Source organism: Papaver somniferum, chromosome 8 (assembly GCF_003573695.1).
Source record: "Papaver somniferum cultivar HN1 chromosome 8, ASM357369v1, whole genome shotgun sequence".
NCBI classification, from domain to species: domain Eukaryota; kingdom Viridiplantae; phylum Streptophyta; class Magnoliopsida; order Ranunculales; family Papaveraceae; genus Papaver; species Papaver somniferum.
In genome coordinates this window covers 83,475,039-83,546,788 of record NC_039365.1, presented here as the reverse complement: position 1 = coordinate 83,546,788, position 71,750 = coordinate 83,475,039, and the positions used below count along the sequence as shown (strand labels likewise).

The 71,750-nt window shown below is 36.4% G+C and overlaps 6 protein-coding genes and 1 pseudogene across 6 annotated transcripts; 4 read left to right on the top strand and 3 right to left on the bottom strand.

The window, feature by feature from the left end:
* The first annotated feature begins 13,105 nt into the window (after positions 1-13,105).
* Positions 13,106-19,003, top strand: LOC113301830 (extra-large guanine nucleotide-binding protein 3-like). The gene is made up of 9 exons (XM_026550660.1): positions 13,106-13,464; positions 13,924-14,900; positions 15,049-15,186; positions 15,472-15,576; positions 15,666-15,851; positions 16,425-16,602; positions 16,970-17,223; positions 17,906-18,078; positions 18,250-19,003. The coding sequence occupies exons 2-9, from the start codon at positions 13,932-13,934 to the stop codon at positions 18,830-18,832; spliced, it is 2,586 nt and encodes an 861-aa protein (XP_026406445.1). The 5' UTR covers positions 13,106-13,464; positions 13,924-13,931; the 3' UTR covers positions 18,833-19,003.
* Positions 19,004-24,375: 5,372 nt separating this feature from the next.
* LOC113302503 lies at positions 24,376-27,065 on the top strand (annotated as a pseudogene).
* Positions 27,066-40,000: 12,935 nt separating this feature from the next.
* LOC113301911 (ATPase family AAA domain-containing protein 3-like) lies at positions 40,001-43,608 on the top strand. Its single transcript, XM_026550746.1, has 6 exons — positions 40,001-40,303; positions 40,387-40,482; positions 40,983-41,093; positions 41,166-41,475; positions 42,342-42,432; positions 43,037-43,608. Exons 1-6 carry the CDS (start codon positions 40,001-40,003, stop codon positions 43,362-43,364), a joined length of 1,239 nt encoding a protein of 412 aa, XP_026406531.1. The 3' UTR covers positions 43,365-43,608.
* A 5,981-nt stretch (positions 43,609-49,589) lies between these two features.
* Positions 49,590-54,486, top strand: LOC113301828 (ATPase family AAA domain-containing protein 3C-like). The gene is made up of 8 exons (XM_026550658.1): positions 49,590-49,892; positions 49,975-50,070; positions 50,569-50,679; positions 50,752-51,061; positions 51,931-52,021; positions 52,627-52,948; positions 53,697-53,845; positions 53,973-54,486. The coding sequence occupies exons 1-8, from the start codon at positions 49,590-49,592 to the stop codon at positions 54,484-54,486; spliced, it is 1,896 nt and encodes a 631-aa protein (XP_026406443.1).
* Positions 54,487-57,493: 3,007 nt separating this feature from the next.
* LOC113305718 (H/ACA ribonucleoprotein complex subunit GAR1-like) lies at positions 57,494-57,889 on the bottom strand. Its single transcript, XM_026554728.1, has one exon. It carries the CDS (start codon positions 57,887-57,889, stop codon positions 57,494-57,496), a length of 396 nt encoding a protein of 131 aa, XP_026410513.1.
* Positions 57,890-58,335: 446 nt separating this feature from the next.
* Positions 58,336-58,752, bottom strand: LOC113305717 (uncharacterized transmembrane protein DDB_G0289901-like). The gene has a single exon (XM_026554727.1). It carries the CDS (start codon positions 58,750-58,752, stop codon positions 58,336-58,338), a length of 417 nt encoding a protein of 138 aa, XP_026410512.1.
* Positions 58,753-60,648: 1,896 nt separating this feature from the next.
* LOC113301942 lies at positions 60,649-62,509 on the bottom strand. Its single transcript, XM_026550777.1, has 3 exons — positions 62,363-62,509; positions 61,599-61,766; positions 60,649-61,112 (listed from the first exon to the last, which is right to left on the bottom strand). Exons 1-3 carry the CDS (start codon positions 62,447-62,449, stop codon positions 60,927-60,929), a joined length of 441 nt encoding a protein of 146 aa, XP_026406562.1. The 5' UTR covers positions 62,450-62,509; the 3' UTR covers positions 60,649-60,926.
* Positions 62,510-71,750: the final 9,241 nt, after the last annotated feature.

Below are 71,750 nucleotides of genomic sequence, written 5' to 3'. Positions count from 1 at the left end.
ATTCATATAATATAGGTTATGACCGGTTCTACCTTGATTATCAACATAAGCTAAGATTGGTTCTACTTTGTCATCTTGCATTGGTCATCCAAATTTTATTCAATGATAAACCGGACCAACACACTTATGATTTCCCTTTCGATTATGAAACAAGTTTATACATCTACTTCCTTAAACAAATGTAACAATATAGTTTTCTAAGATGAAATCACACTTATATCCCACACATAATCAAATAACCATATACATAGATTATGTTGATGTCATATTTACGAAGTTCAAAAGATACTTCGTAATTCAGTATAATTACTTGATACTTTGATCATAATGCTATGACCAAGTCTAATCACTAGAGTGTCATAAATATAGATTCGCATGTTATGTTTACAATATACAACGACTTGAAAGATATGTTAATAACGGAAATAAGTCAAGTCAGTATTACTGACCTCAAGTGGAAGGATGATGTCTTCGTTATAGTCATTACTTCTTCACATTCTTCAGGCCTTCAGAGTAATACTTGTAAGTCTCAATATTCCAACACTTTCTAGTCTAACCTAAACGAAGTTGACTCTAATAATTAATCAAGCAACTCTAGATGAGTTTTGATACTAAAATATGACAACCAAATTTGACATACCAACGCTTGGTGGGTTCAACCGAGCTATGCTATAACACACAAAAACTTCAGATAAAGGGAATTGATCCCACGACCTATAGTCCACAAACACTACTCTGAAACAACTGAGCCAACTCTTTTCCGATGACAATCAACCATAGAATTTATATATACTTCATTTCAACCACAAATTATGTTATCCCAACGTAACAAATATTTGCCTAACAATTAATATATATATATGTCGAGTTATTTGTGTTGCATTTGTATATGTGAAATACATTAAACGTGAATTAGCAAATTCCCGTTTTTTGCCGCACTGCGCATTTTTAGTCGAATAGTTGACCGAATTCGCATTTTACTTTGCTGATTGATGCCCACATTTTTATTGGTCCATTTTTTTGTTGCACACTGAATTTCTAACTAGAATTTACACGCCTGACTAGTAATTGTGGATCATCTTGTACAATGCCTTTGTTTTATCTTTTTTTTTTTAATGTTTTTTTATGTTTTTGATTTACATATGTGAATGGGATTTTATTTTGTAAGATCAATTTTTTCTTTAGTTTTGTTTTCCATTTTAGTTTTGTTTTCCATCTTATATATATTGTATCTTGATTCACTTGTGAACCTTTAATTATATTGACATTTTTTGTTCTTGTATAGTCGTTTCCCAACTTTTTCTTCTTCGTCCATTTCCTTGCATATTGGTTTATCCCTTTAATTTATCTTACTAGCTTCTTTATTATTACATGAAAGTGTTAGTTTTCAGTTCAACGTACAGTAAAACTTTTTTAAATATAATACTCGATACTACAATATTCTCGCTAAAATAATAGAACTTTTTGGTCCCGACTCGTGCCCTTAATGCTAAAATAATATAATATTATAATATAATACATTCCAAAAATTTCCCTTAAACATTATTATGTCCCAAAATCCCATCCCAACTCATACATATTATTAGAAAATAAAAAATAATTTTCATACATATCAAATTTATATGTAAATTTTATGCTAAATACTATTTATATTAATTTAGGTTTTATGAATGCATTGGATGTAGTATAATATTAATGTTTCTACAATTTACAATGTTTCATTATCTAGAATTCTCTATGATTTTACCTATTTCCCATCCCTACTAATCCTAAATCCCATCCCAACTAAACAAATCAGATTTTGTAGAACCCTTTACAAAGTGGGTAAAAAAACTCTCCTAAAATCTCACCACTGCCCCAAATTAACGGGATTTCGAAATTAATTCCCAAATCACTATTTTAATCATGTTTGAAGATTCAACCCGAAACTAACTTTTATTTTTATACATATTAATTAGTATAAATTTTAAATTTGAGGATATTTGGGAAAAAAAACCTAATTAAAATAGTAAGTATCTCGTATTAACACTTGTTTTGCACAGCAACAGCAAGAAATCGCAATTTAAGCCATCAAAAATCGCATTCGTATTGTTTGAACTGTATCATCTTGCTGCTACAACCTCCAACACCTTGGTTTAAGGGTTAACTTTGGTAATGCATCTTCTATATTTAGACAACTCCTTGTTGCTTTCGCCAACCAGTTTAACTTTATATGGATCATGAGCATATATATATATATATATATATATATATATATATATATATATATATATATGGATCATCGTCAGATTGTTGGATAGTTTTAATATGCTTGATTCTGAACATGTTTGACCCTACCACCAGATGTTAAGGAGTGCTGACGAGGAACTTGGATGAGTAAGAAAGTTCATGTGATCCCAAGGAACGGAAACATAACCTTTCTGGACATGATTCTAGATCTTGTTGTTCTACTGGTGGACTATGGTGCATTGGAGGAAGAATTGAAGATTGGGATTTCATTTGGAGGATTTGGTGCAAACATTGATGTATTAGGATTAGATAATTTTCTGGTGATCTAGGAATTAAATTTGAGAGAGAAGGAGATGGTTACTGTATAATAAGATGAGTATTGTTTACCTAAAATAGAAAGAGTTAAACTAAAATTGATATGCGTGGTGTGGATGGGATTTAGGGAAACTAGGGATGGGAAATAGGTAAAACCTTCTCTATTAAATAAATCAATGGTTGCACATATTAGGTAATTTATGTCAAACCACGGTGGTTAAAATTCAAAAAAATAAAATAGGAATTACTCTCTAAATTAATATATTACCAATATATTTATAAAAGTTAAAAAATAATAAATTATTAAATTTTTGATTATATAATATTTCTTTAAAATAATAGGATTAGAGTGGTCCCAAACCTATTATTTTATAGAAGTTTTACTATATATGTGTATTTCTTTTTTCCAAGGAAAAATGATAGCTTTTGTGAAACAACATGATGTTGAAATCATAGCTGGTTAATTATTGTTTTGTTCCGGTATTACAAATCGTGACTCATCTACACTTGTACTTCTTTATAGATACGATTATCACCTTTTAAATCGCCAAGAGGATGAATTCTTAATCATGTACAAGCCATCGTGAAACTTTTGTTAGTCTTTTTATTGATAGAAGGGCTCAATACCATACATGGATAGTTTTATCACGAATGAAGACACTCAACTTCTAAAACTTACTTGTGGTGACATACATACAGTCAATATTAGAAGACAACTCATTAGCTATCAATGAAGAATGAAGAATTTATGTGATTTTGAAGAATTATAAACGTAATTTTATCTTTTTAAGGAATTGTTATAGCTTTAGGAACATTTCGTGTTGCATTGTTTACCTGTTGATTGAGATTATTAAAATCACATAGTAGATTGTAGCAGCTTACGAATCTTTATATCCAAATAAAACATTACCACCATCTTCGAACAACCTAGGAGGTAGCCCATCTGGATCAAGACGTAACATTAAGGGAGATGGGAAAATATGTTGTCTCCTCGATTTATTTGGCTTTTAATTTGGTGAAAAGTTGTTCTTATTATGTACCTTTTTTCATCGATCTTTTCATTACGCACCTGCAACTGCATATTGTTCTAGATATTCTTCATGTATTTTTTCATCTTCTTCTTCTTCAGTTGGAACTTATTATTTGTTCCACAATTTTTCCATGAACTTATTTCGTCTTCCGACTCTACTTATATCTCAGATTGATTAGTTGGTTCACGGATGAAGAATGTTCCCGCTTCACAACAAATCACTCAAAAATATATAACTGAAAATGTGGGTGTATCACAACCACACCCAATATTTCGTTCGACAATCCGTATGGATTCAACTCCAATATAATTCCAAAACCACCAACTTAAAAGCGAGACTCGATCAAGAAATAGATCAAAGAGATTTATCTCTTTCTCAATACAATCAGTAAATCAACTAGATAAAAATCCGTGAGACTGATTGATATGAGAATAACTCGGATGGTACCAAATACCAATGGCCGAGTGTCAATCAAGTCATATCCAACAAACAAGGTCGGATTTATCAACTGTGGTTGAACTACGCACAACCTGTGATATTTCAATTATATAAACAAATATAATGCAGAAAGAAATAATACATACACCAAAAATTTGGTTAACGAGGAAACCGCAAATACAGAAAAATCACGGGACCTGGTTCATATTTGAACACCACACTGTATTAAGCCGCTACAGACTATAGCCTACTACAAGTTAACTTCGGACTGGAATGTAGTTGAGGTACAGTCGCGTTTCTTACGCCTATTGAATCCCAGCAGGACTCAACGAACTTTATTCCCTTAGATGATCTCACCCACAACTGAGAGTTGCTACGACCCAAAGTCGAAGACTTATAAACAAATTTGTCTTCCACATATACGTTTATTCTAGCTTTGTTTCATCTTTAGATAAATCAAGGTGAACAGGAAACTCAACTAATAATTGGTCTTATATTCCCGAAGAGCAGCCTAGAAATATTAGTCACCTCATAATAACCTAACTGATTAATAAAAGAAGTTACTGCGGAATCACAATAGTATGAGACGAAAAACTGTTGTGATTACTTCTTATATCTTATCTACCGGAGATAAATCTCGAGCAAATCTTAGAGAAGATAAAACCCAATACGATTAAAAAAAGTAAGATCAAAATACGCAACTACAGAGAAAATAGTTGGATCTGGCTTTACGAATCCCAAATGAAGTCTTTAAGTCGTTAACCTAATAATGGTTTTGGAAAACCTAGGTTAATGGAGAATCGACTCTAGTTTGCAACTAGGACACACGAGCGTGTCGTGATTAGGTTTCCCAGATGCTAGAGTTCTCCCTTATATAGTCTTTCAAATCAGGGTTTCTTTCAATCAAAGCTACGATATCTTAGTAACAAAGAAATTGACATTCACCATTAGATAAACTCCAGATTTAAGATTCAAGCTAAGTCTGCTTAGAAACTAAGCAATCAATCTCCATCGTTAGATGATATTAGCTTGATACACACAAATGAAATATACCTATATTTAGATATGGATGAACCGTACCTAAACGTATATAACCCGTTGGCTCAATAACAGTAAACCGAAGTTAGCCACATGAATACTTATAGCTTAGCCATATTCATCTAACACTTCTAGATCAAATATGATGATCAATCAATCATGATAGATAATCAAATGAATCTAATTGTGTTTCAAGAGAGTTGTTCAAATGTTCATCATCTCATAGAAATGTATATGAACCATTTGAAACATGATCGGTTTGGTTAGTAATTGCACAAAGTACTTATACAAGAACCAATTCATGAACATAATGCCACGGTTTGCAAAACAAGTTCGCATTCCTTGATTCATTAAAGTTCCAGGGACTTTAGTTCGAAAACGAACCTGAGTTCATGAGTATGAAAAGTCATACTTACCGATTTTAGAATCTAACCACTGTGTTCGCAAATAGAATACGCGAACCACAGTTATGGACTTTGGCCTAGTCATGTCGTTCACAAACAGAGTACGTGAACAACATTCTGGACTTAGCCTTGTCCAGCCGTTCGCAAACAGATTATGCAAACAACAACTCTGAACCTTTTCACAGGTAAATCCGTTCGCAAACAAGAGTTCCAGACCTGAACTAGAACTTCACAGTGCACATATAAGGTATACATACTGTGATATATCCAGGCATCGGTAGTCGTTTTAAAAATCTCATTTAATCATTGAAACATCCTTAGAAGATAACAATGATAATCTTACACATACCACTAGCTTCAAATAATTTTCAAGTGATTAATCGATCAATAGGAAACTTCCCAAGTTAACATCAAAAGATTGTCTCACACAAATTATGTAAGATGTTCAAGGTAATTTTCACACGATCATCTTGACTTAATATTTAGTTTCCAACAAATAAATTGTCTCCAACTAAAATCATCAAGAAGATGAGAAGTTTAAGCTGAAGCTAAAAACTTCCAACACGTATTTCGAGAAGTATATAAACAAGATAAACTCGGCTCGAAATTTTAATTGTGTATAATGTAAAAGTCTATATAACTATACAACTTAGTTTCTTTAGAAGATAAAATAGAATATACTTCTGAGTGATAGATAAGTTTTAGTCTCCACATACCTTTTGTTGATGAAGTTCCTCCAAGCTCTTCAATAGATCTTTTTCTTCAATTGGTGAACGCCGTGAAGTTGAAATCTCAACTACACACTTCTATCCTAATCCAAGACATAGCTATAAGTATACTAGAAATCAAGTATATAGTTTTGATCAACTAAACTTGACAAACAAGTTTGAGATAGAAACACTTGCGAGTTTGACCAAGCAGTGCTCTAACATAACCCACAATTGTCATGCTAAAATTTTATTTTATAGTTGATATGGTCAAAACTTTATGATATTTTTTGGACTAGAATGATTAAATGAAATTGTAAAACAAAAACTTAAAATTTCTCTTAAACAACAATATTCGTGGTATTTGCATGAGGACCATGACAAATGTAAAAGGTTTTCATCGAAAATGATGTACAACGTCTACAATGATCATGGTTCTCACCCAGATACCATGACGGTTGTATATCGTCTTCATAACTGATTAAGTACATCAACAATCACCATGGAAATTCTCAAATTTCCATACAGACTTTGAAACTGCAACTGGATATCATTGTAATAACTATCAGCAGATGTACCAATAATACGTATACAAGTTTTGGATGGCACTTCCCTAGTTAGCAATTCGGAGTTCGTAAAATGTACGCGTATTATACGGATTTATAAAAGACAAATTCGGTCAACGGTTCGTGATACGGCAGTAGTTCGGACGTCATACATACGTGTATAATTCGTTTTAGGGATATGTATTCGGTACACAAAATTCGTCTTATATGTATAATAAACTAATAAACATTTACAGTGAAAAAAAACATTCCATGTCGGGAGTGTAATAATTTTCTGGTTTTATTGTGTAACACACAAAATATATACACTTTCAATCAAAAAACGATCTCTGGCATATTGGTCCTACAAGTAGTAGGGGAGTTTGGGGTCGTTGGTTTGAACCTATTCAACAACACTTTTGCAAAAACCTTGAACTTAATTGTTTGGGCTTCACTAGCCGTCCGTAAATGGGCCGACTTTGTCACACGAATTCAAAAGAACACCAATTTTGGGCATGCCTAAAACTTTCAAGGCATACAAAGGACTAGTTCTAACTTGGGTGACCTTATAAGGGGTACCCTATGGGGTGATTCAATTACCTATATGCCCTTAAATCCATTAAATTACTACTAATCTATCCCTAACCCTAATACAAAACCTATAATCAACTACACCTAAAATCAGTTTCATTCACCTTCTTCTTCTTCCTCTCCACAGCCGAACTCCACCATTCCCTTTCTTTTTTTTCATCGCGGAAATTTAATTGTCGATTTGTGAAACTATATAATGGATCGTCGTAAGGCAGTATCTCGTTCAAATCGATCGATTGAACAACCTATTCATGAAGAAGAAGATTTAGAGAGTGAAGAACAAACTCAAAATCAACCACAAAATCAATCGGAAGAAGAGATTGAAAAAGAACCAACGCCGGAAATGAAAATAAGAAGGTTAGTTCTACAAACCCATCTCATATTTGATGTTTTTGATTGTTTTGGTCGATTTAATTCGTCAAAATCATGTGTTCTGCGGCGGTTACAGGGTATGGTTCGGCGTAAAACAAATGTTAGATGTGCGCCGAGCTGTTCTTGAAACTGAACCCTGAAAGTGAATATGAACGGCTCGGCGTGTATCTGAAATCTGTTTTGAGCTGAACTTAGTAAAACAGAGACTTATATTTAGGATCGGCTTATTCGATGGTGTTAGTTTTGTGCCGAATATGTTTTGTGAATTTCAGAAATTTTGCATGTGCGTAGGATCGGCTTGTATGGTAGGATTAGTTTTGTGCCGAATAAATGTTGTTTGAAATTCAGAAGTTTTGCATGTGCTTAGGATCGGTTTGTATGGTAGTATTAGTTTTGTGCCGAATAAATGTTGTTTGAATTTCAGAAGTTTTGCATGTGCTTAGGATCGGCTTGTATGGTAGTATTAGTTTTGCGCTGAATAAATGTTTCAATTCATAAGTCTAGATTCGGCTTATTCGATAGTATTAGGGCTGCGCCGAATATCATTGTTAAAGTTTCATAAATTTTACAAGTGTGTAGGATCGGCTTATTTATATGATATCATGTTGCGCCGAATACATGTTTGAGTTCATAATCATAGGTTCGGCTTATTCGACAATATCGATTGTGAGCCGAATACAGGGTTCGGCTTACTCGACAATATAGGTTTTGAGCCGAATATTTAGGATCGGCGTATAATTATTTTGTGGTATGAGCCGATCCACTCTCTGTGTAAGCTAATAAAAATTTCAAAACATGATTCATACTTGCGCCGAATTAGTCTTATAACTTTCATACTTGTGTCAGGACCAATGCCGCGGGTAGGGAGATGTTGAAAAAAATGAAGGACAAAATTGATTATCCAATATTGATCTTCTTTGTTCATGGACTTATTCTTGAGGTTGAAAACGATCTTGAAAGGGCAATTTATTTTCTTCGTCTTCGTCCTATTCTTTCTCCCGGTCTTCCCAACGTATACAGTACCCTTTTTAACCTTGCTAGCGCCGGTTCCACTACGCTCACAAATCATTTCAAACCGATCCCATCGGCTTTGTTGTCCTTTAACTAGTACACAATTTATCTTCATCGCGTGTTCCTCAAGCCAATCCAGAACTTCTGGTTTAGTTTTCCATATCTACGTTCATTCCAAAACAAGTAATTAGTAAGCAAAACTTTGGAATATTCCGACAACATTAAGGTAAGCAAAAGGTTCTTACATACCAAATCATTTTGGAAGTGATCCTTGGTATCCTCGTGAAATATGTCTACTGGATCAGGTTGATTTTCCATGGGTCCAAGCACGATCTACAAAGAATATCACAAGGTTAAACACTAGAAAGGGAATATAATAACAAGGTTCGGCGCATTCGATAATCACATTATGTGCCTAACTATAAACATTTAGAGGTTTCGGCTTGTACGATATCCTCAATATGTGCCGAACCACAAACAATATTTTAACCCAAAAATTAACAAATGCATGTTCGGCTCAGAAGATAATCATATTATGTGCCGAACCTTGGACATAAGAGGTTTCGGATTATACGATATCCTCAATATGTGCCGAACCTCGAACAATATTTTAACCCAAAAATTTACACATTTATGTTCGGCTCATACTATAATCAAATTATGTGCCGAACCTTGAACATAAGAGGTTTCGGCTGATACGATATTCTCCATATGTGCCGAACCAGTAACAATATTTCAACTCAGAAATTAAAAAATTATGTTCGACACATACGATTTTGGATATGTAAGCCGAATTAGTAATGATTCTATTCCGGGCTATTCAGGATGTTGTTCGGCTTACTATGAAACTTTCATATAAGCCGAACTAGTGTCTAGCAAAAGGGTTGGAATTGGAAATTATAGGTTCGGCGCATGCAGTAAACAGATTCAGTAAGCCGAACCATTCATCAATGGTAGATTCGGCTCATAGATGTGAGCCGAACCTCAACCTGTTTCGCCGAACCATGATTCAAAAAACCTAACTTTTGATAATTGAGAGCTATAGAAGTGAGATTAAGTATAGGATATAAGTGTACCTGTGTATTAGAAGAATTGGGTTCCTCATCAATGTATTCATCATCAGGATTTGGCTCATAAAAATCATCATCTTGAGTTTGAGCTTGAGTTTGAGCTTGAGTTTGAGTGGGTGTAAAATCATTCTCATAATCTAAGAAATCAGCCATTTCTGGATCATTGTTGTAGTTGATGTGTATTTTCCTAGGTTTTTTAGATGAATGATGACCCTCCTCATCCTCCATTGAATCAAGAATTAGAATTTTCTCACTTTCTCCTTCTCTTTCTCTCCTTCTTAACCAAACCAAAACTTTGATTTTTTTTTCCTCAAATTTTTCATATAAACAACTCTTATAATTCTGAAAATTATCTTAATCATTAAACAAAATATTTAATCACTAATCAAGATTATTAACCCTAATACGTAAAGGGCAGATTTGCCATTAAAAAAAATTTGGGTTAAGGGGTTATCTGATTTTGCTATTCAACAACCTTTTTTGTCTTCATTCAGTATGTCTTTAAAGATTTTGGTATGCCCAATATTATGGTTCATTCAAAAACCTTGAAGTTAATTGTTTGGGCTTCGCTGGCCGTCTGTAAATGGGCCGACTTTGTCACACAAATTCCTGTTCGGGACGGAATATTCGCGTATAAACCGGGAAGTTGAGAAAACACGTGTACCTAGTTCGCAGTTTCAATTGGACGGGGGATTCATTCGTTCCCGACCAGTTCACAAAAATTCGTGAATGATACGGCGAATTGCTAACTAGGGGCACTACCACTGTATTGTCCACATCTAATAAACGTGATTGACCCCTTCTTTTTAATATGTTATACCGATTAAAGAAACAAAATAAAGTAAATGATCAGTTTTTAGATAATGACTTACTTTTTCATTCTCGCCATTGTTGAGTTCTCTTAGTCATATTCAATGAATTATGGATATGTTCGTGCTTGTAGTTGTTCTTCAGCAGGTGATCTATCTCTTTGCTTATAATAAATCGTTTAAAAATTATGGATATATTCGTGCTTATAGTTGTTCTTCAGCAGGTGATCTATCTCTTTGCTTATAATAATCGTTTAGTATTAGGAGAAAGACAATGAGGTAATTCAATATCCCAACATTTCTTATCAGGTTACCTTAAATGAGAATAAATTTTAGAGCCACCGAAATTGCAGAGATATTCACCCCTACACACGAAATTTCACTTTCCTCTATCTTACCCAAGTTCATTGGTTTTAAAAGAAATCCGCCACTTTTTGGCGACTTTCACTTTCAACCCGGGGTTCAAACCCTGTAATTTTCAAATAAACTCTCATTTAAACAGGGTCATTGTTCTACTTATCAAAAAAGATTTAAGAGCCGATGACTAATTGCCACACTTACACTCAATTTTAGCGAGGTTATTGTCAAACGATCTTTTTTTTAGAAAAGAGAAAGAAAAAAATGAAAAAGGTAGTAGATGGTTCTAACTTTCAACCATTTCTCTATTTTGCGGCTTTTGAGATCCTGGCTAGTTTGGTGCCCATAGAAATTATTCGAGTCCTACCACCTAGACTAAGGGGATAAGGGGTGTCTAAACTAGGTAAAAGTAGTAAGTTACCCTCATTATTAAAATTCAATCCTAATCCTTCCTAATTTGAAACCTATTCAAATCCTTTGAAAACTAAAACCTATTCAAATCATTTCCCTCATAAACTAAAATTAAAACCTTACTCCACCAATCGATCCTAACTACATCGATCAAATTAAAGGAAATTTTATCATCTCTTTAAAAAAATAATAATTAAAACATCGTCGATTGCAATCCATTACTCTTAATTATACCTGTGATTGGTTCGTCCATTCAAAATTGAAAGTTACAAATAATCTTGGGTTACTATGTTTAACCATAATCGGTAAACATTCATGTCCATGTTGACCGATTTCTATGATAACCGACCGATGTTTATGACTACATAAACCGATTCTTAGTGAAAAAATGCGCAATTTTTCTGTAATCTTTAATCTAGAATCGGTTTTATGAGCACTTATATGGACCTATTATTTTAGTGCATTGTTAGCAAACGGTTTAACAACAATCCAAAATTGGCAATATTCACCGGACTATGTAGTAAGTAATATTCACCGGTTATGAGTGTTCTTCATGAATTAGAACAACAATCCAGAATCGGTCTACGAATGCATGTACATCCACCGATTCTGGAATTTTTTTCCAAAAAAATAAATAAAAAAATCATGTTTTAATTATGAATTAATATTTTAGTTGATTTCTAGGTTAACAAGATTAAATATCAGTCAATCGTGGGAATCGACACTAATTAATCAAAGATAAATTAGCATTACTAGGCCCACTCCCCTAAGCTGACCTAGCAAGCTGGATTAGCCCCAGCGCTAATCCAACTGCCACCCAAACAACAAGACTCAATCTTAGCCTTGTCCATAGTAGAAATTGGTGAAAATGAGGAATCCAACCTTCCCCAATAAGAATCAATCCCCTTCCCCCGTCCGCACTATGGATAAAAGGGGTCGTCTTAACCACTGTACTAGATGTGTGTTGGCAAAATGTCTAAGTTTGTCATCTAATGATAGGCCTCATGTAACCACACTAGCGTGAGTTAACTGTGTGTCAAAATTTTGGTTGGGGCGCCTACGACCTTGCTAGCAGTCGTCTAGTTAGACCTTGAACAAAATTGAGCTGTACATGCCATCTTTGTTGACTCCTACAGTCAAGCAGATCATATGCCAACAATTTAATTGATCCAAGAACTTTCCAGGTCACATTAAATAATACCCCAATAGAAACATCTTTCCAATCCAATTTCAGTTTCAAATAAGAAACTTTTGATTTGATATGGGATTCGAGTATAGAAATTGTGCAAGGATGATCTTATCATGCTGTGAAACATTAAACTTACTCAGAAAAAGAAGTCAAAATATGCAAATTTCTAGTATCTGCTAGTTCTAACTAGCTTCTTTATTCATCTCATAATTTCAAACGATGTACAGTATTTACTATTTAGTATTGTCAATTTCGTGATGATAAAGTTTGTCAGGAAAAATCAGTCCAGCTCGCTCATCAATCAACAAAAAAAAAATGTCCTTTTGATTTTTACCATGCCAATTCCCCTCCCAAAACAGTAGAATTAAATTAGATGTTGGAATTCAACAGTGAAAAAGGGATAGACTTTATTGCAAAAGAGAAATTCCAACCTGCAAAATTTGTTTTTAACCTTTCACCTTCACCTTTACAGTTTACATAAATGTTCAAACTTTCTAACCTTCCGAAAGTCTTCTTTCCCTGCTATAAAACCCTGGTCCCAGACTCTCAGTCTGATATTATACATAACATATTCCCGAACATCCATTCGCTTATATTCTTTCATAGCACCTCTTCAGGCATTTTAACGGTCTAGAAATGGTATTATTTTTGTAATATATATATATATTACATGAATATAATAATAATATCTCCCAATTAATAATTGATTCTTTCTTCTACTTACTCCTCCATTACACCTCAAACATTTCTCTCTCGAAATTCTCTCTCGAACTGTTAATGGCGAAACTACTACTGACCGTTAACAAAAAGACTGTTGGAAAGAATAACAAAAATGGAAACACCTAATTATTGAGAACAGAGTAGATTTTGTTGATCATTTTGGAAGAAAAGTTTCTCTTTTTTTGTTTCTAGTTGAAATCTTCTTCTTCACTGAGATAGATTTTCAGGTATTTTGATTCCAAATCCCTCTTTTTCTTACTTTTTGTTTTTTCATTTGTTTAAAATTACATGGGTTCCATTTATTTTACTTTAAGTATATATATACGTACCTTGAATTTCAAGTTTCAACATATTTGAACTAAAGGCGGCCTCATCGAAAACCCTAGAATCTAGGGTAATTGAGCCTATATCATCATACTGTTCAAGGTTTCTAGGGTTTAGTTTATTTCATACTACTATATCCTTTTAATTTCTTTCATTTTTTAATAATATTAGTGTTTAGTAGTTTTGTTTGGTACTATGAATTTGGGGGAGAAGAAAGAACCCATCTTTAGCTTTCTTATTTGAAATGGTTGGAATCATATCTTTCAGAATGTGAAAACTGGGATTAGGTTTGTTTATGATATGATGATCTAATCATAATCAATTTTTATTTTTCACCAAATGTCTTACTTTTTATTTCCCAGGGGAAGAAATGAACGAAACAAATTCTGAGGATAATTGGAAGGATTTAGTGAAAAAAATGCTTCCTCCAGGAGCGTGGATTCCGGAGACAGCAGAGGATCTTGATTATTCAATTGCTCTTGAATATGAAGGTCCCCCAGTATCTTATGAACTACCAAGAGTTGAACCACTTGATGTAGATTATCCAACTGCAGACATTGCTGAACCAGTCTCTGGTAGATCAAGTGGTTCATTTGTTCAAGACCCACCTACTATTGAACCGATTCCGTTGCCTGTTTCGTACATTGCTAGTGTTGCCAGCAGCTCTTCACCTATCCAAAGTCCTCGACGTTCTAGAAGTTCTGAATCGGTGGTGTCAGTTTTGCAAAACCCTGATTATTCGTCACCTTCTCCTTCGAGTTCACCGGAATCTGATCACGAAAACCATTCGAGAAGCCCTCCGATGGTAGGAGCAGTTGAAATAAAGAGGCCAGTGGTTACATTCCAGCCTGTTGGTAAATCTGAAAGGATAGACGTTCATGAGGACACTCCAACATTTCCACAGTTTGTTGGGGTTCTAAAGAAGGAAAAGAAGAAGGCTTGTTTTCGGTGTGGAAAAGGAAAATGGGAAAGTAAAGAGTCTTGCTTAGGCTGTGATGCTAGGTATTGTGGTAATTGTGTGCTTCGGGCTATGGGGTCAATGCCTGAAGGGCGTAAATGTGTCACTTGCATCAGACAGCCAATAGACGAATCTAAAAGATTAAAATTAGGCAAGTGTTCACGGGTATTGTCAAGACTGTTAAGTCCTCAAGAAGTTAAACAAATTATGAAAGCAGAGAAGGAATGTGCAGCAAATCAGCTTCGATCGGAGCAGCTTATTGTGAATGGGAGACCCTTGCGGCCAGAAGAAATGGCAGAATTGCTTGGGTGTTCATTACCTCCGGAAAAGTTGAAGCCTGGGAGATACTGGTATGACAAAGAATCAGGCCTTTGGGGAAAGGTGCGTCTGACCTCCAAACTTATATGTTACTATTAGTTTGAGTTGTCTGCTCTCTGCATTGTCTTATTAAAAAACATGTTCTTATGTCCTTTCATGTGGCATGGAGAAGCATCTAATTTCTTTCTTAATTTGGTTATTGATTTAACAGGAGGGAGAAAAACCAGAGAGAATAATCAGTTCAAACTTGAATTTTTCTGGGAAACTTAGCCCTGACGCGAGCAATGGGACTACTGAAGTCTACATTAATGGTCGTGAAATTACAAAAATTGAACTAAGAGTGCTCAAGGTATCGTTTTCTCATTTGAAAGCGTACTTTTGCTGCCTGTAACAACTACTGCTTAAAAAAAACAGCCAAATCTTTCTGCTCAACTAGTAATAACAATGTGAATATTAATCAAGTTGGTCTTGAACAATTTGTGTTCATATCTAGTCTCGTGAGACTAGAGTTCATGGTTAAATGATATGATGGAACATAGATGCTGTGGGATTTGTTTTTGTTATCACTCTATTTTTAGTTTACTTTTTCAAATCAATTGAAGTGACTAACCTGTGTATTGCGGATTGTTTTCAGTTGGCAAAAGTTCAATGTCCACGTGATACACATTTCTGGGTGTATGATGATGGTCGATATGAGGAGGAAGGTCAGAATAATATTAGGGGAAACATCTGGGAAAAGGTACATGGGAGAGGATGTCTGTAGGTTCTACTTTACTAGTAAAGTTAATTTTCAATGGGATGTTTCTTAATGTTCTGTATGTTCCACAGGCGTCAACAAGGCTAATGTGTTCTTTGTTCTCGCTGCCAGTCCCCCATGGGCAATCTCATGGCTCAAGAGATGAGATTAGCGCTCACTCTAGCAGAAATGTTCCAGGTTATCTAGATCACAAAAGAGTTCAGAAGCTTCTTCTACTGGGACTTCAAGGCTCTGGAACCAGTACTATCTTTAAGCAGGTGAATCCCGTGGAAGATTCCAGTTGATAGATAGAGTTAATAGTGTTAGCATTTACTTGATAATAATCTTATTCAATATAATCAATACTTAGTTTAGGTAGACATTGTTTCACTTTCATACCCAGATCGGTTCTAGGTTGCTCTTTTACTTGTAGGGCGAGGAAGATGAGTGATTCATTGGGTGTATAGTGGATGTCGTGATGTTTCTTATATGGTATATAAGCATTGACCTTATTTATTCGTTTGGTCACAACTGCCATCAAGATAGTTTGTAAGAATGTGAAGTAGTGGGATCCTAGTATGTTTTAGGATTGGCTATGGTACATTGTAATTCAAACCTGAGCGATAACTTACATAAGTTGACTTCGTAGATTTGAATACCTCCTTAGACTAAGGTAAATTTACGATGCGGAACAACCTATTCTGGGAATGAGAAGCACTGAATGTATTCTGTCACTTCTATTGCATTTGGTTTCCTCTTGTAGTCGTATACAGTGCAGTTTAGTTCACGCCTTCGTTCTCATTATTCTACTTGTATTATATTCTTCTTATGGTCTTTATTTGATTAAACAGGCCAAGTTTTTATACGGGAACAAGTTTAATGCGGAAGAGTTGAAGGAGATTAAGCTAATGATACAGAGCAATTTGTACAATTATCTTAGTATCTTGCTTGAGGGGCGTGAGCGATTTGAAGAAGAGGCTATGGCAGGGTTGTATGTTGCAGGCCCTCCCAACGGACATGCTGAAGCAGGTAATAAGATCCAAATTTTTATCGTTACAGTTTATTCTTTTTTTCCTCTTCAGAAATTCTCCTATATCTTACTGTGGTTTCTTCATGGATACATGTGTGGTAAATGGTAATTCGGAAGTTGATAAATTAATAATCTTATGCCATTATTTGTATCTAACGGGACTGAAAGGTTTCTATTGTCACAGTTGATAACAGTGTCTGGAGAATAAGAGCATGCTAGATATAAATTGTAGCCCAAAGGGGACAATGGCAGTGTAGTTGAAAAGTGTATGATGATATTAAAAGGCTTCTTTTAATCTTTTATTTTTTTATCAAAAATTAGTTTTCCAAGATTTAGGCTATTAATTGTTTCATACTTGGATTTCAGGTGAAGGCGAAGGAGACGAACCCACTGATGATAGACAATGTGTCTATTCCATTAACCCTAGGCTGAAGCATTTCTCTGACTGGCTGTTGGATATCATTGCCATGGGAGACTTGGATGCTTTTTTCCCTGCAGCAACTCGTGAGTATGCTCCACTGGTCGAGGAAGTGTGGAGAGACCCTGCTATACAGGAAACATTCAGGAGAAAAGATGAGCTTCACTTTCTTCCAGATGTTGCAGAATACTTCTTAAGCCGGGTATTTATAACTCCCTGTTCATGTGGATAAGACTTCCTGGAACTATTTAGGACATATTTGCATCAGGTCCTACAATGAAAACTCAAATTTGAAATCATTTCTTTTTTTTCAAACTCATTTAATTACCCATCTTTCTATACACCTGATATCCATCAAGGGACACATTAACATACTACAATACCCTTAGGTGTTCGATGCAGTGACTGTTTTACCCAATGATCCAACGGCGTTTTGTGTGTAAATTAGCAAAATTCAGAGGACCAGATACTAAAATATCAAAATGCCTTTATGTGGCAGGGTACATCTGTCCCTTACTGTTCAGGTAGGAGATTAATCTTTGACACCCTAACTTAACTGAAGCAGGTTAAGATGGAATGAACAAGTGAATTTCTTATTTGCGCTTGAACTGCTACAATGAAGGGTAAAATAGTCATGTAAAACATTAAGAGATACTTGTGCATAAAATGAGAGTAACATAATGGATCTCGAATTAGACCCGATGGAGAAGGATGGATGACTAATTGAGTTGGAAGAAGGATTGATCTCAAATTCTAGTTATCAACATAGGACCCGTCACAAATATGGCCATCTATTTGTAGTCTCTTCTTAGTTACACTTACACTTATCTATTTTTAATGTAGTGTTACACTTACCTATTTTTTATTTGTTCTGTGGGTCTCAGGCGGTTGAGGTATCAAGCAATGAATATGAACCCACTGAGAGGGACATTCTGTTTGCGGAAGGAGTTACCCAAGGGAATGGGTTGGCATTTATAGAATTCAGCCTCGACGATCGCAGCCCAATGTCTGAAACATACACCGACAATCTAGAAGCTCCATCTCAGCCTCTTACCCGGTAAACTTCTCTTTCTTTTGCAGTTAAACAGTAAATAAGCTTGTGCTCTTTTTATAACATAGGCTTCTCTGAACCCTTTTCGTCTCTCTAAAAGACCCATAAGCGATAAGATGGCCAGAATGCGAATAAACAAAAAATGATACGCAACTAGCTAACTCTTTTATACTTTAGGTATCAGCTGATTAGGGTCAATGCCAAGGGACTGAACGAAGGGTGTAAATGGGTTGAAATGTTTGAGGACGTACGTGCCATTGTCTTCACTGTAGCCTTGAGCGACTATGATCAGGTATCATCTTCCTCGGAAAACAGAGGAACTGATCCTGTCTTCCAAAATAAGATGATGCAAAGCAAAGAACTATTCGAAACCATGGTCACACATCCACGCTTTCAAGACACTCCGTTCATGCTCATACTGAACAAATATGATGTCTTTGAAGAGAAGATCCATCGCCTACCTTTAAGCACATGTGAATGGTTAAATGATTTCTCTCCTGTTCGACCACACCACAACAATCAGACGCTCGCTCAACAAGCTTACTACTATATAGCAATGAAGTTCAAAGAGCTTTATGCTTCATTAAGCAACCGTAAACTTTTCGTATGGCAAGCAAGAGCTCGAGATCGTGTAACTGTTGATGAAGCCTTCAAGTACATTAGGGAAGTGCTCAAGTGGGAAGAGGAGAAAGATGATAATTATTACGCAAACGAAGACTCGTTTTATAGTACTGATATGAGTTCATCACCCTTCATCTGACAAGAGTAAACCCTTGGTGTGAGATTTGTAAGTCGAACCATAAGGTATGTCTTTATTTTTCTATTTGTTCATTTGTATAAGCAAAGCTTCCGTTAATTACCTCAAGCTTGTAATCTAAATTTCCATTTGTTTACCTCATAGTAAAAATGAACCAAAAAATGTTGTCAAGAATTTATGTTGTACATGTTTTGATAGGTCAGAGAAACAAGTCTAAATGGGTTGGCATTGGCGAACATGATTCCCATGATACAACCCTAAAACCAGAATTTTGACTATTATATATTATCCCCAATTCATCTTAACGTATATTGGCTGCTGTTTTGGTGCTCGCACGCACAGTATTTGGATACCCTGATCTTCATTGAACTGGAATTTTTTTATTTTTTTCATAGGGTAGAACAGTGGTTGGTCCCTAGATTACCTCCAATTTCATAGGGTAGAACAGTGGTTGGTCCCTAGATTACCTCCAATTTCCGCAATCGGAGGGAGCATGAGAACTATCAGACTACTTGAATCGGAATCCGTTTGTGGTGAAAATTGAGAACACCTCGAAACAGAACCATCAGACCACTTGAACAGGAATCCGTTGGAGTGAAAATTGATCCCACCAAAAATATTCAAAACTCAATGATAAAAAAAGGAAGCCCCGCCTATGAAAACCCAACTGCATCCCTTGTCGGCTTGATGATTTAAGGCTTTAAATAGAATTTACACCTCTTTTGGTTGGAAGGATCGGATTCCTAAGAATACAATTATAGGGTAATGTTAAAACTTTGGTAAATTCCTTTCTTAATTTTATTCATAAGTTCTATAGATATTTATACATGACCGATAACTTGAGACTCAAAACTTTCCTAAGACACGGATTTGAGACTTTCCTTATAAGTCTCAAAATCATGACTTACATGGACAATCCTTTCCTAGTATATGACCACACTTTCCTAAAATATCACTTACCTTATCAGTCTCACATTAATGACTTACATGGACAATACTTTCCATAGACTGACCACTACGGTCTTGGAAAGTATTACACTTTCCTTAATACCCCCCCTCAAGACGGAGCATGCAGGTCACAAATGCCCATCTTGGACAAAAGACCTTGAAACTGAACTCGTCCTAATGATTTGGTGAAGATATCCGCCAACTGCAACCCCGTAGGCGTATAAGAGGGAGAAATAATTTTATGTACTATCGCATCCCTAATGAGATGACAATCCACTTCTATATGTTTAGTTCTTTCGTGAAAAACGGGATTCTGAGCAATATACAATGCCGACTGACTATCACAAAGAAGACTCATTCCCTGTGTATGACAAACTCCCAAATCACCTAGTAATTGCTTCAACCACTTCAATTCACAAGTAGCTGCAGCCATAGATCTGTATTCTGCTTCAGCTGAACTCCGAGAAACTGTGTACTGCTTTTTGGTCTTCCAAGACACTGGTGAATCTCCAAGAAGCACAAACCATCCTGTCAACGATCGTCTAGTCAAAGGACAGCTTGCCCAATCTGAATCACACCAGCCTTTTAAACTTAGACTACTATCAGAGCGCAACAAAATTCCTTGCCCAGGATTCTTTTTCAAATATCTAACTACCCGAAGTGCAGCTTCCCAATGTTCTTGTCTTGGATGCTGCATAAACTGTGACAAAATATGCACAGAATAAGCTAGATCTGGTCTAGTCACAGCCAGATAAATCAATCTTCCAATCAGTTGTCGATACCTTTCTGCATCAATCAGCAACGGCCCTGTTGCCAAAGCTAGACGATGATTAGTTTCCATTGGAAACTCTGCTGGTTTTGCTCCCAATAACCCCGTCTCCATAATAATGTCCAATGCATATTTCCGTTGACAAACATAAATGCCTTGCTTACTGCGAGCTATCTCCAAGCCCAGAAAATATTTTAATTTTCCCAAATCTTTCATCTTGAAACACTGTCCCAAATATGTTTTAAATTTATTTAGATCCACTATATTATCTCCTGCAACAATCAAATCATCCACATACACCAAAACATTAAGCTGCATCTTTCCTTTGATCATAGTGAAGAGAGAATAGTCTGAATAAGATTGCCGAAAACCATAATTCTTCAAAGCTGTTGATAGTTTTGCGAACCAACAACGTGGAGCCTGTTTCAAACCATACAATGATTTCTTCATTCTACATACTATATTAGGATTACCTCTCGCAAATCCAGGTGGTATTTTCATATACACCTCTTCCTCCAAATCTCCATGTAGAAATGCATTGTGCACATCCATCTGATGTACTTCCCAATTTTTAACAGCTGCAACAGCTAGAAAAGTGCACACTGTTGTCATTTTTGCTACAGGTGCAAAGGTCTCTTTGTAATCTAAGCCTTCCACCTGATGATTTCCAAAGATCACCAATCTTGCTTTTAAACGAACCAAATTCCCATTTTCATCATACTTTTCTGTATATATCCATTTACTTCCTAGTGCTCTCTTGCCCTCCGGTAATTCTTGCAAAACCCAGGTATCTTGTTATTCTAGTGCTCGTATTTCTTCCTCCATGGCTTTCCTCCATCCTGGATGTTTCATTGCTTCTTTAAAGTTGCGAGGTGCAGAACTCGCAGTTATAGCTGCAAGAAATTTCTTATACGGTCTAGAAAATTTATCACAACTAACATAATATGTCAAAGGATACGGTGTACCTGAGGAGGATGATTGTGATGAATGAAGATGAGATGGACTGTTTTCTCGAGTGGTGTGCGTCACAAATCCCTTAAGCCTACTCGATGGAATTTTCGTACGCTTTCCTTTACCCATATCACCTTCTACTGCAACATCATTTCCCGAACTCATAATGTCAGATCTCTCTTGAACTGCTACACGTTCTTCTTCCGTTGCAGTCACATCTTGAACTGCTACACCTTCTCCTTGTGTCACAGTTACGCCCGGTATGCCTACAGCGTCTCCTGCTGTCGCAGTTACGCCTGGTACTGCCACACTTTCTCCTGTTGTCGCTGTTACGTCTTCATCATCACTCCAGTCAAACGCTGGATTCAGCTGATCAGTCTCAGCTGATACACCAGTCACCTCGGTCTCAAAATCATGACCAGGCTGAACACTCTCGTTGCGAGTCAAAACTGTTGGCTGCTGCAACACAGATGTTTCATTCTTATATGGGAAACTATTCTCACAAAACTGGACGTCTCTTGACACAAGAAATTTTCTTTCATCCAAGTCATATACTTGCCATGCCTTTTTACCAAACGGATATCCAAGAAAAACACACCTCCTTCCTCTACTTGCAAATTTATCACCTTTATTACTTTGATCATGCACATAACACAGGCATCCAAACACTTTCAACTGATTATACGGAGGTTGCTTTCCAAACAATATTTCATACGGCGTTTTATTTTACAGAATAGGTGTAGGAGTACGATTAATCAAATACGCAGCTGTCAATGCGCATTCTCCCCAAAACCGTATTGGCAAGTTGGCTTGAAATCTCAAAGCCCTTGCCACATTCAATATATGTTGATGCTTTCTCTCCACTCTTCCATTTTGTTGCGGAGTGCCTACACACGATGTTTCAAAAACTATCCCATTAGTCTTAAAATATCCACGTAATGAATTAAACTCGGTACCATTATCACTTCTAACAACTTTGATATCTTTATCAAATTGTCGTTTCACAAGAGCAATGAAATCAAGAAACGTTCGTTCAACTGCCGTTTTATTTGGAAGTAAATGAATCCACACACCTCTTGAAAAATCATCTACTATTGTTAAAAAATATTGTGCTCCACAAGACGATGTAGCCCTATAAGGACCCCATAAATCTATATGAATCAACTCAAAAATACAACTGGATTTACTTAGACTACTAGTAAAGCTACTCCTATGTTGTTTCGCTCTTGGGCAAATATCACAAACTTCATTATGCTTCTTCAATCTACTCACACCCGGCAACCTTTGCAATACTTTTTCTGATGGATGTCCCATTCGTCGATGCCACAGCTCGTATGATTCTCCACTGACTTCCATAACTTCAACTCGAGGCACACCATAGAAAATATACAGTCCACCTTGTCGTTCACCCATTCCAATCACCTTCCTCGTCAACCGGTCCTGTATAAGACATAAACTGTTAGTACATTGTACCGTACACATTAATTCATCAATAAGTTGTGTGACTGAAATTAGGTTACAAGTTATTTGAGGCACATAAAGCACATTATTAAGTCTCAAACCGCCCTGCAGAATAATAGTCCCTATTTTCTCAGATTGTGCATATTTTCCATCTAGGAGTCCAACAGTACACTCCACAATATCTTTCACATCAATCATGTCATCTCTTCTACACGTGACATGATTTGTAGCTCCCGTGTCAATAATCCAATTCGGTTTAGTTTGCTTACCTTGAAGTTGGGACGTATTTTTCTTTGCATTCAAAAACTCAAGCACCTGTCTGAGTTGTGTTGCGGTTACTCCCATCAAATCTGAGTCGTCTGAGGAATATGGACCATTTGACTGCTTTGTCTCTGATATATTTAGATTATGTGCTCGAACCTGATTGCCCGTTCCTTGTCCTCTACCACCTCTTCCATTCGCAAATCCTAGGTGATATACTGGATTCTTCTTTTGCGTATCATAATCTATATTCTTGTCTTTGCTTGATTCTCCATCTCCACCCATTCTCAACGATTTATTTTTTTTTCAGTTTTCAACCGGCTCTGATACCATGTTAAAACTTTGGTAAATTCCTTTCTTAATTTTATTCATAGTAGTTCTATAGATAATTTATACATGACCGATAACTTGAGACTCAAAACTTTCCTAAGACACGGATTTGAGACTTTCCTTATAAGTCTCAAAATCATGACTTACATGGACAATCCTTTCCTAGTATATGACCACACTTTCCTAAAATATCACTTACCTTATCAGTCTCACATTAATGACTTACATGCACAATACTTTCCATAGACTGACCACTACGGTCTTGGAAAGTATTACACTTTCCTTAATAGGTAATCCAATTCTTGGAATTGAATTCAAATCCAAAAAAATAAACGTTTGGTTGGGTAATTCAATTATTTTTATTTTTACCTTGTAATTCAATTCCATTACATATTATTAAACCAATGCAACAAAAATCTATCATTTTGGAGAGAATTAAATTCCTGGGGATCAATTTTCTTAATTATGTTGAGCTAATTTGTGTTGTTTGGTTCAAGGAATTGACGACATGCCCACGAAATTGGATTACCAAGAACTCAATACACCTGAAATCATCAGGGGTTAGCCCAGTTGGCCAGGAGCCTAACTCTCAAGTAGGAGGTCAGCGGATCGAGCCTCCGCTAAGGAGTTTGGAGATCTCATGAAATACTCCTTATATGTAGTTTAAAATCCAGGTTAAGTCATAATTATGTTGTTTCCCATTAAAAAAAAAACCTCTGGCTGGCAAGAGGTGTACGTAGAGTGTAACTGAAACTCAAATGATGTTTGGATGGCAAATATAAAACCCTCTCCACTCCAAGAGCCAGGGTTTATCTGGGAAGTTTAAAATGGCAATTTTGTTCTCTGCAACAGCACTTCTCCCAGTTAGGTACCCGAAGCTGAAATCTTACAGTTATGGTGGAGCAGAAGCAATCCCTAGATTAGCATCTAATCAAAATGAATTCTTAATAGAGAAAAGGAGTTACGGTAAAGGTAATGTTTCTTATCTCTGTTTATCATCAAAAGTAGAAGATATTCATACACAAACAACACAAAATCAAGTTAGAAAAAACCCTAGAAAGAGTTCATATCTTAGTCAAGGAAGAGACGAAGATGAAACTAACGGAATTATATGTCCTGGTTGTGGGATTTTTATGCAAGATAATGACCCTAATATCCCTGGTTTTTATCAGAAAAGAAAAGTTGTACACAAAGATAATGATGAGGACGAAGACGATGATGATTTAGAGTTAGGGTTGGGTTTAATTGATGGAGAATTAGACGAGGAAGACGATTTGGAAGAAGAAGAAGAAGAATAAGATTTGGAAGATGGGTTTGATGGGAAATTTGATGAGGAGGAAGAAGAAAGTGAAGAATTTGATTGGGATTCTGAAGATTGGGAAAATGATGATGAAGATAAGACAAGGAAAAAAGAGTTGGATGGTTTTGCTCCTGTTAGTGTTGGTTATGGTAATGTTACTGAAGAAATAATAAACAAGGGTAAGAGAGTTAAAGTGTGGATAAGAAAAAGAAAATTAGAGAAGAAAGAGCGAAAAAAGATGAAGAAGAAAGTCTTACAGTTTGTACTAGATGTCATTCTTTAAGAAACTATGGACAAGTTAAGAATCAAAAGGCTGAAAATTTGATACCTGATTTTGATTTCGATAGATTGATATCTACACGTTTAATGAAACCCACAGGTAACTCTGATGCTTCTGTCGTTGTTATGGTTGTTGATTGTGTTGATTTTGATGGATCATTTCCTAAAAGAGCTTCAAAATCATTGTTTAAAGCATTAGAAGGAACAAAGAGGGATTCCAAACTTAAGTTGCCAAAACTTGTTTTAGTTGCCACAAAGGTTGATTTACTGCCATCACAAATCTCACCAACGAGATTAGATAAGTGGGTTCGAAATCGAGCTAGAGCTAATGGAGCACCTAGATTAAGTGGGGTTTATTTGGTTAGTTCAAGGAAGGATTTGGGTGTTAGAAATTTGTTATCATTCATTAAGGAACTGGCTGGACCTAGAGGAAATGTATGGGTTATTGGAGCTCAAAATGCGGGTAAATCTACGCTTATTAATGCGCTTTCTAAGAAAGAAGGAACAAAAATTACGAAACTTACAGAAGCTGCTGTGCCTGGAACAACACTTGGGATACTGAGAATTGGTGGTATTTTGCCGGCAAAGGCGAAGATGTATGATACACCTGGGCTTTTACATCCATATTTGATGTCAATCAGATTGAACCGGGATGAAGAGAAGATGATCGAGATTCGGAAGGAGTTGCAACCTCGATCTTTTAGGATTAAGGCAAGTTGTAGATCATTTGCTCCATTTTAAATTCTGGTTTCTCACTTGGGGTTTTCAAAATTTTGTATTTCATTCTTTAGTTGGTTTCTTATTTTGGTCATTATGGATTCATTGAAGCTCTTCCCATTGTATCAAACAGAGAAATGTTTCCAGTTCAGCATTAAAGTTTAGGTTATTATTTGTGTTTGTTTTAACTTCCAATTGTTTTTCTGTTGTGTTTCCAGGCAGGGAAGTCTATACATATTGGTGCTTTAATGAGACTGGACCTAAATCAAGCCACGGTACAAACCATATATGTCACAGTCTTTGCATCACCAAATATTTCCCTTCATCTTGGGAAGTTAGAGAATGCCGATGAAACTTGGACAAAGCATGCTGGTATCCGGCTGCAGGTAAAACTTCGATGCCAGAAGCTACTTTAAGAAGCTTATCTTTCATATTCCCAAGTTGGGTTTAGCTTGCATCGTGAACTAACATTTCACCATTGTCTACGTAACCATAACAATGCGGTAGGAATTTCTTGGTATCTTTATCACGGTGAAGCCTTGAGATTAGGCCTTTACAAAGTCCGTGTTTAAATCGCGTCAATAAAACAGACAACCTTGGAAAAGGCCTTCTCTTAGTGTATATCATTCCATGTATTGGTCATTTTTATGATTTCTATAATTGAGTTCTCCTCTGCCCGTGTTTTCCTTTTCATTTTTTTGTTCTTGTTCGATCCAGCCTCCAGTTGGCGAGGATCGAGTGTCAGAACTAGGACAATGGAAACAGAGAGAACTCAAGATTACCGGTCTGAGTTGGGATGTGAACAGCACTGATATTGCAGCAGCTGGTCTCGGTTGGATATCTATAGGTCTCAAAGGTGAAGCAAATGTAACATTGTGGAGTTATGATGGTGTTGATATAACTCTTCGCGAACCTTTGGTTCTAGACCGGGCACTATTCCTAGAAAGACCAGGTTTCCTTTTACCAAAGGCGATATCAGATGCGATAGGTAATCAATCTAAGTTTGAAGCTGAAAAAAGAAAGAAACTTGAAGAGGCTGAAGAAATGCTCTGATTACAGGAAAATTATATCTGTTGTTGTTAATTTAATCAAGTTTTTTCCTTTTCTCCTTTTCGTGGTTTTTGATGCACCAAAAGGGAAATGATCCAAGGGCATTTTTGTTCAAGCATGTTAGGCAGTATTTGGAGGTAATGCAGAAAATAAATTAACATTAACATTTTTTTTTTGAAAGATACCACTGTGAAATTTTATAAATAAGTTCGGTGAGCCAAAAATTAGGATCAGATTATGGTGTCAACCACCGAAATTGACATCATAATCCGGTGTCAACAAGAGTTGATTCCAAAATCGAAAATTCAAAAATAAGATAGGTCCAAATTATGATGTCAACAACCCAAGTTGATACCAAAAAGTCTGGTGTCAACAACTGAAGTTGGCATCATAATCTGGTGTCAAAAACCCAAGTTGATACCAAAACTAAAAATTCAGAAATAAGTTAGGTCCAGATTATGGTGTTTAACAACCGAAGTTGATATCATAATCTGGTGTCAACAACCCAAGTTGATACCAAAATTGAAAACTAAAATATAAGTTAGGGTCTAGAGTATATGATGTAAACGAGTCAAGTTGATACCAAAATGTGGTGCCAACAGTCCAAGTTGAGTGAACCTGACGTGAATCGAACACACAAAGTGATTTAGACTTACGCATTCTCATTAAAACTTCTAAGACAAACTTTATTAACTAAATCACTTTGTGTTTATGGAACAATGATTATGGTCTTGAGTGTTATTGAACACCACCATGTGCTTGTAAGTTCAAAGGCTACTGAGCCGGTATGAACCATCATTGTGCACGGCTCAAGAACCGTGGACCATAATTCATATTCTTCTGTGTATTTCAAATGTGGACTTGTCACATGTGAAAAGACGGGGGTCTAACAACCACACCAAATATTTCGTTTTGGCAATCTGTATGGACAAACACCAATATATTTCCAAGAGAATCAACTAGACAGTCAGACTCAATCAAGGAAAATACATCCAAGAGTTATATCTTTGTTTCTCAATGTAATCAGCAAATCAAACAGATAGAAATCCGCGAGCCGGATTATTATGAGAAACAACTTGAACGGTACCAAAAACTAATGTTCAAGGGCCAATCGATTTATATCAACAACCAAAACTTGGATTATCTAATTGATTGAACTACGCACAACCTGTGATATTTCAATTATATAGAAAATATAATGCAGAAAAGAAATAAAACATACACCATAAATTTTGTTAACGAGGAAACAACAAATGCAGAATAACCCCGGGACCTAGTCCAGATTTGACCACCACACTGTATTAAGCCGCTACAGACTCTAGACTACTACAAGTTAACTTCGGACCGGAATGTAGTTGAGCCCTAACCAATCGCACACTGATTAAAATACAGTCGCGTTTCTTACGCCTCTGAATCCCAGCAGGACTCTACGCACTTGATTCCCTTAGCTGATCTCACTCACAACTAAGAGGTGTTAGGACCCAAAGTCGAAGACTTGATAAACAAATCTGTCTCACACAGAAAAGTCTATCGAATAGATAAATCTATCTCCCACATAAATACCTAAAATTTACTGTTAGAGCATTGCCCGGTCGAACTCGCATGCGTTGCTATCTCAAGCATGTTTGTCAATGTCAGTGATCAAAACTATAAGTCTTGATTTCTAGTCTACTATAGCTAAGTCTCGGATTAGGATAAAAAGTGTAGTTGAGCTCAAGGACTTCATGGTGATTCATCATACAAGAAGAAGAACTACTCAAGGAACCGGTGGAACTTCTCGACAAAAAGGTATGTGAAGACTTGAACTTATCTGTCACTCAAAAGTATATCTACTCTATCTCGTACTTCTTGAGACAAAAAGTCGTATGCTGTATATAGACTTAGATTATACACATTTGGTATTTCGAGCCGAGTATACATCGCCTATCTATATCTCGAAATATGTGTTGGTAAGCGTTTCGCTTCGACCATGTTTATCTTTACCTAGTGACGAAAGTCATGATATGTTTCCATCACTTTGAAAAATGCTTTGACGAGAAATGGTGTAACAATTATATAACGTCCTCTAAGAATGTTTCAATGGTTGGAATGAGAGTTTAGATTACATAACCAATGATGGAAATAAGTATTGTTGTGGAAATACATATGTGCATAAGTCATATTCCTTGAACCAAAGTTTGCGAACTTTGTTGATCAAGAGAAACCGGAAGAATGGCTTGTTCCCAATTCCGCGAACTCAGTCCGCGAACTGCCGAACTTCTCATCCCGAGAAATTCTGCTAGAGTTGACAAACTTGTTACGTGAGTACCAGTCCGCGAACCAGCGGAAAATCTTTGCCGAGATTTTCTGCTGGAGTTTGTAAACTCGACTCGGTTGCTTAAGTCCGCGAACCTAGTGTGCGAACTTAAGAAGGTTATATATCTTAAGATGATTTCTGAACTTAAACTTATAAAGACTAAGGAATGCAAATTGCAAACCGTGGCTATAAAGTTCATGAACCGATTCAAGTGAATCAAATCATCTTTGCTTCAATTATGTCTTGTGTAGTACATAAGATTTCCTTGCAATTGAAAAACTCTCTAACTAGTTCATTTGAGTCACTTGAACTAGTTATGGTGAAGAAGAATATGGTTGGTATGAAATGCTCATATGGTAACCTTTTGGTTAACTATTGTTGAACCAACAATGTACACATTTGGGTACAGTTAACAAACCTAGAAGCGTACATTTCATTTGTGTATAACAAGCTAAGTTTTCGATCTAACGGTTGAGAAATATTAGCTTGAATCTAAATCAGGTTCTCATCTAACGGTGGATATTGTTTGCTTTGTGACCAAGGCGAAACCCTGATTTGAAAGACTATATAAGGGGACATCTAGAAACTCTGCAAAACTAATCCCCACACCTCACGTGTGATACTAGTTTGCGTGCTAGAGTCGTTTCTCCTTTAACCTTTGGTTTTCTTCTTCTAAAACCAGGTTAACGACTTAAAGACTTCATTGGGATTGTGAAGCCAGACCGATACTATTTTTATCGTAATTGTGTGATCTGATCTTGCATCTTCTATCGTACGAGTACAATCTGATTGATTGGCTTGAGATTAATATCTCCGATAGGAAAGATATAAAAAAGAGTCACAAACATCTTCGTCTCATTGTTTGTGATTCCACAACATCTTGGTTCGCTACCATACGATTAAGATTGTTGTGAGGTGATTGATTTATCTAGGCTGTTCTTCGGGAATATAAGACCGGATTATCAATTGGTTCCTGTTCACCTTGATTATTATCAAAAGACTGAACAAAAACTTTAGGGTTTTTCTGTGGGAGACATATTGATCCTTTGATAGACTTGTCTGTGTGAGACAGATTTGTTTCTTGTTAAAGCCTGCGATTTTGGGTCGTAGCAACTCTTAGTTGTGGGTGAGATCATCTAAGGGAATCAAGTGCGCAGTAACCTGCTGGGATCAGAGGCGTAGGGAGTACAACTGTACCTTGGATCAGTGGGAGACTGATTGGGGTTCAACTAAAGTCCAGTCTGAAGTTAGCTTGGAGTAGGATAGTGTTTGTAGCGGCTTAATACAGTGTGTGTTCAATATGGACTAGGTCCCGGAGTTTTTATGCATTTGCGGTTTCCTCGTTAACAAAATTTATGGTGTTTGTGTTATTTTAGTTTCCGTATTATATTGTTTTATCTTTATAATTGTAATAATACAGGTTGTGCGTTATATCATCAATTAGAGTAATCCAACCTTTGGTTGTTGATTGTCATTGATTGATCCTTGGATATTGGTCTTTGGTACCATCCAAGTTATTCCTTGTGTTTGATTAAAGACTCGTTGATTTCTATTAGCTCGAGTAATTCAAAACAAGAGAAAGATATTAACTCCTTGAGATACTTTTACCTAGATTGAGTCTGACTGTCTAGTTGATTCTCTAGAAAGTATTTCGGAGTTAGTCCATACAGATTGCTAAGCGAAATATTGGGTGGTGTTGTTAGACCCCCGCTTTTTCAATTGGTATCAGAGCAGGCAAACACGTTCAAGACCTCAAAAGTTGGTGTTTGTAGCGATCTGACTCCATGGATAAGAGTACTATCTTTGATAAACGCGTCACCAGAAATAAAAGTTTTATCTCGTCTAATTCTATTAAAGAGAAATGTTCCTCAATCTCGAATATAGATGAATCTTCTGTACTGATGAGACAGAAAAACACTGACATGTGTGATCCCGATTATCCTTCAAAAGAGAGCTTCTCTATTAATGAACGAGATTCAGCTAACTAGAGTGAATTGATTCTAAATCTTGTTAGAATCCAAGCTGATAGATTCAATCGGTTGAAGCACCATGTCAATGTTATACTTAGTGTAATAAGATATTGCAAACCCAAAGGTAATTTTTAAGCTCATTCTTCGTGTACGTCTCTTGAAGCTAGCGTCAGAAGAGATGCCTTGGAAATTGACCATCGCTTGAGTAAGCTCTCTATTCAAGGATGCTCAAAGCAATCTAATATGCCAAGTACTTCTGACACATCTAAAGATGATTCATGCTCAGAAGTAAAAACGGAAGGCCCATCTAGTAAAACGGATGTGCCTGAAGTCACCAACACTCAAGGATATTGCACATCAAATGGAGGTAAGAAATCTTCTAACGATGATATTAAGACCGTACTATCTAATCATTCTGGTGATTAGAAAGTATGTCTTGTCTGTGAGACAAAGAGTTCTGTTAAACGAAAGGGAACCTCTAGTTTGAAGAAAAACTCCTTGGTTCAACTTCAACACACCTTAGATTTAATTCTTAAAGGTGTAACTGACATTCGTATGACTAAACCAATCGGTTTTCATACCTACCCTGTGTATGTTACCAGGAAAGTCAGTTCAAAGAGTTCCTCGAACACACAAGTACAAAAAAGACGTCTTAATAAACATCGTCTAAAGGAAGATTGTGTCGTTGTCTCTGGAAATAATGCTGCTCCTGTTGAGAAAGGATGTTCAGAAGAAAGAAGAAAAATTGATGAAATGAGAGATAATATGAAAAAGATAATTGAAGGGTATAAAGAATTCTTCAACAGGTTGTCCTTCTCCTCAAACCAAAATTCTTCTGGTAAGAACTCAAACTTTGTCTCGTATTTTGATGACAGTAATTTTTATGATAACTTCTCACATAAAAGGGAGTCCCTCTCTAGATTCAGGAGGAAAAAGAGACTTGACCATAAACACAGATCTCTTGATGAGCTTGTGGCTCATACTTGTGCTAATTAATCACAAGGGTTGAAGAGCTTACTCATAAAAACCCTGTTGAGTAAGATGTGTTAATATTCAGGTATACTTTTGGCATTTGCGTCTGTTAAGTTGAGCTATCTTCTTATCGTCCATAGCTAAGCTTTTTGTTTGCAGACTCACTTTTCTTAAAGTATTGGTTGTAAATTGTCATTAGGAAGTCTTATTTTGAATATGGTTTCTTGCTACAACTATACTCAAAAGTGCTTTTCTATGCTACGGAGTTTTTTCAAACTTTGTTATTGTAGAAAAAGTTTTGTTTGCGGGCCTTTCTTTTCTGGGTAATGTTGCATTCGAACGGTTATCCATGTTCTGGCATGAGTCAACTGTTTAAACCCTAAAAGATCCCTTCCTCGGGAAACCCTTATATACTTACCTATTGAGTTGCAAAAGTCATGTACGCATACTCTAGGACGGTTTCTAGGATATCAAGAATGTCTTATTCTTCATCTTTCTATGGTGGTTTTGCAAGACGATTCCTTGACAAAGGTGTTTTTGTTGAGTCCAAGAATCCGAATGCTTCATGTTATTTTGCCTATGTTCATGAGGATGATGAAAAGGATGATATGATTTCTGCTGAAGTTGTTCATGACTTTATTAAGTACTTTAGGGAAGCAAAACATGAGCTCATTGCTACTCTGAAAGATCTTGATGCGTTGAAAACTGAGTTGGAAAAGGTCACTGTTGACCTTGTGATAGACACATTTATGTGTCTATTTTGTTCTCAATACTATATATTGTTGGCACTCGATTTTGTACTAATTTTGTTATTTTATGTATTTGTAGGTATTTTTTTGGAAATAAATATTTTAAGAAAATTCGGCTCGAAAAGTTGATTTTGGCACCCGGAGGACACGTGTTATTCGGACTCCCAAGTTTGGATAAGGGGTAACCTAATTACTAAGGGGCACCCCCAGGTCACCCCCAAGGCATCTGCTATTCGCACCCCAGTCCAGGATAAGGGGCACCTTCTTCAACAATTTGAAAATTGAAAATTGGCGGGAAAATGTTCACAGTTCAGGAGAATTTTCGATCGAAGAAATGAAGTAGTTGTAGGTCGATTCAATGGCTGAATTTTGGCAGAAAGATGTGATTTAGCCCAAGGAAGATATTTTGGGTGTCGAATTTGATCGGAATTTGCTGGAAATATCGATTTGATTCTCGAGCTCAAAACAGAGCTACACGGAGTGAACACGACCTGTACACGGTGTTTTGTGTGTTTTGGTTGTGCATGGAAGTGTTTTGGAGGAGTTGGATGACTTATGAGGCATGTATAAGGCTTACTAGAGCGTGCAGGATCGAAGTTTACGTGTGAAATTCTAAATCTGGTAAGAAAATATTCAAAAATAATGTTATTCACTGCCGAGTAAAGACGAATTATTTGGAGTTATGGCGAGGGATTTCAGCGTGTCTTTGAGTATAAATATGATCTTTGGGTCTACTAGAATGGTTGTCGAGAGTTTGGGGAGGTTTGGAGGCGAGCAGAGAGGCGCAGGAGGAGTTGCAGAGAAGTTACCTGCTGCTGCTGCTGCCATTAACACGCCTGAAGAACACGAAGAACGGACTCGCAGCAGCAGTCGTTCCTCAATAGTGAAATCGACTGTCGTCTGTGGGTCGTAGTTATTCAACGACAACAGCACCTCATCTCTGTCGTTGATTCTGGACGCCTTCTGTGGGTCGCAGAGTTCTGTTTTACATCAATTTCTTGTATTTCTCTTCATTGTAAAACACTTTTGAGCATCAATGAAATATTTTGAGAGAATTTTTACTATGATGAGTTAAACCCCAACACTGGGGCGACGGAGGAGGCCGAGCTTCATAAATGGGTAATTTTATTAATTCTTTTTAAGACTTTTGCATTAATTTAAAATTGAAATATGATTTGAATTAATTGGTTGTTATTTAATTTGATGATGTATGCTTGGCTTAGGTGTTTTGATACATCATGCTTAGGACTTACAATCAATATTTTGAAAATCTACTTTGGCAAAATAAGAGTCCATATAATTTATGTTTTGAGCGATTATTGTTGAGAATAAATCATTGAGCCCTATGTTATGAAAATTGGCCGAATCATTAGTCCCAGTACCTCTCTACCAATTTGTCTATATTTGTATATAATTTTATAAATCTAAAAATCCTTCACCTTCACAAATCTTAGAGTTCGAACCTTTATTACTACAACCACCGAAAAATCTTTAAATCACCTTGGTCTCATAAAGTCTTACATCAATGATCTTCGCAAAGAGAATCACCTCTCCGATTTGCAATGAATGTTGTTGATCACAAGCTCAAAGACCCCTTGTCTCGTGAGGATTCTGAACCGTCCATATGATCTTAGTTCGGTTCGGGATAGCACTGGAGTCTGTTTTTTCTTTAGCTTGTTTTATTTATGTTTCCTAGTATGTCTTCTTTTTGGTTTAGTTGGAAGAATAACTAGTGCTTTGAATAGCAATGATTGTGACTACACGTAGCTTATTTTTCATCTTCTTGTTTTTTTTAGGTTTATTGGTATTAAATTCTAAAAATATTTGGAGGATGATGGTTTGCAGTATTTAATATTTATGATTTGTTATATTGCAATTTGTTATGGGATATTGGTGTTTACGGTCGTGAACTATGTTGTCCCATATTTTGTCAAAAGTAAAGTCGTTCATGATCGTTATTCATGTATTGATTTAAGGATGAATAGACTTTTGACATATATAAAAGTTAAGCCTATATTGTCAATTCTTTGATGGGAGATAGGTTAAAATCTTTTGTGTTCAAGGATTATGTCTATTAAAAATCGTTATGCAAATAGTGATAGAAGATAGAATGAATCCTTGTGTATTCCACAATATTGATCTTCACTGATCCAGATTTTATGTAATACTGTGAGGCTCCGTAATGTGTCTTATGTTGAGCACGATACAACCAAGGTTGATTATTTTTTTTTATTAGCTTTGTTGGTTGTTCCGTAAGCTACTTTATGTTGAGCATTTTCTTGAACTAAATTAATCATCTTGTTGGTTATTTAGTTATTGCTCCATAAGTCTTTTTATGTCGAGCAAAACAAATGACAATTAAATTGATTACTTTTGTAATTAGTTTGATTGTGTATTCCAATTAGATTAATTATGGATTCTCTTGTAAATAATCTAGTTGAGTATTTCATACTCCGTAAGATTCCTTCTGTCTTGAGTATATGAACGACTATCCTATTCATTTTCTAATGGTCATGTTAGTCGTATGCTCCGTAAGTTCTCTTATGTCGAGCATAATCAATTAAGTTGATCACTTTTGTGTTTAACTTGATTGCGTATTCCGATTGAATTAATCATGTGTTTACTTGTGATTAATATGATTGAGTTTTTGGATATAGAAAATAATTCTCATGGTTTTTGGTTTCCAATAAAAAATTCTTATTTTCTTTTGAAATTAAGGTCGCTCTTGTTGTTCCCTTGGGAATGACATCAAATGGGGGAGAGTTCTTTTGAACTTGTGCTTAATGGTCATATTGAGGGGTGTGTGGCTGTGGAATTTTAAATGGGTTATCTTGTATTTTTTATACCTTGATGAATGCTTTAGCTTCGGCTATATGATTGCATCTAATAGATGGTATGTATTTTTTTATTTTAATCATGAAATGTCTCTTATGGAAATTTCATTATGATCCCGTTCTTGTATCTTTGCATGTTTTATTGATAAAAAGGGGGAGAATGAATATGTAGTTCACACTACAAATACATATGGTTTTCGGATCATTGTGTGAGGAGGAGTGGTTTCCATGTGAGATGGAGTATTGACTAAGGGGGAGTGATACATAACCATAGTATTATTGTTAAAGTTGTGATACAATTGGACTTTGACACTGTATAAGAATGATCGAGACCGATGCTTTCTCATTGTTATAGCTACGGATCTTCAACAACGGGTGATGCTAAACTTACAACCTTTGGGATCATTGGAGTACTTGGAAGTGACGAAGATTTCGAGGAATGTTGAAGATTAGACATGTGGAATAGGAGCTACTAAAGTTTCTTTATTTTTTTTTGTATTCCATATGTATTGATAGTATTGTCACTAAAATTGACAAAGGGGGAGATTATTAGAGCATTGCTCGGTCGAACTCGCATGCGTTGCTATCTCAAGCATGTTTGTCAATGTTAGTGATCAAAACTATAAGTCTTGATTTCTAGTCTACTATAGCTAAGTCTCGGATTAGGATAGAAAGTGTAGTTGAGCTCAAGGACTTCATGGAGATTCATCATACAAGAAGAAGAACTACTCAAGGAACCCGGTGGAACTTCTCGACAAAAAGGTATGTGAAGACTTGAACTTATCTGTCACTCAAAAGTCTATCTACTCTATCTCCTACTTCTTGAGAGAAAAAGTCGTATGCTATATATAGACTTAGATTATACACATTTGGTATTTCGAGCCGAGTATACCTCGTCTATCTATATCTCGAAATATGTGTTGGTAAGCGTTTCGCTTCGACCGTGTTTATCTTTACCTAGTGACGAAAGTCATGATATGTTTCAATCACTTTGAAAATTGCTTTGACGAGAAATGGTGTAACAACTGTATAACGTCCTTTAAGAATGTTTCAATGGTTGGAATGAGAGTTTAGATTACATAACCAATGATGGACATAAGTATTGTTGTGGAAACACATATGTGCATAAGTCCTATTCCTTGAACAAAGTTTGCGAACTTTGTTGATCAAGAGAAACCGGAAGAATGGATTGTTGCCAATTCCGCGAACTGCCGAACTTCTCATCCCGAGAAATTCTGCTGGGGTTGACAAACTTGTTACGTGAGTACCAGTCCGCGAACCCAGACCGCGAACCAGCGGAAAGTCTTTGCCGAGATTTTCTGTTGAAGTTTTTAAACTCTGCCCGGTTGCTTAAGTCCGCGAACCTAGTGTGCGAACTTAAGAAAGTTATATATCTGAAGATGATTTCTGAACTTGAACTTATAAAGATTAAGGAATGCAAATTGCAAACCGTGGCTATAAAGTTCATGAACCGATTCAAGTGAATCAAATCATCTTTGCTTCAATTGTATCTTGTGTAGTACATAAGATTTCCTTGCAATTGAACAACTCTCTAACTAGTTCATTTGAGTCACTTTAACTAGTTATGGTGAAGAGGAATATGGTTGGTATGAAATGCTCATATGCCTAACCTTTTGGTTAATTATTATTGAACCAACAATGTACATGTTTGGGTACGGTTAACAAACCTAGAAGCGTACATTTCATTTCTGTATAACAAGCTAAGTTTTCGATCTAACGGTTGAGAAATATTAGCTTGAATCTAAATCAGGTTTTCATCTAACGGTGGATATTGTTTGCTTTGTGACCAAGGCGAAACCCTGATTTGAAAGACTACATAAGGGGACATCTAGCAACTCTGCAAAACTAATCCCCACACCTCACGTGTGATACTAGTTTGCGTGCTAGAGTTGTTTCTCCTTTAACCTTTGGTTTTCTTCTTCTAAAACCAGGTTAACGACTTAAAAACTTCATTGGGATTGTGAAGCCAGACCGATACTACTTTTATCGTAGTTGTGTGATCTGATCTTGCATCTTTTATCGTACGAGTACAATCTGATTGATTGGCTTGAGATTAATATCTCTGATAGGCAAGATATAAAAAGTAGTCACAAATATCTTCGTCTCATTGTTTGTGATTCCGCAACATCTTGTTTCGCTACCATGCGATTAAGATTTTTGTGAGGTGATTGATTTATCTAGGTTGTTCTTCGGGAATATAAGACCAGATTATCAATTGGTTCCTGTTCACCTTGATTATTATCAAAAGACGGAACAAAAACTTTAGGGTTTTCTGTGGGAGACAGATTGATCCTTTGATAGACTTGTCTGTGTGAGACAGATTTGTTTATTGCTAAAGCCTGCGATTTTGGTTCGTAGCAACTCTTAGGTGGGTGAGATCAGCTAAGGGAATCAAGTGCGCAGTAACCTGCTGGGATCAGAGGCGTAGGGAGTACAAACTGTACCTTGGATCAGTGGGAGGACTGATTGGGGTTCAACTAAAGTCCAGTCCGAAGTTAGCTTAGAGTAGGCTAGTGTCTGTAGCGGCTTCATACAGTGTGTGTTCAATCTGGACTAGGTCCCGGAGTTTTTATGCATTTTCGGTTTCCTTGTTAACAAAATTTCTGGTGTTTGTGTTATTTCAGTTTCCGCATTATATTGTTTTATCTTTATAATTGTAATAATACAGGTTGTGCGTTATATCATCAATTAGAGTAATCCAACCTTTGGTTGTTGATTGTCATTGATTGATCCTTGGATATTGGTCTTTGGTACCATCCAAGTTATTCCTTGTGTTTGATTAAAGACTCGCTGATTTCTATTAGCTCGAGTAAATCAAAACAAGAGAGAGATATTAACTCTTTGAGATACTTTTATCTAGATTGAGTCTGACTGTCTAGTTGATTCTCTAGAAAGTATTTCCGAGTTAGTCCATACAGATTGATAAGCAAAATATTGGGTGGTGTTGTTAGACCCCCGCCTTTTCAGTTATTGTTTCGTCTTTTGATAAATCAAGGCGATTGATACTCGGACTTATATTCCCAAAGAACAGCCTAGTAATATCAATCACCTCACAATGATCTTAACCGTATGAAAACGGAACAAGATATTGTGGAATCACAAACGATGAGACGAAGATGTTTGTGACTACTTTTTATCTTACATATCGGAGATTGAATCTTGAGCGAATCTTAGAGAAGATAGTACTCAATACGGTAAAACAAAGTAAGATCTGAACACGCAACTACAGAGAAAATATGTGGATCTGGCTTCAGAATCCCAATGAAGTCTTTAAGTCGTTAACCTATAATGGTTTTAGAAAAACCTAGGTTAAAGGAGAATCGACTCTAGTCGCAACTAGTATCACACAGGAGGTGTGGGGATTAGGTTTCCCAGTTGCTAGAGTTCTCTCTTATATAGTCTTCAAATAAGGGTTTGCAATCAATGTTACCTTGGTAACAAAGCATTCAATATTCACTGTTAGATGAAAACCTGATTAGATTCAAGCTAATATTTTTCAAACGTTGGATCGAACTTAACTTGTTATACACAGATGAAATGTGGGTAACCGTACCTAAACGTGTACACCTTGTTGGCTCAACAATAGTTAACCGAAGTTAGCCATATGAACACTTTCGTATCAACCTTGTTCATCTGAATCACAACTAGTTCAAATGACTTCAAATGACTCGAATGAAACTAGTTCTAGAGTTGTTCAATTGTTTATATTCTCATAAAAGTATACAAGACACAACTGAAGCAAAATCTATTTTGATTCACTCGAATCAATTCACGAACATTATAGCCACGATTTGCAAAAAATTACATTCCTATTATATAAATATATTTATTCATGAACAAACCGATTTTATAACTCAATCCACTCGGGAAAGAGGTTGGGAAGAGCTTCAGAAGCCGGTCTTAGACCGCGGTTTTCACGGAAAGTCGGTGTCACTAATCCTTGTAACGGGGCCAATAGGCAATAACACCACCCTAGGCTAACCAGGTTTAGTCAGTCGGTTAGGTAATTGTCACTCGTCTTCTCAATCGTGCCAACATTGAGAAACCCTACAAAACCTTTCTCTCTCTTGAGTGTTAGTCCGAACCGAAGAGGTATTTTTTTCCTCATTAAACCCTTACTTGCTTGTCAAGCTCTCTCTCGCTCTTTTCTTCTTTCTCAAACCAAAATCCAAACATAAACAAAATCTACATTACGGTTTAGTAGTCCTAGGGTTCCATTTACAACATAGAGAAAGTCCAACCCCCAATTTTGTTCGGAGAAAAATGGCAAAAGCTTGTGCATTAGGGATTGTATCAGCATTAGCTTCAGCAACTTTAGGTGTTGAGTATGCTTATGCTGATGGTCCTTTTAATTTTGGTCCATTTTCATCTTCATCTTCTTCACCGTCTCCTCATCCTCCTCCCGAAGCTGCTCCTTCATCTGATACACCAAAAGAAGAAGAATCATCATCTTCTAAAGTTCGAAATGATAATCCACGAACCACATCTGCTGGGTTCGATCCTGAACCACTTCTGAAAGGAGCTGCAGCTCTTAGAGAAATTAGTACTTCTCTCAATGCTAAAAAGGTTCTCTTTGATTTTGGAATTTTTTGTGTAATTGGTCAAAACGAATATCTTGATTAAAATTTGATCTCTGTGTGTTTGTATAGGCGTTTGATCTGATGATGAAGCGGGAAGAGACAAAGATGATTCAAGCTGCAACCAAGAAAGCTGAAATGGATGCGATGAGAGCTCAATTTGAAACTGTAAGTGCTCATATAATCATTTTAGTGTTTCGGGATTAGATCTATTCTTCTTAGTCAAATTGTCAGAATGCTCATCCCAATGGAACAAAACTAAAGAAACTGGAAATTGAAGTTGTTAGAGGTAAATGTTGTAATGTCCACTGCGGCAAAACACTCTATCTGCTATTATTTTCAACTTTTGATCCGTATGTGATGAATGGCGGTTAGTTTTTTAGTTGAATGCACCTCAATGTCTTTAGATGGCAGAAGTGAATCAGTGTCCAAGTTTTCTTTTTCTGTGTGTGTGTGTGAGTGGACAAAGGCTCCTCCATTCAGCATAACAGATTGGTTTATTTCAGCAAAAGTAAAACAACCCCTTCCTAATGAGGGAATGGCTTATAGGAGTAGGTTATAATCAGTGTTAAATAAAGGAAGCAGATTGTCAAATCTAATAGAGCTCTTATCATAATTTTGAGCATGCTTTCATACTTAAGCTTATGGTGTTTCTGTTTGTCATTCAGGAGAGACAAAAGGTACTATCTGAGGAAAAGCAAAAATTGAGTCAACAACAAGCACAAAATAAAGCTCAAATGGCTCGTTATGAAGATGAGCTGAAGAGGAAAAGGATGCAGGCATGTTTGTACCTTCGGAATTGGTTGTAAGTAGTCTTTTTGGAACAGGAATTAACCCTTGTGTTTATGCAGGCAGAGAATGAATGGCATAAAGCCAGAAATCAAGAGTTAGTGAAAATGCAAGAGGAGTCAGCTTTGAGGCTACAGGCTGCTAGGCAGGCAACAGAACAGCAAATTCAAGCTCAGCGTCTGCAAACAGAGAGAGAAAAAGCTAACATATTAAGAGAAAATATTAAAAGTGAGCAAGAAGCAAAAGCAAGAGCCAACGCGCTTCATAAACAACTAACTGAAGATTTAAGTAAAAGGGAGCTAATAGATAGAGCAAAACTTGAGCAAGAGAAGTGGGTTGCTGCCATTAACACAACTTTTGAGCATATTGGAGGTGCACTCTCAACTTGGCCTAAATATATCTCCGGAGTTATTTTTTCCAATTAAACAAAATTTAGGTAAACATGTTTTGGCTGGTTCCTGATCTGACTCTTTTGTGCATGTGGTAGATGAATTTTGTTTTCTGTAAAGCGAATAACAGAGCTATTTGCTTTGAATATGCTTTCCAGGATAATTTTACTTTGATATATAGCTTATTGACTGCCTTTTTGTGCTAATGTCAGTTAATCCTGTGCTAATGTCTTTTGCTGAAACGGATCAAGTAACATAGTTGACCTAGTTCTTAGCATGAGTTCCTGAACTTCAGTGTTAAGAAGTCTAATACTTGAACATGATACTTATTCCGTACACCAGAAACTTTGTTCTTATCGTGGATCGCTATGAGCAAGAAGTACAGAATGGAGTATTTTTTTTATTCATTGGATTTTCACTCCTTTGGCAGGATTGGGTAGAAGAATTTACAGCATCTTTGATATTTTTAGCTTGTGAGGTAGCTTATGGGGTGTGCCCAGACTGAGAAGTTAACTGAATAGTACTGCTTCGTCAAACTCCATATGTGTTGTCTGCTAGTATAGACAGTCAGATGTCCTACAATGCACATCAATAATTTTAAGATAATCTGATATGGTCAGCATTAAGATAATCTGTAGCAAGGATAATTTTGGAAGTGTGGCTATATGATATACCATAACATGGAAGTGTCACTCTAATAGTATAACTCATAAGTATTTCCTGAAATGTAACCTGTACAACATGTTGATTTTACCATAAGGTTTTGCATTCATGCTATCTGTCTACACTTGTAGTCACTTTGAGCCACTTCCTTATTTGGCAGAATGGTAACATTTCTGTATTCTGCAGGTGGTGTGAAGGCTTTATTAACTGATCAAAATAAGCTGATCGTAGTGGTCGGGGGAGTTACAGCTCTGGCAGCTGGGGTTTACACAACTAGGTATTGGCGCATGCTTATGAGCTGTTTCATGCTTTGTAGTATGCTAGCTATAAATTTATTAGTATGCAATGCATGTTGTTATGGATTTGATATTGGTCGTAACTCGTCAACCTACTAGTTGGTTTTGACTTAAATCTGCTCATTTTCTTCTCACGTTCATTTGTATGAGATAACAAACAAAATTGGAAGACTCTTGTTTATCATTGTGAATAGTTATTTTGCGTGTTTGAATGGGAATAATCACTTGTTGTGGTTGGAAACACGAAGACTTTGCTTTACCATTTGTTTCATTTGTAAGTTGAGTTTGTTGTTCACCTCTCAATCTGTTCATCTTGAAGCTCTGAAAGTTCTTTTCTGCAATTTACTTAGTTCCTCGTAATTTCATGGACTAAATGACTAGTTTAAGTCATTCGGCAACTCAGCATCCACTTGCACCTTAGGTCTTCTACCTCCTCAGTCAAAGGGAACAATTGAAAACAGATGTTGGTTTTCTGCTAGCATTTCCGTAGGCTGATAAATCTAGACTTGATGTGTTTGTTAGAGAATTTAAATTTGTTGGAACTGTGCTAACTGGGATTCCTTCATGTATATTCTCTTTGTGCAGAGAGGGTGCAAGGGTGATTTGGGGATATGTTGACAGAGTTCTCGGACAACCATCCTTGATCAGAGAGTCCTCGAGAGGAAAGTACCCTTGGTCAGGGATTTTTTCTCGTGGAATTAGCTCTCTATCACAAAAGGCTGAAGGTGTGAAAGGGAATGGTTTTGGTGATGTGGTTCTTCATCCTTCACTTCATAAGCGAATCGAGCAACTTGCTGGTGCAACTGCAAATACTAAATCCCATCAAGCACCTTTTAGAAACATGCTCTTCTATGGTCCTCCTGGAACAGGGAAAACTATGGCCGCCAGAGAACTTGCACGAAAATCTGTATGAGATCTATCCTTTTCTTGTTATGTTTGGACTGAAACTCCTTCTCTACTACTAAATTATTCTCTAACCTGTATACTTTTGGTTACTAGCACAGTTTGGACCTTGTACAGATTATATACAATGCCGCTATTTAAGCATTTCCATAAATACTGTTTCAACTTAGATTTGAACTAAAGAATCAAAAGCATGAACGGATAGATTATTGGAAACAACTTTCTGATTGCAACAAAGCTACTTTTCTAAGCAATTTATTTTGTCGCTATTGTCAAAGGTTATTTCCAACTTGTGCATTCGTGTTGGCTTCTGCAAATTTATCAAATTTTCTTCTTCTGCTACATAGCTACCAGTACCTCATCACTGCTTCACCACCAGCGAGGCACTATTCCACCTCACGATATCCTCAGTAGTTCATATAGGCCCGATAAATCATTGAGCCCTATGTTATGAAAATTGGCCGAATCATTAGTCCCAGTACCTCTCTACCAATTTGTCTATATTTGTATATAATTTTTATAAATCTAAAAATCCTTCACCTTCACAAATCTTAGAGTTCGAACCTTTATTACTACAACCACCGAAAAATCTTTAAATCACCTTGGTCTCATAAAGTCTTACATCAATGATCTTCGCAAAGAGAATCACCTCTCCGATGTTGCAATGAATGTTGTTGATCACAAGCTCAAAGACCCCTTGTCTCGTGAGGATTCTGAACCGTCCATATGATCTTAGTTCGTGTTCGGGATAGCACTGGAGTCTGTTTTTTCTTTAGCTTGTTTTATTTATGTTTCCTAGTATGTCTTCTTTTTGGTTTAGTTGGAAGAATAACTAGTGCTTTGAATAGCAATGATTGTGACTACACGTAGCTATTATTTTTCATCTTCTTGTTTTTTTTAGGTTTATTGGTATTAAATTCTAAAAATATTTGGAGGATGATGGTTTGCAGTATTTAATATTTATGATTTGTTATATTGCAATTTGTTATGGGATATTGGTGTTTACGGTCGTGAACTATGTTGTCCCATATTTTGTCAAAAGTAAAGTCGTTCATGATCGTTATTCATGTATTGATTTAAGGATGAATAGACTTTTGACATATATAAAAGTTAAGCCTATATTGTCAATTCTTTGATGGGAGATAGGTTAAAATCTTTTGTGTTCAAGGATTATGTCTATTAAAAATCGTTATGCAAATAGTGATAGAAGATAGAATGAATCCTTGTGTATTCCACAATATTGATCTTCACTGATCCAGATTTTATGTAATACTGTGAGGCTCCGTAATGTGTCTTATGTTGAGCACGATACAACCAAGGTTGATTATTTTTTTTTATTAGCTTTGTTGGTTGTTCCGTAAGCTACTTTATGTTGAGCATTTTCTTGAACTAAATTAATCATCTTGTTGGTTATTTAGTTATTGCTCCATAAGTCTTTTTATGTCGAGCAAAACAAATGACAATTAAATTGATTACTTTTGTAATTAGTTTGATTGTGTATTCCAATTAGATTAATTATGGATTCTCTTGTAAATAATCTAGTTGAGTATTTTCATACTCCGTAAGATTCCTTCTGTCTTGAGTATATGAACGACTATCCTATTCATTTTCTAATGGTCATGTTAGTCGTATGCTCCGTAAGTTCTCTTATGTCGAGCATAATCAATTAAGTTGATCACTTTTGTGTTTAACTTGATTGCGTATTCCGATTGAATTAATCATGTGTTTACTTGTGATTAATATGATTGAGTTTTTGGATATAGAAAATAATTCTCATGGTTTTTGGTTTCCAATAAAAAATTCTTATTTTCTTTTGAAATTAAGGTCGCTCTTGTTGTTCCCTTGGGAATGACATCAAATGGGGGAGAGTTCTTTTGAACTTGTGCTTAATGGTCATATATTGAGGGGTGTGTGGCTGTGGAATTTTAAATGGGTTATCTTGTATTTTTTATACTCCTTGATGAATGCTATTAGCTTCGGCTATATGATTGCATCTAAATTAGATGGTATGTATTTTTTTATTTTAATCATGAAATGTCTCTTATGGAAATTTCATTATGATCCCGTTCTTGTATCTTTGCATGTTTTATTGATAAAAAGGGGGAGAATGAATATGTAGTTCACACTACAAATACATATGGTTTTCGGATCATTGTGTGAGGAGGAGTGGTTTCCATGTGAGATGGAGTATTGACTAAGGGGGAGTGATACATATCACCATAGTATTATTGTTAAAGTTGTGATACAATTGGACTTTGACACTGTATAAGAATGATCGAGACCGATGCTTTCTCATTGTTATAGCTACGGATCTTCAACAACGGTGATGCTAAACTTACAACCTTTGGGATCATTGGAGTACTTGGAAGTGACGAAGATTTCGAGGAATGTTGAAGATTAGACATGTGGAATAGGAGCTACTAAAGTTTCTTTATTTTTTTTTGTATTCCATATGTATTGATAGTATTGTCACTAAAATTGACAAAGGGGGAGATTATTAGAGCATTGCTCGGTCGAACTCGCATGCGTTGCTATCTCAAGCATGTTTGTCAATGTTAGTGATCAAAACTATAAGTCTTGATTTCTAGTCTACTATAGCTAAGTCTCGGATTAGGATAGAAAGTGTAGTTGAGCTCAAGGACTTCATGGAGATTCATCATACAAGAAGAAGAACTACTCAAGGAACCGGTGGAACTTCTCGACAAAAAGGTATGTGAAGACTTGAACTTATCTGTCACTCAAAAGTCTATCTACTCTATCTCCTACTTCTTGAGACAAAAAGTCGTATGCTATATATAGACTTAGATTATACACATTTGGTATTTCGAGCCGAGTATACCTCGTCTATCTATATCTCGAAATATGTGTTGGTAAGCGTTTCGCTTCGACCGTGTTTATCTTTACCTAGTGACGAAAGTCATGATATGTTTCAATCACTTTGAAAATTGCTTTGACGAGAAATGGTGTAACAACTGTATAACGTCCTTTAAGAATGTTTCAATGGTTGGAATGAGAGTTTAGATTACATAACCAATGATGGACATAAGTATTGTTGTGGAAACACATATGTGCATAAGTCCTATTCCTTGAACCAAAGTTTGCGAACTTTGTTGATCAAGAGAAACCGGAAGAATGGATTGTTGCCAATTCCGCGAACTGCCGAACTTCTCATCCCGAGAAATTCTGCTGGGGTTGACAAACTTGTTACGTGAGTACCAGTCCGCGAACCCAGACCGCGAACCAGCGGAAAGTCTTTGCCGAGATTTTCTGTTGAAGTTTTTAAACTCTGCCCGGTTGCTTAAGTCCGCGAACCTAGTGTGCGAACTTAAGAAAGTTATATATCTGAAGATGATTTCTGAACTTGAACTTATAAAGATTAAGGAATGCAAATTGCAAACCGTGGCTATAAAGTTCATGAACCGATTCAAGTGAATCAAATCATCTTTGCTTCAATTGTATCTTGTGTAGTACATAAGATTTCCTTGCAATTGAACAACTCTCTAACTAGTTCATTTGAGTCACTTTAACTAGTTATGGTGAAGAGGAATATGGTTGGTATGAAATGCTCATATGCCTAACCTTTTGGTTAATTATTATTGAACCAACAATGTACATGTTTGGGTACGGTTAACAAACCTAGAAGCGTACATTTCATTTCTGTATAACAAGCTAAGTTTTCGATCTAACGGTTGAGAAATATTAGCTTGAATCTAAATCAGGTTTTCATCTAACGGTGGATATTGTTTGCTTTGTGACCAAGGCGAAACCCTGATTTGAAAGACTACATAAGGGGACATCTAGCAACTCTGCAAAACTAATCCCCACACCTCACGTGTGATACTAGTTTGCGTGCTAGAGTTGTTTCTCCTTTAACCTTTGGTTTTCTTCTTCTAAAACCAGGTTAACGACTTAAAAACTTCATTGGGATTGTGAAGCCAGACCGATACTACTTTTATCGTAGTTGTGTGATCTGATCTTGCATCTTTTATCGTACGAGTACAATCTGATTGATTGGCTTGAGATTAATATCTCTGATAGGCAAGATATAAAAAGTAGTCACAAATATCTTCGTCTCATTGTTTGTGATTCCGCAACATCTTGTTTCGCTACCATGCGATTAAGATTTTTGTGAGGTGATTGATTTATCTAGGTTGTTCTTCGGGAATATAAGACCAGATTATCAATTGGTTCCTGTTCACCTTGATTATTATCAAAAGACGGAACAAAAACTTTAGGGTTTTTCTGTGGGAGACAGATTGATCCTTTGATAGACTTGTCTGTGTGAGACAGATTTGTTTATTGCTAAAGCCTGCGATTTTGGTTCGTAGCAACTCTTAGTTGTGGGTGAGATCAGCTAAGGGAATCAAGTGCGCAGTAACCTGCTGGGATCAGAGGCGTAGGGAGTACAACTGTACCTTGGATCAGTGGGAGACTGATTGGGGTTCAACTAAAGTCCAGTCCGAAGTTAGCTTAGAGTAGGCTAGTGTCTGTAGCGGCTTCATACAGTGTGTGTTCAATCTGGACTAGGTCCCGGAGTTTTTATGCATTTTCGGTTTCCTTGTTAACAAAATTTCTGGTGTTTGTGTTATTTCAGTTTCCGCATTATATTGTTTTATCTTTATAATTGTAATAATACAGGTTGTGCGTTATATCATCAATTAGAGTAATCCAACCTTTGGTTGTTGATTGTCATTGATTGATCCTTGGATATTGGTCTTTGGTACCATCCAAGTTATTCCTTGTGTTTGATTAAAGACTCGCTGATTTCTATTAGCTCGAGTAAATCAAAACAAGAGAGAGATATTAACTCTTTGAGATACTTTTATCTAGATTGAGTCTGACTGTCTAGTTGATTCTCTAGAAAGTATTTCCGAGTTAGTCCATACAGATTGATAAGCAAAATATTGGGTGGTGTTGTTAGACCCCCGCCTTTTCAGTTATTGTTTCGTCTTTTGATAAATCAAGGCGATTGATACTCGGACTTATATTCCCAAAGAACAGCCTAGTAATATCAATCACCTCACAATGATCTTAACCGTATGAAAACGGAACAAGATATTGTGGAATCACAAACGATGAGACGAAGATGTTTGTGACTACTTTTTATCTTACATATCGGAGATTGAATCTTGAGCGAATCTTAGAGAAGATAGTACTCAATACGGTAAAACAAAGTAAGATCTGAACACGCAACTACAGAGAAAATATGTGGATCTGGCTTCAGAATCCCAATGAAGTCTTTAAGTCGTTAACCTATAATGGTTTTAGAAAAACCTAGGTTAAAGGAGAATCGACTCTAGTCGCAACTAGTATCACACAGGAGGTGTGGGGATTAGGTTTCCCAGTTGCTAGAGTTCTCTCTTATATAGTCTTCAAATAAGGGTTTGCAATCAATGTTACCTTGGTAACAAAGCATTCAATATTCACTGTTAGATGAAAACCTGATTAGATTCAAGCTAATATTTTTCAAACGTTGGATCGAACTTAACTTGTTATACACAGATGAAATGTGGGTAACCGTACCTAAACGTGTACACCTTGTTGGCTCAACAATAGTTAACCGAAGTTAGCCATATGAACACTTTCGTATCAACCTTGTTCATCTGAATCACAACTAGTTCAAATGACTTCAAATGACTCGAATGAAACTAGTTCTAGAGTTGTTCAATTGTTTATATTCTCATAAAAGTATACAAGACACAACTGAAGCAAAATCTATTTTGATTCACTCGAATCAATTCACGAACATTATAGCCACGATTTGCAAAAAATTACATTCCTTATTATATAAATATATTTATTCATGAACAAACCGATTTTATAACTCAATCCACTCGGGAAAGAGGTTGGGAAGAGCTTCAGAAGCCGGTCTTAGACCGCGGTTTTCACGGAAAGTCGGTGTCACTAATCCTTGTAACGGGGCCAATAGGCAATAACACCACCCTAGGCTAACCAGGTTTAGTCAGTCGGTTAGGTAATTGTCACTCGTCTTCTCAATCGTGCCAACATTGAGAAACCCTACAAAACCTTTCTCTCTCTTGAGTGTTAGTCCGAACCGAAGAGGTATTTTTTTCCTCATTAAACCCTTACTTGCTTGTCAAGCTCTCTTCTCCTGCTTCTTTTTCTTCTCAAACCAAAATCCAAACATAAACAAAATCTACATTACGGTTTAGTAGTCCTAGGGTTCCATTTACAACATAGAGAAAGTCCAACCCCCAATTTTGTTCGGAGAAAAATGGCAAAAGCTTGTGCATTAGGGATTGTATCAGCATTAGCTTCAGCAACTTTAGGTGTTGAGTATGCTTATGCTGATGGTCCTTTTAATTTTGGTCCATTTTCATCTTCATCTTCTTCACCGTCTCCTCATCCTCCTCCCGAAGCTGCTCCTTCATCTGATACACCAAAAGAAGAAGAATCATCATCTTCTAAAGTTCGAAATGATAATCCACGAACCACATCTGCTGGGTTCGATCCTGAACCACTTCTGAAAGGAGCTGCAGCTCTTAGAGAAATTAGTACTTCTCTCAATGCTAAAAAGGTTCTCTTTGATTTTGGAATTTTTTGTGTAATTGGTCAAAACGAATATCTTGATTAAATTTGATCTCTGTGTGTTTGTATAGGCGTTTGATCTGATGATGAAGCGGGAAGAGACAAAGATGATTCAAGCTGCAACCAAGAAAGCTGAAATGGATGCGATGAGAGCTCAATTTGAAACTGTAAGTGCTCATATAATCATTTTAGTGTTTCGGGATTAGATCTATTCTTCTTAGTCAAATTGTCAGAATGCTCATCCCAATGGAACAAAACTAAAGAAACTGGAAATTGAAGTTGTTAGAGGTAAATGTTGTAATGTCCACTGCGGCAAAACACTCTATCTGCTATTATTTTCAACTTTTGATCCGTATGTGATGAATGGCGGTTAGTTTTTTAGTTGAATGCACCTCAATGTCTTTAGATGGCAGAAGTGAATCAGTGTCCAAGTTTTCTTTTCTGGTGTGTGTGTGAGTGGACAAAGGCTCCTCCATTCAGCATAACAGATTGGTTTATTTCAGCAAAAGTAAAACAACCCCTTCCTAATGAGGGAATGGCTTATAGGAGTAGGTTATAATCAGTGTTAAATAAAGGAAGCAGATTGTCAAATCTAATAGAGCTCTTATCATAATTTTGAGCATGCTTTCATACTTAAGCTTATGGTGTTTCTGTTTGTCATTCAGGAGAGACAAAAGGTACTATCTGAGGAAAAGCAAAAATTGAGTCAACAACAAGCACAAAATAAAGCTCAAATGGCTCGTTATGAAGATGAGCTGAAGAGGAAAAGGATGCAGGCATGTTTGTACCTTCGGAATTGGTTGTAAGTAGTCTTTTTGGAACAGGAATTAACCCTTGTGTTTATGCAGGCAGAGAATGAATGGCATAAAGCCAGAAATCAAGAGTTAGTGAAAATGCAAGAGGAGTCAGCTTTGAGGCTACAGGCTGCTAGGCAGGCAACAGAACAGCAAATTCAAGCTCAGCGTCTGCAAACAGAGAGAGAAAAAGCTAACATATTAAGAGAAAATATTAAAAGTGAGCAAGAAGCAAAAGCAAGAGCCAACGCGCTTCATAAACAACTAACTGAAGATTTAAGTAAAAGGGAGCTAATAGATAGAGCAAAACTTGAGCAAGAGAAGTGGGTTGCTGCCATTAACACAACTTTTGAGCATATTGGAGGTGCACTCTCAACTTGGCCTAAATATATCTCCGGAGTTATTTTTTCCAATTAAACAAAATTTAGGTAAACATGTTTTGGCTGGTTCCTGATCTGACTCTTTTGTGCATGTGGTAGATGAATTTTGTTTTCTGTAAAGCGAATAACAGAGCTATTTGCTTTGAATATGCTTTCCAGGATAATATTTACTTTGATATATAGCTTATTGACTGCCTTTTTGTGCTAATGTCAGTTAATCCTGTGCTAATGTCTTTTGCTGAAACGGATCAAGTAACATAGTTGACCTAGTTCTTAGCATGAGTTCCTGAACTTCAGTGTTAAGAAGTCTAATACTTGAACATGATACTTATTCCGTACACCAGAAACTTTGTTCTTATCGTGGATCGCTATGAGCAAGAAGTACAGAATGGAGTATTATGTTTTTATTCATTGGATTTTCACTCCTTTGGCAGGATTGGGTAGAAGAATTTACAGCATCTTTGATATTTTTAGCTTGTGAGGTAGCTTATGGGGTGTGCCCAGACTGAGAAGTTAACTGAATAGTACTGCTTCGTCAAACTCCATATGTGTTGTCTGCTAGTATAGACAGTCAGATGTCCTACAATGCACATCAATAATTTTAAGATAATCTGATATGGTCAGCATTAAGATAATCTGTAGCAAGGATAATTTTGGAAGTGTGGCTATATGATATACCATAACATGGAAGTGTCACTCTAATAGTATAACTCATAAGTATTTCCTGAAATGTAACCTGTACAACATGTTGATTTTACCATAAGGTTTTGCATTCATGCTATCTGTCTACACTTGTAGTCACTTTGAGCCACTTCCTTATTTGGCAGAATGGTAACATTTCTGTATTCTGCAGGTGGTGTGAAGGCTTTATTAACTGATCAAAATAAGCTGATCGTAGTGGTCGGGGGAGTTACAGCTCTGGCAGCTGGGGTTTACACAACTAGGTATTGGCGCATGCTTATGAGCTGTTTCATGCTTTGTAGTATGCTAGCTATAAATTTATTAGTATGCAATGCATGTTGTTATGGATTTGATATTGGTCGTAACTCGTCAACCTACTAGTTGGTTTTGACTTAAATCTGCTCATTTTCTTCTCACGTTCATTTGTATGAGATAACAACAAAAATTGGAAGACTCTTGTTTATCATTGTGAATAGTTATTTTGCGTGTTTGAATGGGAATAATCACTTGTTGTGGTTGGAAACACGAAGACTTTGCTTTACCATTTGTTTCATTTGTAAGTTGAGTTTGTTGTTCACCTCTCAATCTGTTCATCTTGAAGCTCTGAAAGTTCTTTTCTGCAATTTACTTAGTTCCTCGTAATTTCATGGACTAAATGACTAGTTTAAGTCATTCGGCAACTCAGCATCCACTTGCACCTTAGGTCTTCTACCTCCTCAGTCAAAGGGAACAATTGAAAACAGATGTTGGTTTTCTGCTAGCATTTCCGTAGGCTGATAAATCTAGACTTGATGTGTTTTGTTAGAGAATTTAAATTTGTTGGAACTGTGCTAACTGGGATTCCTTCATGTATATTCTCTTTGTGCAGAGAGGGTGCAAGGGTGATTTGGGGATATGTTGACAGAGTTCTCGGACAACCATCCTTGATCAGAGAGTCCTCGAGAGGAAAGTACCCTTGGTCAGGGATTTTTTCTCGTGGAATTAGCTCTCTATCACAAAAGGCTGAAGGTGTGAAAGGGAATGGTTTTGGTGATGTGGTTCTTCATCCTTCACTTCATAAGCGAATCGAGCAACTTGCTGGTGCAACTGCAAATACTAAATCCCATCAAGCACCTTTTAGAAACATGCTCTTCTATGGTCCTCCTGGAACAGGGAAAACTATGGCCGCCAGAGAACTTGCACGAAAATCTGTATGAGATCTATCCTTTTCTTGTTATGTTTGGACTGAAACTCCTTCTCTACTACTAAATTATTCTCTAACCTGTATACTTTTGGTTACTAGCACAGTTTGGACCTTGTACAGATTATATACAATGCCGCTATTTAAGCATTTCCATAAATACTGTTTCAACTTAGATTTGAACTAAAGAATCAAAAGCATGAACGGATAGATTATTGGAAACAACTTTCTGATTGCAACAAAGCTACTTTTCTAAGCAATTTATTTTGTCGCTATTGTCAAAGGTTATTTCCAACTTGTGCATTCGTGTTGGCTTCTGCAAATTTATCAAATTTTCTTCTTCTGCTACATAGCTACCAGTACCTCATCACTGCTTCACCACCAGCGAGGCACTATTCCACCTCACGATATCCTCAGTAGTTCTATATGGCCACCTTAATTGTACAACGTCACAACCGCACCCCCCCCCCCCCCCACCACCACCACCACCCCCACCCCACCCCCCCCCCCCCCCCCCCCCACACACACACACACACACACACACACACCAACCCCACTCCCACCACATCAGATTTCATCCTTGTTAAACTATTTGAGTCACAGCACCAATACTATTACTTAATTCTTACTCATTATGACTTCTAGGCAGGTGTTTCTACAAGATTATTATATTTCAGCAGCAGAACTGGTTTTAATAATATTTCAATGTTCTGTTCTCCATTTTTATTCATCTGAACCTTGTGAATTGTGTTTTTCAGGGTCTGGATTATGCGTTGATGACTGGTGGAGATGTTGCACCGCTGGGATCACAGGCTGTTACCAAGATACACCAATTGTTCGATTGGTCTAAAAAATCTAGAAGGGGTTTGTTGCTTTTCATCGATGAAGCAGATGCCTTTCTCTGCGAGTAAGTCATTTTTCTTAATTGTTGGCCTCCTATTCGAGATAGAAACGTGTATCAGCGCAGTCCGTTCTTGCTCGTGAAATGGAATCCCTCATTTAAATGCTTAAGCCGTAATTGTTGAATTTTGCAGGCGTAACAAGACATATATGAGTGAAGCCCAACGCAGTGCTTTGAATGCGCTTCTTTTCCGCACTGGTGACCAATCCAAAGATATAGTTCTAGCTCTAGCCACTAACCGTCCTGGTGATCTAGATTCTGCAGTTGCTGACCGTATCGATGAAGTCCTTGAATTCCCCTTGCCCGGTGAAGACGAACGTTTCAAGCTGCTTAAACTCTACCTTGATAAATACATTGCTAAAGCAGGAGAGAGAAAATCCAGCTGGATTAAATCACTGTTCCAAAAGCAACCTCAAAAGATAGAGATTAAAGGTTTGTCTGATGATGTTATTCGTGAAGCTGCAGTCAAGACAGATGGGTTTTCAGGAAGAGAGATAGCAAAGCTTATGGCTGGTGTTCAGGCTTCTTGTTATGGGAGTACTGAATGTGTTCTTGATGCGAGTCTGTTCCGTCAGGTGGTGGATTATAAAGTCGCTGAGCACCAGCAGAGAAGGAAATTAGCAGCCTCCGAGGGGGGTAGCCTGTAGATTTCTTTTTGCACTCGGCTCGGTAATATATTTTGTCACTGTTTTGAGTATAAACAGAAAAGGTGAACACACTTCGGCACACTTTTTTCTTTGCTGTCATCAGTCGAGTCTCTTCTGATTATGTCATCATTATTTTCCCCTTTCAGAAGGGGATTTTGGTATATTTTTGTCAAATTCCAATAGTAGTTTCTTCTTTCTTGATGGCTAACCAAGAAAAGATAGTAGCTGAATACTGCTGACCCATGGGTTAATTAATTGGTACTCAGATGCTATCACTTATTCATTTTACCCCAATTGGAAAAAAGATGCTATCACTTATTCATTTTACCCTATTTGGTTTTCATCATTACTAGTAAGCACAATAATTAACAGACCTACCGCATGATCATTGGGGAGAAATGAGAAATTACTCTCCTGCTGTAATAAGAAACATTCATTATGGATGGATATCTAGTCTGAGAAATGTCAAATTAGATCTCAGCATTGGGTTGGATTATGGTGTTATCTTGTCAGATTTGGTCCACCAAAACTAAATCATCATTACAGATAGGCACAATAATCAACAGACCCACCACACAAATATCAGTGGTCAAGTAGGGGAGAAACAACGACTCTTCTTCACCTATCATTAGTATTTAGGTGAGGAAAATGAAAAGGCTGGTTTTCAAAGTAGTAGGTTTTATATGTTTCAAAATGTGTTCATTTTTGATAGAAACGTAGAGTTTTATAAAAATATATCATAAAATATTAGTTTCAAATCTATTGTTGTTTAAGTTTTATTAGAAAAAAACACCTAAAGTGGAATGGTGTGAAAATAAAAGTGTGAGTGAGTCATCCCTCTACATATAAATAAGAATCCTATTACTGGGGATTAAAAAGGATGGGTTTTTGGGGTCATGAAATAACAACCCATACGACCCCTTATCTATCCTTTTTTCTAATGTCTAATCTAACCTTAATTTGATTAGTGCTAATTAAAGTGATTAAGCTAACTAATCAGTCTTAGTGAATCGATTAGACTAATCAAAACATTAAGTTTTTGGAAATCGAAACTTGATTTTATTGAGTTTTGAAGAAGGAAAAATGGTGATTTTGGTGAATTTTTTTTGACAAATTTTGAAGAAAAATGATGAAACCCTTCATCGCAAAACTCAAGATAACCTTATAGTCAACTCCCAACATCAATTTTATCAATTCAAATTCTTCGAAAATCTGGAATTTTCTGTTGTTACGGCTGGGAAAATGTGTTGACCCGGCCGAAAATATATTGAACGGTTCGGATATTATGAACTCCCAGCCGTGAACACAAAAAACGGTTGGGATATTAGGAACTCCCAGCCGTGACTACAAAAAACGGATGAGAATTTACGAATTTCTGGACGTTATTCTTCCCAATATAACCCGCGTCTGCATTACAGCTGGGTTTACATAAATTTCCCGTCCGTAATTATATTTGAAAGTTGAGAAAATTTTTGATTGAACATGAATTCTTAATACGATTGAAAATTACTAATACTTTCATTAACTATACCACAATAAAACTCATTACATGCTTAATATATCCCCATTACAAAGTTGGTTTTAATAACATCCCTTTCGATGTATCAAGAAATCTTTGATGATGGTCATTTGAGCTTCGAAGTTGAAATTATAACCTTTCCATTTCCTCCATTCCTTGTTAGTTTGAGCTACGACTTCTTCATCAGTCTCACCTAAGTCGAAGTTGCTTGCACATACGAAGTAAAGCCATATACTCTTCCACTTTTTTGTTTATGTTTGAGAATCGAAGACACAATTCAATCCCATCACAGTTGTTAGCGTTACCTGTTTCACTACAAAAAATTTCAAAAAAAAAAAAATCCAATAAGATTGACTTGGCAAAGGGATAAGTCTTCAGCCAAAGTAAAGTCGGGTTTATCCTTTGAGTACATTGTATTGAGTTAGTAGGAGTTTTAATAGAGCTTGTAGGTGTGATTTTTATTTGGAATGGGTGGTTATATGGAGAACAAGTTGTTTTAAGTTTAAATAGGTGGTTGAACAACTAGAACCTTCTATAGATTAGTCTTCTAACAGATCTATTTTTCAAAATTCAAAAAACTAGCCGATTTGAAGTGGTACAAATGAAATTATAGAGAATTACGTCTAGGAAAAAGCTAGGTAGACCAAGTCGTAATTCTGTATAACCTGCAGAGTTGGTGTTCCGTCAGAGTTATGATTGAGATTTCTGGCCGTAATTCTGATTTTTTACTTTTAACCAGAATAACGGCTGGGATTCCTGTCCGTTGAAGAAATTACGGTTTGGATATGTAGCCGTTACTAGGATCCCTTTTTTTTTGGTTTACCAGAGTACTACACGGATAGGAATGTCCCAACCGTAATATATCATGGATGGGTTTCCAAACCGTTTCCGGAATTACGGCTGGGAATGTACTAGGTCGACCAAGACGTAAATACATTTACGGATTTAAGTCCTAACCGTGATCATTTACACGGCCTGGATATCTAGCCGTAAACATGACTCATTGTAGTTCAGGGAATTCAGACCACACAACGACCAGGTTTTTCCCAACCGTGAACAGACAACGGACAGGTTTCCAAACCGCTAATAAATTTACGTCTGGGAGTTTCTAACCGTGTTCAGATTTACGACTATGAAAGTTTATTTTTCAACAATTATAGGCATTTTCGGCTAGGTTTGCTGAATCATCCACCTAGCCGAAAGTGCACAAAAAATTCAATTATGTTGTTTTTTTCCTCATTTTTCTTAGATTAGACAAATTGAAAGACTAACATTAATTCATAAATGCAAATTTATGAAAATTCACCATCCCAATCCTTAACCAAAAAATATCCATGAAGTAAAATACTAAAACACAACTAAAACGTAACAACGTCTAGTAGATTGTCATTCACTTGATTCCTCCTCCAAAGACGTTTGCAAAAACTCATCCAAATCGTCCCCTTTGTTTAGTTCAACAACTTGTTTTACAATTCTAGCCTTTTTACCTCATTTTCCTTTGCCAGCTTGAGTAGGAGTCTTTTTACCTCCACCACGTCCACCTCGAGCAGCACTTGTTCCACCTCGAGCAGTAGTTGTTCCAGCACGACCTCCTTTTTTTCCACCTCGAACACTTGTTCCAGCACGACCTCCTTTTTCACCTCGACCACCTTTTCCTTGTTTTGATGGAGCTTGCTCACGGGGCGCAACTCCATAACCAATCTCTTCTTCCGTTTGATCTTTGCTCCATCCAAGACAGTGTTTAGCCAAGACATAAAGCGCATCATAAGGTAGAGAACTGTTGAAACCCCCATACACAACCTTTCCTTCCAAAGCAAGACCGGTGATTGCCTTTGCATCATCCGGAGTCATAGTCATCTCGCCGAATGGGAGTTGGGAAGTCATGGTTTCGAGCAAGAATCTTTCTCTAAAATTACAAACTGTCACAATATTATACGACCTCTGCAGCGCCTCGATTCCAGACCATAACCCCGAAGCTTTTACCAAAGCTACCACATCTGGATGCTCACCCTCCAACGGCCAAAACCTTGGTTGTTGGTGCTTTAGTTTAGGAACCGCTTTACCGGGAAACTACAAATAATATAAACTTTTGGTTGTTACGATTAAATATCCATAATAAATGAAAACAACATATATTAAGTTTGATTTATTACCTTTACGGCACAGACTCTAGCATCCCATGATGACTCGTAATCAATCAAGACGGAACGATCTCTTGGCGCACCCCAAGGTCTCCCATTCTTCTTCTTAGGTAAAAACTCCATGGCATCAATGATTTCTCTTGCACCTTCCTTTGGTGGATACTTCTTTTTTCCATCCTTCTTGTCCTCCTAAACCACTGCTTTACCTTTTTCAAGAGCAGCACCACTAGAAGTGCCAACTTCAGTAACAACTCCACCTTCACTACCTCCAGCAACTCCACCGTGATTTCCTCCACCTTCATTTCTTCCAGCTTCATTTCCTACATCAACTTCACCTTCATTTCCTCCAACTTCATTTCTTCCACTTTCATTTCCTACAAGAGATCCACCTTTATTTCCTCCAGGAAAAACTCCACCTTCATTTCCTTCAGTAACAACAATAACTTCATTTCCTCCAGAAACTCCACCTTGATTTCCTCCACTAATAGCAAGTACATCTTCACTTACTCCACCAACTCCAAGTTCACTTGTATTCCTTGCTTTTGCACCCAATGGTTTTCCGTGACGGGGTTGCGTAGTGGTCTCACTAGAAGGTGTTACTTCCATTGATCTTTTCTTCCTCTTTTATTCTTTTCTGTTCAAAGACAAACCAGACCAAAATGCAAAAGAAGATAAGTCACAACGGCTGGGAAATCTTGACAAAACCTAGCCGACAAAACCAAAACGGCTAGGATATATGCATAGTTCCAGACGAAAACAAAATTACGGATGGGATAATTAGCAACTGACCAAGACGTAATTACAAAACGTCTAGGAAAAATGAAAAGTCTCAGCCGAAACAAAAATAACAGATAGGGTTTTGATTTATCGACCAAGACATAAAAACAATAACGGCTGGGAAACTTTTTTTTCTCATTGCTTACTCATATTACGGATAGGAAACCTAGCCGTCGCATAAAATTGGCTAGGTAACTGACATGTACGGTTGGGAAAATCAATTACGGACAGAAAGACCAAGACGTAACCATTACCACTGAAACAAAATTTGAAGACAGAGAAATATACGGCTAGGAAAGTCCCAGTTGTAAATAGCTTGTTGCGGATGGGATGTATCCATCTCGTACACATCGACTAATTTACGGCTGAGAGTTCTAAAACATCCCAACCGTAACAAATATAAACGGCTAGGAGTTCTTAGATCTCCCAACCGTGATACATATACACGGCTGGGAAACCAATAGATCCCAACCGTGAGACATATTTACGGCTGGGAATTCAAGAACTCCCAGCCGTAAACACTATGAAACTATTTTTTAAGACCTAAAAAATTCGAAACCAACTGAAAGATCGATAAAAAAGCTTAAATAAAGAGTGGGTATTTCAATTCATACCTTATTGCTGTCATCTCAGGAGTCTGGGAGGCTGGTGCGTCTCCTTCATTCAATTCCTCTTCATCTTCACTTTCTACTTCATTTGTTGAAGTAGGTTTCTCTGCTTCAAGAGGAGGTTGATTCGACGAACAATGACCTAATTTTTCCTTTGCTTTCATGCTTTTATACAATGAGTTTAATCGACGACAAATTTTTTTTGAATCGACGATTAATCGTTGATGAACGAAGAAGAATGGAAGAAGAAGAAGAAAAAAAGAAGAAGAACAGAGGTAGAGAAGAAGAAGGAGAAGGAATAAGGAAGGGGGTCGGTTTTCTCTTTCACCTTTAATGATTTGAGGTTTTTTTTTCATTTATTGATTTTCAATATATTTTTTTGGATTAGATTAATTAGTTAATGGAAGGGTAGAAGTGTCATAAATGAAAATGATTGAGGGTGTTTTTGAACTTTGACATAAATCTGATCTCCACCTATATCATTTAGTCTCCACTTAGTCTTTCAAGCCCCCGAAAACACACCCCTTTAAAGGCCCGATAATAGGATTCATAAATAATGACAAAGAATAGCAAACTCCTACAAACGGTGAAAACCGTGGCCGTGAAAGTTGTGACATTCAGAATATATAAGTATGTCTCTTTTAATCATCTCAAATTGCCAAATAGGAAAATGCTTGCAGGCACACAACAAATTGATAATGAAATGATGGTGGAAAACTTCATCACATCTTTTTTCTCTTTTTCCTTGCCGTCTTCACTTCAACGGTTCCCGCTCAGCTGACAGTAGAACCGACAAAATCTGGCCAAAATTGATGCTGGAGAAGTGTAGCTTTAAGCTATTGCTATGCGGCATTGTAGAACTAGTTACAACTCAGTCTTGTTTTTATGGAGTTCGGAGTGGTTATCATAAGTTCTTGCATCACAAATTGGCAATTGCAGCTTCATCAAAATGGAACACAAGATTGACCATGAATCATCTTCTTTTCTGAGAAACAGCCATACCCTACTTGCTTTTAACAAAGAAGTGAGTTTTTCTGCTTCAGTCACACAATCTGGTTGATTTCAACCAAAATTTATGATTCTAGATGTTCGTCAAAATTTACTCACAAGATAAGAGTAACAGATAATCCAAGCTACGTAGGAAATTTCACATTACTTAAAAATTGCCATTTGAGATTGACAAAATATACATATATATAAGAAATTTTCAAGGCTTCCCACTAATTTGGGAATTACATTTCTATTGCTTTCTTTCTTTTGCTGATTCACAGGTCAATTCTATAGAGAAGAAAGAACATGTGGGAAGAAAAGAGTAAAATAAAATACAAACAGACATTATGTAGCATGAACTAAGTAAATAGAACTGTTCGAGTGAAAAACAAGTACCCAGTAGTTTCAAATCCCAGATGCATTGCATTCTTCGAGTAGGTTTATAATGTTGTGTTCAGGTGCACTAAGGGATGGTAAAATTAACCGATTGGATGATCGAGACCTTGTTCCTATAATTTCAGAATCAACGCTTGAAGAAGTAATCTTTTTTTGTGAACTCGCTGAGATCCGTTCCTTCCACACTCTTCCATCCTGCAGAAAAGAAGAGCATTGAGCATAACCAGACATAATTGTTGTTCAAAACATCAACAACGCATATATTGACCTCAAGCCTAATGCACTATTTTTATATTTTTTATACGGTAAAAGATTGACGGTTGCGGCTAGTGATGGAAAAGACGACTTACATAAACTAAGGATCCAAAATAGTTTCTAAAAGGAGTTCAAAGTAAACTGGATTGTGTTGGCTTATAGATGAACATTTGACAGGTATAAAGGTTTCCAAACTACAACTTAAAAAGAACTTACAAGAAGATTTAGTCAGGAAAAGTACAATGAGAAACCTCGAGTCTATGTTATGTTATCAAGAAGGATCAGGTTTTATGTTAACAATTATACACCTTAATTCCTTCGACAGTTACAGTTTGGGTCGTATGATTCTACTTACTACAAAGAACTGCCAGAACAAAGATAAAGCAAAAACTAGAACCAATATATGAATGAACTGCTTATACTTACATTAAGAATTGAAGGTTCGGGTAATGGGCATTTGACAGGTTGATCATGGTCAAAAGGTTCAGTTGGGTGTTCAACTGGCTTAAACTCTATTGCCACTTCAATCCCATGTGCTGCAGCTATTGTGGTTGCTGCAACTTCTGGGTTCGGCGGTAACGGCCTTCTCTCATCCTGTTAAGCACAATAGTTTGTCAAGATACATGATAGATGAAAAATGATACAAATTCTCCTCCTCACATCTTTCCCCAAATGAGTAACTGATTAATCCTACGAAAACCCGTTAAAATCCATGATTTGGAAATTTGTGATCTCCCCTAAAAATTAGGAATTAAAAATGAAGGAATTGAAACTAACTAAGAATAAGAACATAAATCAAATATCCAATAATATAGGAACAGCCAATACTAACAAAAACATCTGCCAAGGAAAATAAGTCAACTACTTAAAACTGAAAACTGAAACAAACCCATTTTAGAAAAACTATGATCAAGTAATGGGTCAAAACCAAATAACAAAAAATTATTTGCCACTTTGAGAATAAGAGATACTTGGTTATAACTATACCCCAAAGGGTAACATGATTTTTCCTCTTAAATCTTTCATAATCGATTGTTTCGAGAATTAATTTGATTTAGACCTAAATTAAACAAAAATTCAGAAAGAAATAATATTGAATCAAAATCAAATAATGAAAATTTTAATAATCAGTAAGAACTTGAAAAGATTATAAAATTGATAATATAAAAGGTATTGAATTTTGTTCTTACAATTGCACTCTGAGTTCTTCTATGATGACCAGTTGATTTACTAACATAAAACCTGGAAAAAATGCCCACCATTTTCTTCCTTTTCATCAGATTTAGAACTTGTTCTTCTTTTACTTATATACAAACAAACAAACAAACAAAAAATCTCTCCACTGATGAAGGATAGTATCGTCTTTTTAGCTTAACGTACTGTATATCAGTATATGTATTTGGTAATTGGTATTGTCACCGGTGAAGAGGTGAGTAGGGATGGTCATGGGGCGGGTATGGGGTGGGGATCTTGTATCCCAGTCACTGTCCCGTTAAAAAAAAAGAAACCCACACCCTCCCAATTATCCGCTTGATTTGGGACGGGGCGGGTATGGGAAATACCCGTACGGGACGGATTTTTTACGAGTTACCCATAACATTAAGCTCAAATATGATGAGTTAATTTAATAATCAATACCTAAATTCAACCAATAATAATAATAATTTAAAATTTCAAACTCATAAATTCATCGTAAAACAAGCAAAGAAAAACAAATTGGTCTATAAACGAGCATCACTCATTTTAGTTCTTAATTATTTCTTATCAAGTATCTTTCTTATAATATAATATAATTTCTTAGTTTAAATATAATATAAATAATTAATGATATCTTATACTTTTACCTTTTCTTTTATAATATAATATAATATAATTTCTTAGTTTAAATATAATATAAATAAGTAATGATATCTTATACTTTTACAAATTATATCTTATACTTTTACCTTTTCTTTTGTAGTATAATATAATATAATATCTTAGTTTAAATATAATATAAATAATTAATAAAAATATAAAATCCTAAAATGGGAACGTACGGGGTGGGTATGGGGCTGGGTCCCCGCCCCATCCCCGCTTCACTAATTTCGGGTATTATTTATATCCAACCCCGTTTGTACGGGTAAAACCCTACCCAATAAGAACGGGTACCCACGAGGATGGGTTTGGATGGGGCGAATGGCCATCCCTAGAGGTGAGGGATAATTGGTGAGAGAAGATAACATGGAGGTCTTTTAACTCCTCTTGCCGTCCTTTTCAGTTTACTTGTGGAAAGGGATTCGTGTTTTGATTCTCCTATGCTATTTAGGCTCGGTTTGACAAATGCCATGTTTGAGTTCCAGTTCGCTTATATACTCCTTTGATAGCTAGAATATTTACTTTTCTTTTCATGTCAACTATATATAAATTAATACTAGTATTGTATAGCAGCAGGCACTATCGTGAGCCTAGGATAGGCCAAATTTAGCGTTTCTGGTTCTGGTATAGTTTAGGAAGAGAAAAAACAACTATTATTTTTTTTTCCTGAAAATAATCAGATATATTACTGCAAAGAAGACTAATTTGTAGATTCAGACTCATGTGGAATCAACTCTGAATGAGTCGTCCGTCTGATGATTGAATCTGTGTGATTAGTTTCTTCAAGAAAAGTTACATGATTTGAGTTCATATTACAGATTTCTTGAGCTTTGACATTGTCAAAAGCTATTGTAGGAATTAAAAACAAAGGTATCTCAGTAAAACTAGTATGTTTATGAGAAGAATTTCTCCCTTTTTTTGCTAGCAAGTCTGCTGCTTTGTTAGCTCTTCTGTCCATAAAATGAAATCCCCCAAAAGAAGTTAGTTTGTCTGCCAACCTCTTAACTTCATCTAGAATTGCTACACATTGCCATTTGATAGAGTTTTGTGTGCCTTGTAATTACTTGATTGTATTTTGATTATCTCCTTCTATGACCAGATTCTACAGTTTGTTTGTGATGGCCCATTGTGTAATCTGCAGCAAAGCTACCGCTTCCGCTTCTTCTACAGATTCGGTCCTGCAGCTGCCCATTCATGCGCCCTTGAAAGTACCTGTCCATTTGCGTAAAATGAAACCACAACCTGCATTAGTTTTAGCATATATCCACGAAGAGTCGTTGTTTAATTTGTAAAAGTTTCTCATTGGGAATGTCCAGTAAGGCTGAGATTGTGTTCAGATGCTGTTATAAACTGAAGCTGGGGAGAGTGTAAGAGGATGCCAATACTCATAGTGTCGTAGAATGTCAAGAGCTAGTTTTTCAGGTGTTCTACTTTTGTTTTCAAACACTCTAAGGCACCGCTCTTTCCAAATAAACCAACATTTGGTGGCTGCTAAAGCCATGTATATGGAGTTCAGTTCTCCTTTCATCCATTTATTGTACATGTCTAAGAATGAAGTATTTGTAGAGGAATGGTTAGAAATTACTCCATGTAAAGGCATTGGATGTAGCTTCCATAAAGATTTTGCATAATCACATTCAAAAAATAGATGAAAGGTTGATTCTTCTTGTTATTGACAGAAGACACACTTCCTCTCCGCATCTTGAAACCCTAGCTTCTGTTTTGTAGGTAATGTATCTTGTAAACATTTCCAAGTAAAGAGATTAATTCTTTGTGATGCGTTCATGCTCCATAATTGCTTCCAAAATTTTCTTGTTTCATTTGAAGTTGAGTCGGACAAATTTTGAAACTTAGCATACAGAGATTTTACAGTGTATTCTTGATTAGTGCATATTTCACATATATTTGGTGCCAATTCCATGCTAGTATTTGTTGGTTTTCTTGCAAATTATTGTATGTTATGCTTATTTTCTCTTATTTGTGTTTTCTTAGGTGAATCATCCAAAAAGAAGTGAATATGTGCTTAATTGTGCAATAAAAGAAGCTAGCTACAAGTGAAGAAGGGTCAAAGACCAAGTGGAACTCGTTCAAGCACAAGATTTCTACTTTCCATTTTGTAGAGGACGAGAAAACAAAGGAAATGGTGAAAGAACGGAGTCATTCGGAGTTCGTATGAAGAAGTTATGAGAAAAACAAGAACTTGGAAGACTATAAGGACAAAATGGTCATTTTACAGGACAAGTGCTATTGGCATCCCAACTGAATGTTACGGGACACCTTCCGGTTAATAGGCAGTCAGGTTCAAGGGAATTGCTAAAGGAAGTCCGGTCTTTTACTTAAGGGACTGTCAAGATTCAAAGACTGTTAAAGGCACCTGGATTATTACTCAGGGAACCCCTTCTTCTTCCTCATTATGAATATGAAGAACATGAGTTGTTCTTAATTGTGGTCATCATGATAATCACGATGGTGATGGATTTGATCAACAACGATATTCAAATTTGAATACACCACTAGGTTCCTGAGGATGATAGAAAGGATGGGTACTAGCCTGATCTCGATTAATCAATCATACTCGAGTTTGTAAGTGAATTATTGGTTGCTGCCATTGATCCGAGCTTGGATATGAAGAAACTACATGTTACGGAGTCAGTAAAGAGATGAAATCGAGCTTGGCAGAGATGGAGAAGATGTATACATATATATAGAACGAAACCAGAGAATGAGTTGTTATGATGGAGCTACGATCGTTGCTGATGATCGAGGAGACATTGGCAGTGATGGAGAGGAGATGACGTGAGTTTGTGTTGTTGTTGTCATGAAGTTAAACGAGATGGAGCTTGGTGATCTATTGCTGCTACCATTATCAGTGATGGAGGTCGATTTGAAGTTCAGAGAGACACTGCTACTGTTGGAAACTCGGGTTGACGATCATGGCAGGGAAGATGGTTTGTTGTTGTTGGTGCTGACGTGGGGCCCATTCAACTTCCAATATCACGTGGTGTAACAGAAGAAAGAGTGACTGATTTTTCTCTCCATCTCAATCAAGTGGGGTCAAATACAAAAAGAAAATGTTTTCTTTTGTTAAATTATCACGTAAATGGGAGACAAAGAAACAGTGGCGGGGCTGCATGTTTTGGAGAAAGTGATTTTTTGTATCACTAAACATCAAGCTGGACGTACATTTGAAGTTAAAAGAATGCACATCAATTCACAAAGGTCTCACTACGTCTTGGTCCAATGAGAAGACTTGTACATCTTATTAATATACTCAAAGTCGCATCCCGCAGAAGTAATTAGTTTCCCAAAAGATAACATGTGTTACTGACTTGGTACAGTTATCACTTGCGGGGTTTCCGCGAAGAAGGTGACAGAGGCGTCTAGGAGTTCTGATTCGTTCCCACTGCGGGTTTTACGGATCGGTGGAGGGGGTTCGCTGTCTATAAAAGGCAGTGGAAAATTCCATCTTACTACACTTCTTTCATTACATTTTACTCTAGCAAGAAAGATAAAAACAGAGCGAGTAGTTTTATTTCCTTCCTTCTTTATTTATTAGCCAATGCTATTTAGCTATGAGTAGCTAAACTTGTTATTGATTAGAGATGATTTCAAAGTTCTGAATAATGAAGCATTATTTTCTTTAATCATGTTTATTTTAAGTTTTATTTAATTGTTGATTATCTTTACTATTTTTATTGCCTAAGAATATTTAGGGGTTATTTAAAATGATCAATTAAATTAACCAATCAATATTTCTTCTACTAGTTTAGGGTTGTGGGATACGTGTAATTGTCACATCAATTCTTTACACAAGTAGTATATCGCAAGAGCTGACAGAGGGATTTTGTTAAGCAATTGTGTATAAAGATAACACTAGTAAGCAGACCGAGCTTATGCGTCTGATGCTAGGATCAACCTGATTCACAGAGTGTAAAGCATCCGACTAATTTACACCTTGAGAGCTTATTCTTGGTGGGTTGGTTGGATAGAATCTGGTAGTCGAGCGCTTCCGTATCTAGTGACAGTAGGAATCTGGGGGATAGCAGAGCTTATTTCTTCTACGGTTGGTAACAATATAAATTAAATAAGAGATAAATTTCATTTAATTAAGCTTCGGTTCAGTGACGGCGAATGATTCCCTAATCATCTTTCTCCTTATTAATTTAGATCAATATTTATTATTTTCATTTGATTAGTTACTTTTATTAAAATCTAAAAACCCTCATTTCAGTTACTTTTTAACAACTAGAAACTCCCGGCTCTTCGTGGGAACGAACTCCTTGCCATTATATTACCAGTTAATTGTGTGGAAAGGTGGAATTAATTTGTTGCGTAGACGATGCGCACGGGGAGCAGTCGGTAGCTTTTAGTTGTTTTATTTTCTTTTAGTAATTTTATTTAGTACTTTCGTTTTTAGATTTTTCTTTAATTTATTTTTCTTTTAGTTTTAGTTGTTATTTTTAAGTACTTTAGTTGTTGTTTTTTTATTATTATTATTTTGCTTCTTGATTTTATTTTTATATTGTGTTCACAATGGATTGATAGTATTCATAGCCCGTCTAGAACGGGGGAAAAATTATTTAAACGATTTGTGTGCATAATTATTTATTTTTATTTTTATTTTTATTTTTAGGTTGAATTAATTTTAATTGTTACAATTTTGTATCATCGTCATGTTTCCATTTGGAAATAACATGTACGGTGTACAAGATCAATCATATCACAATGGTGATCAATTTGATACTAGTCAATATGGTTTTCAATCTCAATATTATAATTACCAACCATATCAAGGATATAATCAAAACCAATCATTTGACCATGATCCATATCCTGTGAAACCTTACGGGTATTCTCATGCATATCAATAAACTTATGACGGGTATGTAAGGGAGCAACCAGGAGGATGGGAGGATAGTTATACTTTTGATCAGAAATTCTCTAGTTTTGCAGAACGGATGTGTACCATGATGCAAGAATCACTTCAAACATATGATGATTAGGAGGAATCACATCGAGAAATTCAAAGGAATTCAGCGAAATTATACGAACTAATTTCTCAACTCGGTAAAAATAGGGATGAGGAAGAAGTATTGCCTCAAAACCAAAACAATTCCGAAATTCCTATGGACGACAAGGAATATTTTGAAGATGAGCAACCTTTGGAAATTTCGTGTAATAATGATGAAGTTATTCCAACTCCGGATCGTAATAATGATCATTCGCCTATTCAAAAGGAGGAGCCTTGGAATGACTGAACCATTGTTGTGAACGGTATAACATACCCAAATGCATATCAACGTTATGAAGAATATCCGAATTACAATGTTTTTACGCTAGTTGATTTGGAGGAAGTAAACCCAATTATTCCATCGTTGGAGACTCATACGGAAGACCCTAGGATTTGCACCAATGAACTAGACTTTATAAGAGAGTATTCTGATTTCGATGACGAGGTTGCTGAAGAGATGTTAATTGAGAAAGAAACCAAATTGATTGAAGTCATGAAAGACCCAATTGAGCTTGCCAAGGAGCATAATGATGCTGAGATATTAGTCAAAGCAGAAACTGACTAAAAATGGCTAAAGAGTTTGATAGAGGACCACGACACACATGAGGTAAATAATTCATTGCAATTCTTTAAGAACGATGAAGATTTTGTAATACAAGATATTGTGGAAGGTTTGTCTAATCCTTTGCATATTTCTAAATCTTTTGATACGCATCACTTAGGATTGGAGTTGTGTGCTTCCAAAGTTTTAAAGGATTATTTTACTTCAAATTATCCACTACTAGATGTGTTTGATTCTAGCAATGTGCAGGTTCACCGAGAGGAACCCGAAGAAGAACTCATATTTTATGTTCTATATCCACTCTCGAGTGTAGAAAGGACTAAGTGTGGGGGAAGCTTCCATAAAGTAGCAGTTTCATTATTTATACCTTATGCTAATAATTGTGTGAAGTTGTTACTAGAATTGCAGATTGTTTTCCGGGTAGGCTACCAGATTTTCAGATTATTGGTTTATGGGGAGGTTCCACGCGAAAAGATGGATGTAGATTCCCTTGAACTTCGTGATTTTCTCCCTATGGAGGAGTAATTTGACAGAGTGTCAAGTCGGGCTGAAGACGTTAAACTAAGCGCTGAACGGGAGGCAACCCACTGGTTTTGTATTTCTATCTTTATATTTTATTTTTCTTAGTTTTGCATACCATATTTTTATTTCCCACCTTATTTTACTTTGGGTGACTCAATTACATTGAGGACAATGTAAAGTTCAAGTGTGGGGTAGTGTTTTCAGTATTTTGCATATAAAGTTTTTAACCTTTTTGAGTCGATTTTTTTCAAAAAAAATTTGTAAATATTTGCATAAAAAAAAACCAAAAAAAAAAACCGTTCAACTTGTAGAGATTTTAGAGTCACTAGCATACTTCTAGGTATGTTTACATAGAGAATTCTGACCGATATAATTGAACTTGGAAGTGTTAGGGAACCACGTTCGGATTTCTTGCTTGTTAAAGTGTTAAATAATGGATTTAATCATGCCGGTGGAAAATTAGGTACAGAGGGAAATGCATTATTAGAGTTGTTAATCAATCATTAGTGGAGACTACCTATTTTCATATCAACAGAGGCACCAGACCTTCAATTATTTGTAGTTGACTAAAAAACTGTTATTTTTGAGTGTGTGTCACCGTACGCTAATTCCGGGTAGAATGGTGAGCTACCCAACTCCACACCATTTTTCAGCACTATTTTTGATCTCTTGAGTGCTAATTTTGTCAATCATGAGGGTGACATCTATAGATGAAAACCACCTTCTTGTAGTTTGATTTGCAGTTAGCACCATTCTCTCTCTCGCCAACATCAGGTCCATAGAAACACATCATCAGCAACAAAGGAGCGACATCAAAATCTACAAGAAAATTTGAAGACGGTTTAAGGTCTATAAGCAACAATACAAGGAAGAGAAAATTTCATATCCAAGTGAAGCAACATACAATGAGCAGATTTCTATATACATGTTGAAGACTTACATATAATGAGCATAATTCTATATCCAAGTGGAAGACTTATTTACAAGAGAAAAGAAAATCAAAAGATGAGAGTTATTGAAGTTATGATACGAAGACATTACAAGTTGTGAAGATTCAAGTGGTAAAGTATTTCTTCCATGGCCATGTTAATTTTAATTTCATCATTATTTTTTGTAGTTGCAGTCTTTTTAATAATAACAAAAATATAAAAATACAAAAAGAAAAAGAAAATGAAAAAGAAAAAAAAAAGAAAAATACAAAAAGATTTACATTTAGGTTGTTATTTTATCAATAAAGCCATGTGGAAGAAAAATCTATAAAGAAGTTTCAAGCAACAAGGAAATAGAGGAAAAGAATTATAAATTGTCAAAGTTTTATGAAGTTCAAAGGTTTATCATCACCAATTGAAGCCGAAGTCGAAGACCGAAGATGAAAAAGACGAGCCGAAGGAAGACGTTTTTATTGGACGCTGTGAGAGTGGTGCTTTCGTCACTGCCGATCAGATGTGAAGGTGGTAAATACTCTCATCCTTTATATAGTGGTTGATTTCATTTCCTAGAGATCATCAGAAAAAAGTCTTTTATTTCCCACGATTTTGTGGGATCTCCAGAAATAATTCGGAAGGTTTCCTTCCCACCATTCAACGTGTGTAGGATTTCTCTCTTCATTCCTACCCGCACACATGTGAGACCCATAAAAAAGCCGTCTTATTGAGTGCAATTATCATAAAATCCTTTTAAGTGAGGCAGAAGTCGAGGCGAAATGCTTATTGGTCGCTCTCAAACATGCGTTCTCTCATTATGGTGTGGTTATTTCTCACTCAACATTTAAGAATGAGAATATGTTCTTTGGTATTTCTAACTTCTTATTACTAGCATGCATAAACTCTATGTCCTCATAGCTCTTTGGATGCTTGGGATGCTGGAACGCTTTGAAGTTGGAGTTGGTTTTGTGGGTATACCTCTCGTAAGCCCTCACGAGACTATAACTCGTCCACTAGGGACACCTAGGGGTTTAAAGGCTTGTTGCACATGCTAAGTGCAACCGGGTCCTCAACGACAGAGATTTATTTTATTTTAGGTTAGATAGTTTGCTCGAGAACTAGCAAAAGCCTTGATAAGTGCATATTTCACATATATTTGGTGTCAATTCCATGCTAGTATTTGTTGGTTTTCTTGCAAATTATTGTATGTTACGCTTGTTTTCTCTTATTTGTGTTTTCTTAGGTGAATCATCCAAAAAGAAGTGAATATGTGCTTAATTGTGCAATAAAAGAAGCTAGCTACAAGTGAAGAAGGTCCAAATACCAAGTGGAACTCGTTCAAGTACAACATTTCTACTTTCCATTTTATAGAGGACGAGAAGACAAAGGAAATGACGAAAGAACGGAGTCATTCGGAGTTCGTATGAAGAAGTTATGAGAAAAACAAGAACTTGGAAGACTATAAGGACAAAATGGTCATTTTACAGGACAAGTGCTATTGGCATCTCAACTGAATGTTACGGACACCTTCCGGTTAAGAGGCAGTCAGGTTCAAGGGAATTGCTAAAGGAAGTCTGGTCTTTTACTTAAGGGGCTGTCAAGATTCAAAGACTGTTAAAGGCACCTGGATTATTACTCAGAGCACCTCTTCTTCTTCCTCATTATGAACATGAAGAACATGAGTTGTTCTTAATGGTGGTCAT

What these genes read in the sequence shown, in the direction of transcription:
- LOC113301828 (XM_026550658.1), top strand. Translation starts at nt 49,590, where the DNA reads ATGGCAAAAGCTTGTGCATTAGGGATTGTATCAGCATTAGCTTCAGCA. An exon ending in CTTCTCTCAATGCTAAAAAG is followed by an intron (nt 49,893 to 49,974) that starts GTTCTCTTTGAT and finishes GTGTTTGTATAG; the next exon opens with GCGTTTGATCTGATGATGAA. An exon ending in AACTTTTGAGCATATTGGAG is followed by an intron (nt 51,062 to 51,930) that starts GTGCACTCTCAA and finishes TGTATTCTGCAG; the next exon opens with GTGGTGTGAAGGCTTTATTA.
- LOC113305717 (XM_026554727.1), bottom strand. Translation starts at nt 58,752, where the DNA reads ATGGAAGTAACACCTTCTAGTGAGACCACTACGCAACCCCGTCACGGA.
- LOC113301830 (XM_026550660.1), top strand. Translation starts at nt 13,932, where the DNA reads ATGAACGAAACAAATTCTGAGGATAATTGGAAGGATTTAGTGAAAAAA. An exon ending in GGGGAAACATCTGGGAAAAG is followed by an intron (nt 15,577 to 15,665) that starts GTACATGGGAGA and finishes TATGTTCCACAG; the next exon opens with GCGTCAACAAGGCTAATGTG. An exon ending in CCATCTCAGCCTCTTACCCG is followed by an intron (nt 18,079 to 18,249) that starts GTAAACTTCTCT and finishes TTTATACTTTAG; the next exon opens with GTATCAGCTGATTAGGGTCA.
- LOC113301942 (XM_026550777.1), bottom strand. Translation starts at nt 62,449, where the DNA reads ATGAAAAGGAAGAAAATGGTGGGCATTTTTTCCAGGTTTTATGTTAGT. An exon ending in GAAGAACTCAGAGTGCAATT is followed by an intron (nt 61,767 to 62,362) that starts GTAAGAACAAAA and finishes TGTGCTTAACAG; the next exon opens with GATGAGAGAAGGCCGTTACC. An exon ending in CCGAACCTTCAATTCTTAAT is followed by an intron (nt 61,113 to 61,598) that starts GTAAGTATAAGC and finishes TCTTTTCTGCAG; the next exon opens with GATGGAAGAGTGTGGAAGGA.
- LOC113301911 (XM_026550746.1), top strand. Translation starts at nt 40,001, where the DNA reads ATGGCAAAAGCTTGTGCATTAGGGATTGTATCAGCATTAGCTTCAGCA. An exon ending in TGAAGAGGAAAAGGATGCAG is followed by an intron (nt 41,094 to 41,165) that starts GCATGTTTGTAC and finishes GTGTTTATGCAG; the next exon opens with GCAGAGAATGAATGGCATAA. An exon ending in GCTGGGGTTTACACAACTAG is followed by an intron (nt 42,433 to 43,036) that starts GTATTGGCGCAT and finishes CTCTTTGTGCAG; the next exon opens with AGAGGGTGCAAGGGTGATTT.
- LOC113305718 (XM_026554728.1), bottom strand. Translation starts at nt 57,889, where the DNA reads ATGACTTCCCAACTCCCATTCGGCGAGATGACTATGACTCCGGATGAT.